The 72,089-nt window shown below is 41.3% G+C and overlaps 2 protein-coding genes across 2 annotated transcripts; both read right to left on the bottom strand.

Annotated features, from left to right (window-relative positions):
- Window positions 1–23,603: 23,603 nt before the first annotated feature.
- LOC107820323 (elongation factor TuB, chloroplastic) lies at window positions 23,604–25,914 on the bottom strand. The gene has a single exon (XM_016646585.2). It carries the CDS (start codon window positions 25,235–25,237, stop codon window positions 23,780–23,782), a length of 1,458 nt encoding a protein of 485 aa, XP_016502071.1. The 5' UTR covers window positions 25,238–25,914; the 3' UTR covers window positions 23,604–23,779.
- Window positions 25,915–26,104: 190 nt separating this feature from the next.
- Window positions 26,105–34,682, bottom strand: LOC107822243 (putative serine/threonine-protein kinase WNK3). The gene is made up of 8 exons (XM_016648765.2): window positions 34,206–34,682; window positions 33,595–33,632; window positions 32,734–32,961; window positions 32,417–32,640; window positions 32,150–32,307; window positions 27,683–27,866; window positions 27,477–27,614; window positions 26,105–27,387 (listed from the first exon to the last, which is right to left on the bottom strand). The coding sequence occupies exons 1-8, from the start codon at window positions 34,296–34,298 to the stop codon at window positions 26,579–26,581; spliced, it is 1,872 nt and encodes a 623-aa protein (XP_016504251.2). The 5' UTR covers window positions 34,299–34,682; the 3' UTR covers window positions 26,105–26,578.
- Between the last annotated feature and the right edge of the window lie 37,407 nt (window positions 34,683–72,089).

The raw sequence follows: 72,089 nt of genomic DNA, 5'->3' as shown, positions 1-72,089 counted from the left end.
AACTTTTAATGCCAATAACTGCTTCATTTCATAATATAAAAATAGTCGAATCCCAAAATGACGCTAATAATAAAATAAATCACTACTTGGAACTTACATTTTTAGGAAAAGCAAGTAAATCTACTCTATTTGGGCCCAGAAGGACCTTCCCCAGATTCGATCTTCCGGACTCCATCATACAGTTCTCCCAGCTCGTGCAGTCCCAGCAGCAAGTAGGCTTTGTCTAGATGTCCTCCCTCTACTCCTTCAGCGTTCTGGCAGTTTTCAATCCTCTTTATGACTTTGTCTTCCAGCTCCACTATTCCTCGCTCCAAATATTCCAGTTTCCTGTTGGAAGTGATTGCCATCTCTTTCCATTTCTCGATCAGCCTCACATTCCTCTCATATATTTCCCGATGCTCATTCTCAGAGTTGTGGACCCTTTTTGCGTAGCCTGTTGTACTTAACTTGAGCTTCAGCTTCCTCGTCTATGATTTTGTTCCCTCGACCAGTTTCTAGTGTCACCATTCCTTTCAGATTGTCCTCCAACCATGCCGGGTAGAGAGGATCGCACCCTGCATGATACCTGTCTGGCTCAACAGTGCTTTTCTCTACAATGATTTTGCAGTGCCACATGTGCTGAGCTTGACACTTATAAGGGACGTCGTCCTCTTGGAAGTCTGCCTGAAATGAATCATTTTGACAACCCTTGGTACAACCTGTTTTCTGCCTTTTTGCCTCATAACTCGCATAGGAACGTATAGATATATTCCCCTCAATCTGATCAGCACCAAGTGCGGAGCATCTCTAGACCTGATAATAAACTTGTCTATTGGGAACCATTTAACCAACCACTGCACATGTTCCTTAGTCAGATTGTCGAAGAACTCTACCCATTCTCTAGCACTTTCCGGCTGAGCAAATATATCCGAAATGTATGTCATCTTCTTAGGGTAATAGAAGGCAATGTGGTCATTCCAAGCCCTTCGCGGAAATTCTTGATGATAGCAACCCTTTTGGAGATGCTCCAACAACCATAACTGCAGCAATAAATTACAACCCTTGAAATGCTTGACCCCTCTTTGACAGCGCTCCAGGGCCCTGTAGATGTCGGCTATGATCATGAGGACTATGGTATATGTCTGTCCATTAATCCCTTCCATCAGAATCTTGGCGACCATGGCCAACCTAGTGTGGATTCTTCCCTTTTTCATTGGACTATTAGGCCTAGAAAGGACATAATGAATACAAACACTCTGCGATGGATATGACCCATAGAATTGAGAGAGAACTCATCATGGTAAGTGCAGAAAGACTTACTATGGCCATACCTCTCGTACAGATATTCGAAAGGTATGTAGGAATCTTTCAATCACACTAGGTCGACATTCTTCTTCAGCCCCATCATCTTCAAAAATCCCCTGCCCGTACGGTTTTCTGGTACCAAAAGCCCGGGACTATCCCAAGTCAATCTTAAAGTCCTCTTATTTCCTCTAGAAGTGGTGTCATCTCTATGTCACTGAAACAGAACACAGCTCTTTCACTATCCCAGACTAAAGTGGCAGCCTCGATCAATTTGTTGTTTGGTTCAATATCTAACAAGGAAGGTAAGTTACCCAAGTACTTTTTCACATGCTTCTTGTCACTCAAGGAAAGGTCCTCCCACCAATCTAGCAGCAATGGTGGGATGTTGCTAACTATACTGAATCTGGGGACCTCATCCTCATTTTCTGCACAACAAAAGGGTTAGACCTTACCCCCACCGGACTCGACTATTTATACATTTATGATCAACATATCGGCATTTATTTCTCCAAATCAAAGCACAAAACGTGGTTGCGTCCGTTGGGATTATGAAAAACCCGATGGACTTTGGATAAGGCTTATCTTGAAGGATCATTATGTGGACAACATAACTGATCCGACTAGATTTGACCAAGATGCATGCACAATTTTAACCAGAGTAAGGTTTCTATGGGATTTTAGACTGGTACACTCAAGCGGACAACTCGAGGGGGAAGACACGGAACCGTCGACTGCACCGCTGATCGACTGGTTTTATCGCAAATAAGCCTTTCCGAATTTAAGGTTAGTAAATAGGAAGAGCGCAACCACTCATTAAAGCGTTGCTATAGGATTTGATACGCACGAGTGGAATATGACGTGGAGCCTAATTCATGTAGCAATTAATAACATGTAGTCAAGTATTTTCACGTAGGAAAAAATAAATACAACATTTAAATAATTGAAATATAGTTACAGGAAAAAGGAAACGAAGAGACAAGTTAGTTTCAATACAATAAAGAAATTCTTAACAAATGGACAGTTAAATTCAAATAAGAGAGAAGGGTACGGGATAAAACATGCTTGGACTAATTTGTGAAAGACAAGTTTGTTATGGTAAGAGCCTAAAAGATATCCCCAGCAGAGTCACCAAGCTGTCAACCCCATTTTTTCCCTCCTTGTAGAGAGAGGTCCGGGTTTCGACATTCATGGAGTGTGATAACTCATTTGCTTTTGGGAATTGGATATTTGAAGAGTCGCCACCTAACATATTATGGTGCGTTAGGGCACCTAGAGCGATTAACTCTTGGATTGGTTTGCATTACCAGAGATTTAGGGTAAGGGCTCGAAATAACCTTGAGGGGAAGGTGTTAGGCACCCCTCTTGGTCCATAACTGTGGGTCCCGACCGAACTTATATTCACAAATTAGTCTATATAAATAAACAGTTGAATCAAATAGGTTGTAAGTAAAGCACGTTGGGGAAACTCAAGTAATAAAATAAAGAAAGTTGTAGGCAAAAGGTTAAACAGAAAAGGAATTTTGGTAAAGGATGAGTCCTAGGTTGGTTAGCCTATAGGATCACCCCACACATTGTCCGGTAAACACTTCTCGACGAGGGGCTACACGTGACATTAGCGCGTAGTCATCATATCCCATATCTACCTTTCCCGTCCCCCTAGTGGTCATGCAAAGTGAGTGTTTGGTCACGATCTCTATTGCGTGCTGTTACCCGTCCCTTCGTAATGGTCCTGGAGGGATTTAGGACCTCTACCTATAGGTGGTTCTAGACAGACCCCTAAGGCATTAAAGGTGAAAATTCTAAGGTGACAAGCAAAACAATTAGGACTTTTAGCTCTTAAGATAGAAGGGAGCAAATAAAGGCTCAAGTTTCCTCCTCAAACAGGGCATATAAACAGCACGACTCAAACACAATTAAGGGCTTTTATTAAACAACATCCTAATGCAGGATATCTAGGTGAATATGCAGAAGACAAACGATTTTTTTTATAAACTCAGGAGTAATGACCTTAACAGTTGCCTATTAGTTTCTTAAAGCCTGTTCGGATCAGGAAAACATTAAGTCATAGAAACAGTTTCAGAAATGTAGTTTTGAAAACGCCCTACATGCTTGCCTATACGCGGAATACTGATGACTGCATTTTGTATAAAAATAGGGCAGATTTTAAAACAGACTTTTAAATTCCTATGGGCATGCTGTCTAATAACAGATTAGGGCAGTTTTAATGGACTTGTTTCAGAAATATAAGCTACTTAATTAAACCAATTCAGAAGTGAACTAAGCATGGACTAAGTTGAATTATTCAGACTAGTTTAGATTGACAAGCAGAATTTCGAGTATGGTTCCCTATAGGCATGATATCTAAGTGCAATACTGATTTTAAAGACTTGCAGGCATGGAAACATACATAACACTTGCTATAATAGAATCTGGGTTAAATTACATCCTATAGGCATTGCATCTATTTGTTAAGCCGATTTTAAGACTTGCAGACATGATTTCTATTTGGTAAAGCAATCATATTTAATCGTAAAGTCCTATGAGCATGATTTCTACTTGGTAAAGCAATCAGATTTCAACGTAAAGTCCTATGAGCTTGATTTCTACTTGGTAAAGCAACCAGATTATCATGCAAAGTCCTATGAGCATGATTTCTACCCATATTACCCCCATAAACATGCATCTACCCATCTCTTTCACTAATTACCCCAATATTTGTTTACAAGTTATTACAGACCATATGAATGAATTACATAAGTAAATAGAAAATTAGAAGCTAGTCTACAGGGAGCCTTCAATTAGGCCTAGATTTCCAAAGCCTCCAATAGCCTCAAATGCCTTAGTTCCATAGATAAGAATCATAGTCTAGGTTCCCTAAGGATCTCAAGGATCCCGGGCAGTGCTTACACCTAGACTTGGTAACCAAAACTGAATAAGTGCAGTGTGGAAGGGTCAACCTCAGTATGCCAGAGTTCAGAGGGTTCTTAAGAGGATCCCAAGGCAGTACACATACTGGAGAGGGCAGAACTATTGTCTTAGGAGTAGAGTGAAAGTGCTTGACACAGTTGAAAGGTTTTCATAAAAAACTGTATTTAAAAAAGGAAGTCTGTTTGAATGTAATTTAGTAAAACACAGAGACTATTTGAAAAGAGATTGAAGAAATGAACTAAAGTCCAAACACAACACCTTAGGATAGGTTCATACACAGCCAGGAGTCACAGCACCAACACAGGTTCAGTAGTCACAAACAGGGGTCAAGGGGTTTGGGGACACATAGGACACATAATTAAGCAAAGATCTAAGAATTGGTATAGACATGCTCAGAAGTAGCTGACCAGACATAGTCACAAAACCAAACAAAAGAACAAACTCATATACAGGGGTAAAGGGATTTGGGGATTCATGGAACATATGATGGCAGGCACATAACAAGTAAGTGATAATTAGTATAGACATGCTCAGAAACACACAAAGGGGTAATATATTGATCTTAAGGGAGGGGATTACATAATAATGTAAACATCAACTACAAGTTTCCCAACAAAAACCATAAATAGAAGCAAACTAAAAACAAGATGAACTGAAACAATAAGAGAATCATATTGTTGTTGGAACTTTGAATTGAAACTAGAACATACCGGTAAAGAAGACAGTAAGCAAAGTGAAAGAACAGGAGAATACAATGGTTAGCCTTGGCTTGCAGTCGTCTAACTTAGAGCAGTAGCAAGTAGCACAAAAGAGAGCAGAAAGTTTTGAGTGTGAGAAATAACTTTTGAACCAAGAGTGTTCGTGTCTTGTGTCAATGAAAGACTAAGGTATTTATAGTTTGAAAGCAGGTAGCAAATAAGGTAAAAATCAAAGTCCATTAGTAATTAAGGAACCCAGAATCAGTCAGTCAGGAAATCAAGGTAAATACTCCTCTTAAGTTAAGGGAATTAACTCAAACGGTAAGAACAAGTAATAAATAAGGAAAGAAATCAGTATACAACTAATAAAGAAATATTCAAATTCGGTAAGTATAGGGTAGAAAATTAGGGCTAAGTTCAGAAAGCTCCTATTAAGGAAATAGTTCAGTAAGAATAAAGTACCATAGCAAATAAGGTAGGAGAATTAGTTAATTTAAACAGACGAGGTAAAAATTTTAGGGTTTAAAAGAAGATCTTTCAATCAAACTATAAAATAAGAAAATCATAATTAATCAAGAGGAAGTTATGATTCCATACTCAACATATAAATAGAGTAAGAATAACTAGACGTAGCAAACAGGCAAGGTCAACAATATCGACAGAAAGAGACAAGTCTTGAACAATCAAGATGAACATAATCACATAGAGGTTGTATAAGTTAGGCTAAGAACTCAGTAAAACATATTCGAAGCAAGGTAACTACAGAAACTTAACAAGAATCGAGTAGTCATGCTAATACACAGAACCAAACAAAGAAAATCTAGAAATATTAGGGATTTTAACATAGGAGAGTTGAAAAACAGTAAAAATATAGAATCAGTCGAGATATGCAAAGGATAGAAGTTTAAACATAAAAATCGGTTTAAACAAAGAGTAGAAGAAGTTCCGAAAAACCCTAACTTTAGAAGAAAGTGAAAACAACTTGAAATGATTTTTGCAAAAGAGGTTCAAGAACAGTGTAAAACATAAAAGGAACAAACTTGAATCGTTTAAAAATAGCACAGATCTTGGAGATGTAAACAAAAATTAGTGTTTCAGAAGAAACCCAAGTAGAGATGGAAGAACCTGTTTAAAAACTCAAAGATCGTAACAAATACAGTGTGATCTTGCTCGAAATCACACTGGAGTAACCAAGAACAACCTAAACAGCAAACCCTAGTTACATGTCGGCGTGGCCCAGGGCCCTTGAGGGCCTTAGAGAAGATGAGCATGGCAATGGAGGAGCCATTGGAGTCTTAGGGGTTGAAGGGTGGTCACCGGAGAAGGGAGGCGATTGAAAGGGGGCTAGGGTTAGGTTGAGAGAAGAGAGGTGACAGAGGCGGCGGACTTTTGGAAATGAGGCTAGGGTTAGGGGTCTTAGGAATTAAAAAAGGAAAGAAGTAATACGTGCCATTGATATGGGAGATCAACGGCCAGGATTTAGTTTGTATTGGATCGGGTATACGGGTTCAGGGTTTGCGTCGGGTATTTTAATAGGAAATTGGGTTGGGGTTGGGTTCGATCTAGGCTATAATCGAAATGCAAATCTGGCTATAATTTAAATAGCTAATTTTCCCTATATTAATTTATAATAAATAATAAACAAATTTTGGAAAATAATTTTATGTACAAAAATGATTTAAAATATATATTTATTATTTTAAAAATATAGGGACCAATTTTACGCATATAAAAATGTAATTATACATTAAATGTGTTAATATTGCAATTATATGCAATTTAGCTTAAAAATACCAAATGCAATTATAAAAATGTATAAAAAATATATTAACCATATTTTGGTATAAATATAGGAATTAAATGACTAAATTATCATAACAATAATTTGGGAAATAATTATTGGGGATTTTATGAATAAAAGGGAAGGAAATAAATCAATTTAAATTCCTAAAATTATGGAAAAAATTTTAAAACCCTTGTGCATGCTTATATATGCATCTATATGTTATTTTGAAAGTATTTATGCATTTGAAATATATAGGAAAAAATTGGGTATCAACAGTTACCACACAAGATCGATATATGCGGTCCACAACCACGACCTAACAAGTTTATGAGAACTCCCAGTCTCCAAATCCATACCGCACGCGAATCACCATATTCGATCCCAACTTCACCGTCCGAATATATATCACACCTCTAATACCCAATCACCCCACGATAGGTATTCCTATAATTCTTTTGTGCCACCAAGCAAACTCGAATATCATCAGTCGATCCAACAAGAGAGTGCCGCAATACTAATAAAGTATCATTAACTCAATCACATTTCCCTTTTTCTGAAACGTATACCCTTATCAAGCCACACCAATTAGTAATATCATTTCCCAAATCATCTGAAGCTGCCCATGCCGCCTAAGAATTTTATGACCTTCCTTTCAGAACTGAACCGTGACCTTACACATGCAAATCTCAATCTTACACAACATACCGCATATACCATACCGTCCTAGGATAGACATGAGAACTTCATATCCCTTCCGAGCCACAAGAAACTACATACTCAACTATCCAAGAACTTTCCATTGATCCCATCTAGAAGGAAATCACTATACATCCCATGCTTCTCACGCTTGTAGAAAATATACATCTCTAACCGTGGTAGAAACCATCATGAACTCTCCAAATTCCATTTGCACAAAACTAAACCGTCAGAACTGAGTCCTTCTAACTCAACAACGCATGCCACTAAAACCCAATCCGGCCTACCATGCCGAAACTCATTGCCTCGTAATCATCCAAAGAACTAATCATATCCTTACCATGCCGATCCGGCCTACTACCAAGATATCCTATTGATCCTAGTTCCTTCTAAATTACCTTCAGATTGATACTTATCCTTGCCATAATACCGCAATTCCTCAACCCAGACTCATCACACGAGACCCAAGCATAAAACCACACCGTCTAAGGCTCACAAACCGCTGAATACTCTCTCAAATATCTCCAAAAGCACCACATTCGAAATGTTTACCTTGAAGAGACTTCCTGCGAATCTAAAGTTGTTGCCTTCACCTTCCTGATACCGATATGTAGAATCCATGATGATATAGAAATGCCACAAGCCTTGTCACCCTACAATGTAAACCCCTGTTCCTAGCCAAATATACATCCGGAAGATTCCCAATTACTCATGTAGATCTTGAATCCTTCAAAACCATTCTCGGGAGTCATCCACTCTGCTCAAACCTCAATTAGACTAACCAAATGAACCGGTCAACCTGTGCCTCGTTAGTACAACAACACCTAAATAAGTAACCCCACTTTAATACAACCAAACAAATTCCTGCTCTATGCACCGTACATCCTTTACCAATAACAAGTCAAGTCATTCCATGATTCTCATACACCCATAAAGCATAACATAACCTTTATTGAAATTTCCTTTACTCGAGCCATACTCGATCTCAATATCCGTAAGCCATAATTGATTCACACGTACGCCTCAAACTGGAACCAACATAGCACATAATCGTGCAATCAACTAATCAATAGTAGACTCCCCCACTTGGCACAATGCCATAGATCAAAACACACAATAACTCATAATGCATATACTTTATTAATGCCATAATAAAATAGTGAGATTAAACTCAATCCTTTATAAGCTCGTGCAACACAGACCATCTAGTACTTCAAATCTGCAAATCTCGCGTTCACCCTTGTAACAGTCAAGCCCACTCTCTTAAGCAACCCAAATTTAAATTGCAACATATATATTTCACTTGTAAAAGAGATCTTCCAACAGACAACATAAGGATCGCACAAACTTCAGAACACCCGCAGGAGATAACCCACCTGCTTCGCCTCAAACTAAAATCTCTTTATACCCTTCCACCGTCATAAACATTACGCATTCACTTAATCTTCCTGAGTCTGAACTCATATCGCAAAATGAAATTTACTTCGCTCCCCAACTAGAAAACATGAAAAGATTCTTCACACTCCCATAACTCGGGGCTATACATCAAATCAAGATGGAAATCAAGCACCAAATAGTTCTTTCTGTCCTCAGGTAGACCTTTCTCATCTCATTCGATTCATATGAACACATCTCGCAGTCACTTCACACTCGTCAGGTAGCTATCTAGTCATCACTCCCACTAATAGGGATACTATCGGACATATAGATCCAAAAGCACATACTCACACGATCAACGCCTCGAGCTCAAGCTATAGGCAAAATCCAGCCTCAAGTCCTCCAGACTGGCCCAACATCAACACACCGAGATCACATCTCGCCCATTGATTAGGGAATCACAAGTTGTAAATGCACAGCTGATACCGAGCGCTCATGCGCGCATACGAACGCGTGGAAGGAATTCAAAGAGTTACATTTCAAGCTGAATTAAGGACGCACAATAAGAATTCAAGAATGTGAAATTTTCCTAAAGGTTCTGCAGCCTCCCAAGGATAAGTACAGATGTCTCCGTACCGATCCGCGAGACTCTACTAAACCTGCTCATGAGTCGTGAGACCTATGTAACCTAGGCTATAATACCAACTTGTCACGACCCTAAAAGTGACCCGGTTGTGATGGATCCTACGTGAAACTAGGCCAGCCGACACAACTCCTGAATTAACCGTTTAATCAATAACAATCATTTTTAAGCCTTTAAATAATCAGATATCTCATAGTGTAAGTCTAAATGAACAATGCGGTATAAATACACAAGCCCGACATCGGGGTGTCATAAGTCACGAGCATCTACTAAGGTCTGAATAAAACAAAGAGTCTAAATATGTACTAGATACAGTCTAAGGAAGACAAGAGGTAGAAAAGCAGCGCTGCGAATGTCGGGCAGCTACCTTGCCAACTCCGATGACTCTGCCACTTAGCAATCAACACACACTACCGGGTTCAGAAATGCCTAAATCTGCACACAAGGTGCAGAGAGTAATGTGAGTACACCAACTCAGTAAGTAATAAAAGTAAATGAAAGCTTAGCAGTAAGAAAACACGTAAAACACAGAATAACACTACAGCAAATGCAGTACCTTTCCAAAACAGTACATAAATCATTTTCTTCGTAAATCAAGCCCAGTTTCAGTAAATCCTTTTTTTTAAACAACTTTCAATAGTTTCAAACGACTGATAAAAACTGTGAGTAAAAATGATAGAAACATAAATATCCCCTCGGGCAAAATATGTACCATAAACTGCCCCTAGGGCATAATATCAACAGAACCAGCCCCTTGGGCTACCTTACAATCACTCGTAATCAGCCCCTCGGGCATAACATGAATCAAGAACTGCCCCTCGGGCAAACATGGATCAAGAACATCCCCTCGGGCAAATATGAAACAACAACAACCCCTCGGGCTACAACATATCACTCACACGCTCACTGGGGGTGTACAGACTCCGAGAGAGGCCCCTTACGGCCCAAGCGCAATAACAAGCCATCTCGTGGCAAAATCAAACAGGCTCTCGGTCTCATATCAAGCCACCTCGTGGCGTAACAAATCAGGCTCTCGGCCTCATAATCATAAATCAGTACCACACTACTATGGCGCGTAGCCCGATCCCATAATATCCTCACAACACAGGCCCTTGGCCTCACTTAGTCAGAAATCTCTCATGCCACTTGGGCAATAGTAAAACATGATGCTCAACCCAAAATATCATTTAAAATATCAAAACAGAGTAAATATGATTGAGTTATGAAAACAGTAGAATACAGCATGACTGAGTACAAATATGAAGTAAAAATAGTGAGGAATAATAGTAAAAATCCCCTAAGGGTCAAAAACAATTGGCACGAAGCCCAAATATGGCATTCAACCCAAAATATAGTAATAATTTCCAAACACAATGATATCAAATAATTTTTAATCAAATACGTGACTTAACAGTCATACGGGACGGACTAAGTCATAATCCCCAACGGTGCACGACCTCACGCTCGTCATCTAGCGTGTGTGTCACCTCATAGAAGTACAACGATGTGAAATTTGGGGTTTCATACCCTCAGGACAAATATTTACAATCATTACTTACCTCTACCCGGTCCAAACTATAGCCCGCGATGCCTTTGCCTTTCGAATCGGCCTCCAAATGCTCCAAATCTAACCAAAATCAGTATATTATTATCAATATACGCTAAAGGAACAAAGCCCAAGCGAAAAAAAAACAAATTACCTTAAAAATCCCGAAATTGTCTCAAACCCGTCCCCTGGGCCCACATCTCGGAATCTGATAAAAATTACAAAACTAGAAAAGTCATTTGCTCACGAGTCTACCCATATCAAATTCACCAAAATCCGACATCAAATGACCATCCAAATCTCTAAAATCAACTCTCCAAACTTCTTCTATTTTTCCCAATTTTCACCCCAAATTCTCAAATTAAATGATAAGAATCAAGACATAATCATGTAATTTAACCAAATTTGAGTGAAGAACAATTACCCCAATCAATCCTCTGAAAATCCCTTTAAAAATCGACTCAATCCGAGCTCCATAGCTTCAAAAATGCAAAAATAGCTGAAATCCTGGAAATAGACTACTTTATAATCTGCCCAGGCAGTTACCCTATGTTATTGCAGACAAACTAATGAGATATCAAAGCACAAAATTTTCCAGCCCTTCTTTTACCCTATGCGATCGCGGCCATTCCCCCGCGATCGCGTAGAACAAATTTTTCCAACAGCCTTCTCCAACTCTTCCGGACAGCCTCTAGTATAATGGTCATAACTTTTTGTACAAAACTCCAAATTACAACTGGTTTAACTTTCTGAAAACTATACATCAAGGGCTACAACTTTCATTTTTAGATCATCTTCAAATTTCTTATATATTGTGAGATATAAGCTTCCAAAGTCGGGTCAGTGCAACAGAGATTTTACTCTATGAGATCGCGAGAAGACTTACGCGATCGCATAGCACAACTCCATTTTTCCAAATTTTCTCTATGCTAACACGGTCAGATCTATGCTAACGCACTATACACCCCTGAAGCCAAAAATCAGCAACTAGAAATGGCCTAAAAATGGTCCGAAACTCACCCGAGGCCCTCGGGACCTCAACCAAAAATGCCAACACATCCCATAATATCATTCAAAATTGTTCCAACCTTCGGAACACTCAATACATCATCAAAACATCGAATCACCCTCGGATTCAAGCATAAGAATTCCAAAACTTCTAAATTCCGAATTCGATCAAAAAGTCTATCATCCCTTGTCTGAATGACTTGAAATTTTTCATATACGTCACAAATAACACAATGGACCTACTCCAATTTCCGGAATTTCATTCCGACCCCGATATCAAAATTTTCACTGCCGGCCGGAAAATGCCAAATTTTCAATTTCGCCAATTCAAGCTTAAATCTACCATGGACCTCCAAAATGCATTCCGGACGTGCTCCCAAGTACAAAATCACCTAACGGAGCTAATTAAATCATAAAAATTCAAATCCGAGATCGAATACTAAAAAGTCACAACTTGGTCAAACCTTTCAAATTTAAAGCTTCAAACTGAGAATTGTTCTTTCAAATCTATTATGATTATCCTGAAAACCAATATTGACGATTTACATAAGTTATAATACAGCACACGGGGCTAGTCATGCCCGAGAATTGGTGAGAAAAATGCAAAAACTCAAAATGACCGATCGGGTCGTTACACCTGGAGATGGATCCTCTCCACGAGCCGAATTGGCCTTCCTCGGTACTGAGTGACTGATGGTCAGTTGATGTATTTATTCCGGGATGGATCTTCCCTGGGCCGGATTGGTCATATACAGTACTGAGTAGTTGAGCATGATAAGTGAAAAGTGTGAGACCGAGAGATTGAGTACTCTGAGAGTGTGAGTATATAATTCATCTCAGATATATATGGCATTGGCATGCACACATGACATACATGCATAGAGATGCATTTTTTCTTGTGTTATACGGTATCACATCGTTCATGACTTTTTACACACATTGATATGTGGACATAAAGAGATATTTCACACTTGCTATCTGGAACGAAAACAAAATATCTTATTTATTGTGGAAAGGATTTTTGGAAAAATTTATAGTTTTCAAACTTATTCACATTTTCGACGATTACAGTAAAGGATTTGAGTTTTCACTGATATATTTGAAAAGCAGAACTATTTTTCGGGAGACTATGATAAAGCAGAGCATTTTATTTCTAAGTTACTTCTTTTATTACTTGCTTTGCGTTGCTATGAACTGTTGTTGGCTATTGGACTCGATTTTTGTTCCAGCTCGTCACTACTTTCAACCTAAGGTTAGGTTTGTTACTTATTGAGTACATGGGGTCTGTTGTGCTCATACTACACTTCCTGCACATTGCGTGTAGATTTCAGATGTCGATATTGCTGTGCATGGCGGGAGCTTGATTTGAAGGTGTACCTGTGTCTCTATTATAACTGCCTCTTGTTCATGGTAGCCTTAGATCTATAAAACTCTGTTTGTGTATATTTCAAACAGATGATGTATTTATTTCATACCAGCTTTGTAAACTCTATTCTTAGAAGCTCATGATTTGTACTACCAGTCCTTGGGAGGTGTATGAGATCATTTATTTTTTCTCAGTAAGTTATATTTGTATTGGACTTGGTGAGTTGGCTTACCTAGCGGGATGAGTTAGGTACCATCACGACTAGTTGGATTTTGGGTCGTGATAGTTTTAGTCGGTAAATAAAATAAAAAAATTAAATTGCAAATTACCGACCAATGTTGGTCGGTTAACGAATAATAAATTCCCAGAATTCAACACTACCAACCAACTTTGGTTGGTTTTCTGCCTGCACTGTTGAGTTTACCGACCATCGTTGGTCGGTAATTTTTAATTTTAATTATTTAAAAATATATTTTTCCATTACTGACCAAAGTTCATCGATTTTTTTAAATTTTAATAATTTATAAAAAAAAATATTTTCAAGTACCGACCAAAGTTTGGTCAGTATACCCTTCTAACCTTCAAAATACTGTTCACGTGTAAATGGTCGCATTTTGGTCGGTAATTGGCCATTACCAACCAACTTTGATCGTTTTTTTTTTGACGATTTTGCCCAGATTTTTAGTAGTGAATCTTATGCAACTCTAAGTGATGCAGCAACACCGAGAGCAAGTTCCAATCGGACAAGAGTACCAAGCATAAACAACAACAGCAAATGGAGGTTTATGCAACTCTAGTTTCTTCACATTCATTAGTATCAATGAATCAGGCAGCTCTAAAAGTATCAACTTGGTCCGTGTTTAAGAGCCCATATGTAACCAGCACCACAAATATACGCACATCGACATATCGTTAATCCTTCTCTCCCCCTCTTTCACTGACTCAAGGAGTATCATTTCATTGTAATTAGCAAAGTTGTAGATCCCTTCAAGCTCATCCGAGACAACGGACTTGCAGGTCTCCCTCTTTCTTAACAGGAGTATTTCAATAACATTGGAGAGCGGTAATTGCAAAGAACTGCTCTGAGATTTAGGGAGAGACAATCATGATTCCAATATCCCTCTGATGATAAGCTCAGGCTCACTGTAGAAGTAACATTTCCAGCAAGGAATAGACAGATATACGCTTGAAATAAAGAACAACTTACTAGTGACATATCAATTGTGCTGTAGGGAAAATAAAGGCCGTTGGACTTGAGAAAACTCATTGTTTTTCTTTGTTGATAACCGTGGAGTCTGTTTGACCCAAAATCTTGTTTTGAAGGAAACAATTGAATTTATATTGTAAGGCCTCTAGCAATTGTTTCGATCCAAAATTGAAACAAGGAAATCAATGGCAGTAACTAATTGTTGGGAATAAACCCCTTGCCAAAATAATATTCACGGTAATAAAAGCAGAATAACAATGTAGCACCGAGATACGGTAATTAACAAGAATAAAAGAGTAACAACGACACCAAGATTTTTACGTGGAAAACCCTTCTGAATAAGGGGAAAAAAACCACGACCCCGAGAGGAGCAATTGATATCACTATAGTAAGGAATTTTACACTTTTTAGGTCGGAGATAAATACTCCAAAGACCACTACAACACTCAAAAGAAATAACCCTCTTTTGATATTCCCACCTCACTACAATATCGCTCACTCTCTATTTTCCTCACAGACTATTTTCTTATACCTTGTCTGTGAAACCTCACTCTTTCTTTCTCTCTTTGTTGGTGTATGGAAATGAGAGTTGAAGCTCTCCTTTTATAGCCAAAGCTTCACTCTCTAAAGCCTACCATATTTGACAATTTACATACACTTTTCACAATTCAACAAAGTTGGCTACCAAACCAAAGAAATTCTACAAGGTTGGCTACCAACCAAACCAAGTCAACAAGGTTGGCTACCAAACCAAAGAAAACTTTTATTAGGCACATGCCTAATACTTCTTCAATGAGATGGACATCATCAATATCCCCCTCCAGTCTCATTCATCCAGAGGAGGTAGCACTGTCTTCTAGTTTGAGTGTATGCCGACAAGTTCTTTGCATAGCTCGAACTTGTTCCTTGGTACCACCTTGGTCAACATATCTGAGGGATTCTCATTTGTAGAAATCTTCAAGACTTTTAGAGATTCATCATCTACCATTTCTCGAATCCAATGATATCTCACATCAATGTGTTTGGTCCTTGCATGGTACATAGAGTTCTTGCTAAGGTCTATTGCACTTTGACTGTCACAATAGACGACATACTCCTTCTGATGCAATCCAAGCTCTTGAAGGAATCGTTTGAGCCATATCATCTCCTTGCCAGTTTCTGTAGCAGCAATGTACTCTGCTTCAGTTATTGAAAGTGCAACGCACTTCTGCAACTTAGACTGCCATGATATAGCTCCCCCTGAAAATGTAAACAAATATCCAGTAGTAGATTTTCTGTTGTCAATGTCACCTGCCATATCAGCATCTGTATAGCCCTTCAAGATTGGATCAGATCCTCCAAAGCACAAACAATCTCCCGTGGTACCTCTCAGGTACCTGAGTATCCACTTGACTGCTTCCCAATGTTCCTTTCCAGGATTTTCAAGAAACCTGCTGACAACACCAACTGCGTGAGCAATATCAGGTCTAGTACATACCATTGCATACATCAAGCTTCTGACTGCTGAAGAATAAGGGACTTTAACCATGTTCCCTTTCTCCTCCACTGTTGTAGGACACATCTTCTTACTCAACTTTAGATGACCAGCAAGAGGTGTGCTGACTGGCTTAGCATTCTTCATGTTGAAGCATTCTAGTACACGTTCAATGTACTTCTCCTGAGATAGCCACAACTTTCTACTTGTTCTCTCTCGAACTATCTTCATCCCTAGAATTTGTTGTGCTGGGCCCAAGTCCTTCATATCAAATGACTTGGACAGATCTCCTTTCAACTTTGCTATCAACCCCTTGTCTTTTCCTACAATTAACATATCATCCACATACAACAACAATATAATAAAGTTATTCTCAGAAAATCTTTTGAAGTATACACATGGATCAGAATAGGTCTTTAGGTATGTTTGACTTTTCATGAATGAGTCAAACTTCATGTACCACTGCCTTGGTGCCTGCTTCAATCCATAAAGACTCTTATTCAATTTGCACACCATGTGTTTCTTTCCAGCTACTTCAAATCCTTCTGGCTGCTCCATATAAATCTCCTCTTCCAAATCTCCATGAAGAAATGCAGTTTTCACATCCAACTGCTCAACTTCAAGATCTAGGCTAGCTGCTAAACTCAAAATTGTTCGAATAGAAGTCATTTTGACAACAGGTGAGAAAATTTCGTCAAAATCAATACCTTTCTTTTGTTCGAAGCCTTTAACCACCAATCGAGCTTTGTATCTGACCAGCTTGCCATTTCCATCTTTCTTGAGTTTAAAGACCCATTTGCATTTGAGTGGTCTTTTACCCTTTGGAAGTTCAACCAGCTTGTATGTGCCATTTTTCTGTAAAGATTCCATCTCTTCTTGCATAGCTTTCATCCACTGGTTCTTTTCTGGATGGGACAACACCTCCTTAAGACTTTCTGGCTCCCCCTCATCACTGATGAGGACATACTCTGTGGAAGGGTACCTGCATGACTCTACCCTTGGCCTCTCTGATCTCCTCAGAGGTTGAGGTTGTTCTTCTCCCTGAGTGGGGTGCTCCACTTCCTCGACACCTTCATCAAGTTGCTCCCCCTGCTCAATAACCTCACCAGGTTGCTCCACCTGCTCGGCAACCTCGTCGGTTGTACTTTCTGCACTTGTGGGATTGTTAGAAGTAGAAGGAATAGTAACAAAGTTAGGAATTATACCATTCTTCGCCTTTTCTAACATATCAGCAGCAGTTCCAACTTCACTTTCTCGGAAGACTACATCTCTGCTTCTGATGACCTTCTTCTTTACAGGATCCCACAGTCTGTACCCGAACTCTTCATCTCCATATCCGATAAATATGCAGGGAACAGATTTATCATCCAGCTTTGTTCTCTGCTCTTTTGGTACATGTGCAAAAGCTCTGCAACCGAACACCTTCAGATGCGAGTAGGACACCTCCTTGTTGGTCCAAACTCTCTCTGGGATTTCAAACGCCAACGGAACTGATGGACTCCTATTGATCAGGTAACAGGCTATCTGAACTGCTTCACCCCAGAATGACTTAGGCAGTTTAGCCATTCTGAGCATGCTTCTCACCTTCTCCACAATGGTGCGGTTCATCCTCTCGGCTACGCCATTGTGCTGTGGGGTTCCAGGAACTGTCTTTTCATGTCTGATCCCATGACTTGAACAATACTCTTCAAATTCCCTTGAAGTGTACTCACCTCCATTGTCACTTCGGAGGCGCTTTAGCTTTCGACCCGTCTCCCTTTCTACTAGAGCATGAAATTTCTGGAAAACTTGAAACACCTGATCTTTGGTTTTCAAAATATAAACCTATAATTTTCGTGAAGCATCATCAATAAAAGTAACAAAATATTTGTTACCGCCCATTGATTCAATTTCCATTGGGCCGCAAACATCAGAATATACTAAATCAAGTATATTCAATTTTCTTTCAGACGATGTCTGAAATGAGACTCTATGCTGCTTACCAAATAAACAGTAGTCACAAGGTTTTACAGTTGTACCTTTGGCATAAGAAATGAGTGATTTCTTGGCAAGAATCTGCAATCCCTTCTCGCTCATATGACCCATTCTTTTGTGCCATAAATCTACAGAAATCTCATCTTGTGCCGCGTTCAATTCACCTTGCCATATTTCTGCATTTGTCCTGTACAACGTGCCGCGAGCAACTCCCTTTGCAATCACCAATGATCCCTTAGTGAGTCTCCACTTTTGATTTGCAAAATAACTCTCATATCCATCTCGGTCTAAAGCAATTCCCGAGATCAAGTTCATCCGCAAATCAGGTACATGCCGCACATCCTTTAGAACCAATGTGCATCCGACATTTGCCTTGATACAAATGTCACCAATCCCCGCAATCTTTGAGTAACTTGTGTTACCCATTTTCACTGTGCCGAAATCACTGGCTACATATCTGCAAAAAAGATCTCTTACCGGTGTGGCATGGTGAGATGCCGTTGTGTCAACCACCCATTCCGACTCTGGACCTGACAGGTGCATGCATTCCTCTTCCTCATTTATAAAGAGGACAACATTATCATTATTTTGCACCATGGCGGCTGTGTTGTCGTCATTCTTCTGGCCACTGGTTTCACCTTTGCCCTTCCTTGGATTTGGGCAATCTCTTTTGAAGTGACCTGGTTGATTACAGTTGTAGCAATTTCTGACTCTTGATTTGGATCGGTTCTTTGACTTCCCACGAGCTCCGGATCTACCATAGTTGTTCGAACTCCTTTGATAACTCCTGCCTCTACCTTCTGTGATGACAGCCTGTCCTTGATTTTCAGGCTTCTTTCTCATCTTCTCATTGAGTAGAAGAGTCGATGTGACATCTTTCAACTCAATAGTAGTCTTACCGTGCATGATGGTTGTTGCCAAATTATCGTACGAAGATGGCAACGAGTTCAATAGCAAGATGGCTTTATCTTCTTCCTCGATTTTCACTCCGAGGTTGGCAAGCTGTGTGATTAGTCCGTTAAACACATTTAAGTGTGACAAAAAATTCGTACATTCACTCATGTGTAGGGAGTATAACTGCTTCTTCAGGTACAATTTATTTGTCAGCGTTTTGGACATGTATAGGCTTTCCAACCTTGTCCAAATTCCACGTGCAGTGTCTTCATCAATGATGTTATTTACCACGTCATCTGATAAGTGCAACCTAATTGCACTAGCAGCTCTTTCATCCAAGTCAGCTCAATCCTTAGCTTTCATGGTATCAGGCTTTTTGGAATCAACATCTAGAACCTTGTGTAATCCTTGTTGGATGAGCAGATCTCTCATCCTTCTTTGCCATGTTGAGAAACCGTTATCTCCGTTGAATTTTGCTACCTCGTACTTTACTCCTGACATTTTTATTTTTCACCAAGTATAGTACTACCGACAGTGAATAGTATTTCAGTGAACGAGCAGAACTTGTGCTCTGATACCAGTTGTTAGGAATAAACCCCTTGCCAAAATAATATTCACGGTAATAAAAGCGGAATGATAATGTAGCACCGAGATACGGTAATTAACAAGAATAAAAGAGTAACAACGACACCAAGATTTTTACGTGGAAAACCCTTCTGAATAAGGGGAAAAAAAACTACGACCCCGAGATGAGCAATTGATATCACTATAGTAAGGAATTTTACACTTTGTAGGTCAGAGATAAATACTCTAAAGACCACTACAACACTCAAAAGAAATAACCCTCTTTTGATATTCCCACCTCACTACAATATCGCTCACTCTCTATTTTCCTCACAGACTATTTTCTTATACCTTGTCTGTGAAACATCACTCTTTCTTTCTCTCTTTGTTGGTGTATGGAAATGAGAGTTGAAGCTCTCCTTTTATAGCCAAAGCTTCACTCTCTAAAGCCTACCATATTTGACAATTTACACACACTTTTCACAATTCAACAAAGTTGGCTACCAAACCAAAGAAATTCTACAAGGTTGGCTACCAACCAAACCAAGTCAACAAGGTTAGCTACCAAACCAAAGAAAACTTTTATTAGGCACATGCCTAATACTTCTTCAATGAGATGGACATCATCACTAATGAATAAAATAAATAAAAGCAGGAGTAATGAAAATCTTATCAGATGAGAGCCTCGTCGGGTTGAATAGGCAATAGCATTAACAATCGTCAAGATATTGAACAAAGTTTAACAGCGAAATAAAGTAAACAAGATCACTGAAAAATTTCTATAGTATGCATCTTTTTTTACGATGCCCCTCTCTCGATGGTATTTATAGTCGTGGGGGAGACACTGTAGCTCCGAGCTTCAAGCCAGCATGTCAGGGAGTTGGGCAGTGGAGAGCGAGATTCTTGATAATGGGAACAGCCCTATCATAACATCCGATGGCCAGGATCTCTGGGTGCGGTTGACTGAGTCTTCGGATATGTACGTTCATCTTTTCGGATACTCGACCCTTGTTCCTCTTTTCGGATTCTCGTCCTTTCGATAACCGCAGCTTCCGAGATAAAAGAATCGTTGAACCTAGGGTAGGGGTGTACATAAGTCGGGTTGGATCGGATTTTATAATTACCAAATCAAACCAATTGTATCGGGTTATTAAATCTAAAGATCAAACCGAGCCAACAAAATTCGGGGTTTTCACTCTCGGGTTTTCGGGTTATTCAGATTTTTTCCGGTAAAATCTTTGTAGAACAAAGCATATAAATTGTGCTCAAAATATTTCTTTAATCCTAGTAAGATACAACTATATAAAGTATTTTTCGAGAAAATAATACAAAATATGAGATGTGTCATGGCATTATCCTAAAATATTCAACAATAAAGAAAATAAAATTATGTATACAAAAATATTGCTAATTAAAAATTCATAATAAAAATAAATATAATCTAAAAGTACTAAGTCATGCTAAAATAAGTAGACTACTAAGAGAGTATCAATTACACGACTAAACGCTAAAGAAAAAGAAACAATATGTTATGCATTTTTATCTAATTTATTGCAAAACAAAAAATAAATATTCAATACATTCTCGTTCATAGTATTGAATTGAATGTCTTTTGTTAGCATTAGTATTAATTTGATTTTGGTTTGGGTTTTGGTTAGCATTATTTAATTTACTAATGTTAATGACTATAAAACTTATTGGAACATTCAAAAGTTCTAAGTCCAACCTTGAAATAATACCTTAAAAGATAAAATTATGAATTTTTTTAAGAAATATTTATAAATTACATCACAATAAGTATATTTATATATTAAATATATCTAAAATTTCTATATATGTAATGTCGGGTTGGTTTGGTTTCGGTTTGACTTTCTTTAGTTAAAACCAAATCAAACCAATTATGATCGGGTTTTTTTTTTCCAACACCAAACCAAATCAAACCAAACCATAATCGGATTTTTTTTTCTCGGTTTTACTCGAATTATCGGATTTGTACGATTTGTTAGTTTCTTTTGTACACCCCTAGTTGAGCCCGATAGCAAATTCCTTCGTATATCTGCATTTCTGATTCTTACTTGCCAAGTGGAATTTTCCTAGCAAGCCACGCGAAAAAGGTAAATTTTACCGATATAGAGTCGAGACCAACTTGCGCGGACCTCGATTAATTCTATGGGGTACCTACTATCTTCCACCAACAAAGAAATTGGGTAACTCTGTTCGCCAAGATTTAGATAGTTAAAAAAAAAATCACCTAATATTTTTGAGAAGCTCCTTGTCTAGGATAGTAAAATCGGATTTAACGACACTTACTAGTATTGATGCTCGTCAAACTAAGCGTTTTTAAGTAAACTTGCTCTATCGCTGTAGCAATGCATTTATCCTTTGCTTGATTCAGCACAAGGGGATTACTAAGGGGGCTTATGGCCGAATAAGTTATATTGGTATAAATTATGCTGTGATTAGTTATGTTGGAATTATTTTTTATTCATTGTTTGGTATGTTGTATTAAATATGACAATTGCATAATTTGTAAGAAGAATATATAAGTTATACCGGTGCTAATTACCCCTCCCTCTATAAGGTATAAGTTATCCCGATGTTAATTTTAATCCTGAGATAACTTATACCTGGTTTGCTAACCAAACGAAGTATTAAGATGATATTAAATTTTTATACAGCACTATACCTTCTTATACCTCTAAGGGGTCGTTTGGTATGAGGTATAAGAAGGTATAAAAATTTAATACCACCTTAATACTCTGTTTGGTTAGCAAACCAGTTATAAGTTATCCCGGGTGTTAATTTTAACACTGGTATAACTTATACCTTATAAAAAGTGGGGTAATTAGCACTGGTATAACTTATACCTTATAAAAAGTGGGGTAATTAGCACTGGTATAACTTATACCTTCTTCTTAGAAATTATACAATTGTCATTCTTAGTACAACATACCAAACAATGAATAAACAACAATCCCAACATAACTAATCCCAGCAGAACTTATCCCAATATAACTTATACTGGCATAACTTATACCGGTATAAATCGTATTCCAACCAAACGACCCGTAAGTATTCAATGTAAGGCGAACTGACTGCACATGACTTGCACTGATCAAATGAGTAACTTCTTTTCATTTTTCATGTGAAGTTACGAGCAATTAAAACCACATTGCATGATAAAACCAAGCACCAACAATTGGGAAGAAAGGTCATATCAGAGTATCAAATCCGGAATGATCAAACACATTCTAAATAATGTTAGCTCTGGAACACATGCTTCTTAACCATAGAAGTCAAAATTGACCAGTTGGCTAAATGTGCCATTCACCCAAGAAGAAATAAACCACTGGATTCAAAGAGTGCATCAGTAATGCATGATAAGAGGAACAAACCCGAAAGATAAGAAAATGGACCATTCCATTCTAAAGATACAAAAGCAAAGTGTATGTGACAATTGTAACGTAATATCTGAGATGGTCGTGTTAGTAATGAAGCAACATTTCTCATCATGCCAGCATCACACATGACATTATTCACTGCTTCTGTATTCTAAGGTCAGTGAGTCCTCCAATCTAAGATGAACTAACTCTGAATGTTCTGCTCAAATACTGTAAACCAAACAATACAACAAACAACAACAACCCAGTATAATCCCACTTAGTGGGGTCTGGGGAGAGTAGTGTGTATGCAGACCTTACCCTACCCTGAGGTAGAAAGGCTGTTTCCAATTAGACCCTCGGCATCCTTCCCTCCAAGAACTTCCCACCTTGCTCTTGGGGAAACTTGAACTCACAGCCTCTTAGTTGGAAGTGGGGGTTGCTTACCATCAGAGCAACCCCTCTTGTCGATTTTGGTTATCAGTTAAATACATATCTGCTTCGAGTACCATAGTTTTTAGTTACATGGACATAAAAAATTCAGTCATTGGCCAGCTGACAAATTATTATCCATAGTTTACAAACAAATTATTTATTCTTTTGTGCTTTTCTATCAGCATCATTTTGCTGAAACAAAAAGCCGAAGCAGTGAATCTCAAATTAGCAAATCTGCACTTAAATTTTCAAACAGAGTCGCACATTTGTTCTAAATTAAATAAAGTGCATGAAATCAAATGTTCTCATTCCTTTCAAGCAAAGGAAAAATGAAAGAGGAGACTGAGGAAAAATCCCAAAAGTTCAGTAGAATTTGGTGTTTAAAACAGGATACTTCTACTAAAGTAAGATTCTAAGACATAATAAAAGTAACCAAGAAGTTGCATATATGACAATGGATTAAGTAACTTCAATGGAAAGTGCCGATCATGTGAAAAGAGATGCTCAGCTGCAAGTTCATCATTCTAAGATTTTCTGAATAACACCAGCTCCAACAGTCTTTCCTCCTTCCCTGATAGCAAACCTCATCCCTTGCTCACATGCAACCGGCATGATAAGCTCAACCACCATGTTTACACGATCGCCAGGCATGACCATCTTAGATTCCTCTCCTTTGTCACTCATAATCACAGTAACCTTTCCAGTCACATCAGTTGTCCTCATGTAAAATTGAGGCCTATAACCCGCAAAGAACGGGGAATGCCTTCCTCCCTCTTCCTTCTTCAACACATACACCAAAGCTTCAAACTTTGTGTGCGGAGTAATTGTTCCGGGCTTCGCCAACACCATCCCTCTCTGAATATCAATCTTCTGAATACCTCTCAACAACAATCCCACATTATCTCCCGCCATCGCTTCATCCAAAATCTTCTGAAACATCTCAACCCCTGTCACTGTAGTATTCCTAGTATCCTTCAATCCAACTATATCAACAATTTCCCCAACCTTAACAGTCCCTCTCTCTACTCTCCCCGTCGCCACAGTACCTCTACCGGTAATCGAGAAAACATCCTCAATAGCCATCAAGAAAGGCAATTCAGTTTGTCTTTGTGGGATAGGGATATATTCATCAACATTATCCATCAATTGATAAATCTTATCAACCCATTGATTTTCACCCCTTTTAATACTAGGATTAGCCATCAAAGCCTCTAAAGCTAAAAGTGCAGAACCAGAAATAATAGGAATTTCATCACCAGGGAACTCATAACTTGACAATAATTCTCTTACCTCCAACTCAACAAGCTCAAGTAACTCCTCATCATCAACTTGGTCTTGTTTGTTCAAGAAAACAACCATATTAGGGACCCCAACTTGCTTAGCTAACAAAATATGCTCTTTAGTCTGTGGCATTGGGCCATCAGCACCTGACACAACAAGAATTGCCCCATCCATTTGGGCAGCACCAGTAATCATGTTCTTGACATAATCAGCATGCCCCGGGCAGTCCACGTGTGCATAATGTCTGTTTTCCGTTTCATATTCCACAGTGGCAGTGTTGATAGTAATACCACGCGCCCTTTCTTCAGGGGCAGCATCAATTTCGTCATATTTCTTGGGGGCGGAGTTGCCCATAGAGGCAAGCGCCATGGTCAAAGCAGCTGTGAGTGTGGTCTTTCCATGGTCAACGTGGCCAATTGTACCAATGTTGACGTGAGGTTTTTTACGCTCGAATTTGCCACGTGCAGCGCGGACAGTGAACCGACGGGGGTGGGTGGTGGAAGGAGTAGTTGTTGGTGAGTGGAGGAAAAGGGTTGAAGGGGTGGGTGTAAAAGAAGAGGAAAGGATAAGCTTTGAGGAATTTGAAGGGAATACAGCAGCAGTGTTGCTGCTGCTGCTTGAGGAAGAAGGGGAATAAGGGTATGCAAGCTTTGTAGAAGCTGTAGCTGTGGCAGAAGCTGCTGAAATTGAAGCCATGACAGCTTTTTGCCTGAAAATGGGATTGAAGTTGGAGAAGAGAGACGAAAGAGGGGAGTGAGAATTGTGGTTGAAAGAAGGAAGAAGAGGAGAGAAGGATAATGATGTTATCCTTGGTAGGAATAAAGAGGGCCTCACATATATGTGGGGTTTTATCTAATACTTACCTCCCTAGGATGACACACTGGGCTGCAACTTGCAACTGTGGGGATTAGGGGTATGGGATTTCTGTGAATTCTGTTCCCAAAATGTGACACGTAAGAAAATAGTCTAAATTTTTACCCTGCCTTTTCTTTTAACTTCACATAAATAAATAAAAATCTTTTTGTTCCAAAGCCTTCTTTTTCTCCCGGTAGTGTTTAATTTAATGATTATCACAGGCATAGCAAGGATTTCAAGCTTATGGGTTCGGAATTCTAGTCGTTCTGGATTTGGCCGAACCCGCTCGGAATATTCTAGCTCCGCCCCTCATGGTTGTACATGCCAAATCTGCAACAATGGCTGTATATTTGCTATAAAGATTGGTAAAAATTAACATGGAGTGGGATGTATACAATAGAGTGCCAAGAAAAATCTGGTAACGTGTGCTATAGAAAAATGTTCATGTCAAATACTAGTATGTAATACTAAAGTAAAAAGGATTGACTAGTGCCAGGACAATAGGGTATACACAAAAGTTTAAACCGTGAGTTTACACCAATGATCTGTATGGAGCTTATAAAGAGCTTTAGGATAGGTAAAAGTAGAGTTTTAAAAAAAACGGGGGCGTTTATAAGCACATATGAAAAAACATACTTTGTGAAGAAAAACCGGACAACAGCAAATAGTAGAATCATTCAGATATATTGTTTTCCTTTTTTACAGATCTAGTGAACACCAAGATAAAATTAAAGAAACTTAAGAAGTTATATATTGACTGGCATTATTTCAACCAATTGGTATTTCCAATAGTTAAATACTCATGTAAATATGTACAAGTATACATGCCATGACTCATTTTTAGCAGCAACATGACTTGCAGACGCACAATATGCGTGTAATGAGAAACCTGTATTACTGTAATTCCTGGCCCTGAAATGATGGTATCCTTGACAGAAGTGAATCTGTATCTAATGATAGGTCCATGCTTTTCCCTTCTAGCTTTTGATCTGCATGTGACCATTGTCGGCAAAATTAATCTTTCAGCATTCTCGAATATCTTGAAACCTTTCAAGGGTAGTCAGATAATTGGTGCAATCCAAGAACTATCTGCAGTTGAGTGGCAAAAGGCCGCACAGTAACTTACATCTTCACAGAGAAACTTCAGTCTTCAGGATCCATAGAATAGCAGCCTCATCCCCACTACAAATTATTGGAAGATATTTTTAAACCATAAATGCCACGGATCTCAGGAGGAAGCTTGCTTAGAATATCTGATATAGCCGAGTCATGTTTTTTCCTGAGATCATTTAGCTCCTTTTGCTGCTGACCAAGCAGCTCCTCGAGTTTCTTGACAATTTGTCTGACATCAGCTGGGTAGTTGTTGCTGATCATGTTATTTCTTTCCTCTGATGAATTAGGCCCACTTGCATAACTAAAATCCGCAGAATGATCATTATCATCAAGGTAAGAATCATGTAGAACACCGGCCTCATCATCCATGTAAGTCTCAGTTTCATAATCTTCAAGTAAGGCAGCATCCAAATGTGAACTGCCTCCCTCTCTCAGGACAACAGGTGATTGTTCATTTTCTTCGGTCCAGCTACCTTCACGAATTGGTGAATCGGTCTGTGACATGTTTGAAGGCCCCTGTCTGAGCGGAGAGCTTGCACTACTGGCTGTTTTCGGTGAATCAGACCAGTACTTCCGACCTGAAGGAAGTCTTTCCAACACAAGACTGCCCGAATGAGCAGAATCAATTGTTAAGGGGGGAACATCATCTCGGGCTCCAGAAGTACAGCTATCTGGAGCAACTTCATCAGTTATGTCATTGCTAGAGCATTCTCTTGGTGCCCAATCTGGGATATATGACCGAATTTCAGAATCAATCATTGCTGCTATTGCTGAAACATCCTGATCTGTCAGGTCCAGCTCTTCAACCATTTCACTAGCAACGGCATTTGCCGTATCAACTTGAATATCAAAGGGGAAGTGAATGTTCCTAATATGACCTGATACCACAGTTCAACCGTTATACAACCTAATTAAGGGAAGCATCTTAAGCTTGATAAAGAAACAATGAGCATGAGCAAATAGTAACCTGTTGAATCAGTTATTCGCAGTTTAAGAAATATTGTATTTAGGTCCTTCCTTTGCCCCTGCACCGTGAAATCTCTACCTCCCTCGGGCAAAGGGTCCTTAGTACTTTTTCCATTATCAGACTGATCATCCCTCATTTCTGTAACAATCTCACGGAAGTCAATAATATTAGCAGACATTTAAGGAAGTGTGCGATCAGATGATTACCTGCATGTCTGGAATTGGAGCTCAAAGATCGACCTACATTTCCAGAATCCTCATCTGAAAGGAGAAAGGGGTCCATCAATAGTTCCTTAGCAGGCAACCGATCAGAAGCTTTCGCGATACATTTATCTATAAAGGCTTTAACTCCTGGATCCTTCACTTTTGCCAATGAGGCAGGCTTAATTCCCTTCATAGATGCAATTGGTAAAATCAGAATCTTAGCGATGTAGTATTGTAGGATGAAATTAAAAGTACCAAGAAATGCAGAGTCACCTATCTCATTATAATGATCTGCTAAAATAAAAATAGAGTTGCAGAAAAATTAAGATTACCAACCAAATTAACAAGCTCCCACTTCCCTCTTTCCGCTCAAAAGAACCCCCACCACCACCCCATAAAAAAAAAAGTTCACGCCTGTTTTGTAATTTCTAGCAATCAAACACTGAAAATTGATCATATAAACTCATGGATTTGTTGAGTAATGATCTAATATAGTAAAATAAGGTGCTCCCTAGATCCAGTCTAAACAGTTTCATCTTGCCCTGGCACAAAGTTAAAACAGGAGTTTAAATTAAACAGTACTTCAAATAAAACTACGCCCCAGAAGTAGAAATATATGTTTGATAGTGATAAGCTTCAGATTTGACAAGGATCAAAGTGGATCTCATATTACTTTGATATAGTATAGTCTTCAATATGCAATAGGCACTCAGGTAGTGAAGGAAAGACATTTCCCTTTATTAAAGCAAGTGAGAAAATTTAGTCATGATGCAAAAAGAACACAATCCTTTGGGATGGAGGTAACAAGTGTGCTAAGTGCTAAGCACTTTTGAGGACCCATGTTTGCCCAGAGGAGAAGACAACTGTACGTTACAAAAACCTAGCCATTTGATATGCTTCTTTTCTTTTCTTGTAAATTATTCTCCATCACTAGTATCCTTTAAATCCGAGCACAGCCTTTTCTTCCCTCATTTCACCACCACCTTTATACTCTCTCACTAATCTGTCAACCAGACATTTACTAGTCATTACTACTTACATTACCGCCTTAGATGTTGGAAGTTATTTTAACACCTTCAACACTAAGAGCTCCTTTCCCTGTCACAATAAAATCCTTACTACTCCCTCATAATCTTATTTGAGCATCTATGTTGCTATTCGTTCAGCCAAACCACTACTTCCATTACCACTTAACATACTGTGTATTGTTGCAACTCATTTTAACACCTTCAACACCATGTCAGTTGCTGGATCTAGATCAAGCTCTCCATTATATTGTTGGAGAAATTGATTCAAAAATTATCTTTCAGTTTAAGTTGTATGTTCTGCTTCAACCTAAAGTGATGCTAGGCTGCTTCATAGAGGTTCGCTTGACCACATCATGAGCATATTTAAGTTAAGTGCACGTCAAGCAATTAAGCCCCAATCTCTTTAACAATGAGTCATTCATATCTATTCCTTGTCAACAACAACAACAACAACCCAGTATAATCCCACTAGTGGGGTCTGGGGAGGGTAGTGTGTACGCAGACTTTACCCCTACCCTAGGGTAGAGAGGCTATTTCCAAATAGACCCTCGGCATCCTTCCCTCCAAGAACTCCCCACCTTGCTCTTGGGGTGACTCGAACTCACAACCTCTTGGTTGGAAGTGGAGGTTGCTCACCATCAGAGCAATCCTTCCTTGTCAATGACACATAATTCTGATAAATGAAAAAAACAATAGGCACCTTGTACTTAATAACTAACAATGGAATTTTTCACTATTACTCAGTATTAATTGAACTCAATAATCTTATTCATCTTCACTAAAATAACCTAACAATACAATGCTTTATGTGATACATCAAGATACATACCACATTATTCAGAACAGAAGACCGGATTAGCTAATAGATACTGTTGAGTTAGCACTCATAGGAGAAAAAGAGAACTCACTTATTAAACATGGAGAGAAAGAGAGAGTATGACAATGATTTCAGTTGGAGTAAGGTCTAGATGAAGTGGTTGATATTGCTAGCTGGAGCAATGCTAAAGAATGAAATTGACACTCAGATAGAAATTCCAAGGTGAGGGTGGTATTTGGAGGTAAACTGATAACCAGGAAGTACTGAAAGTTCTTTTGAAAATTGTCCCGGTGAAAAGGATCTTTACTTAAGCCGGGGTCTATCGGAAACAACATCTCTATCTTCAACGTAAGGGTATGGTTTGCGTACACTACCCTCCCCAGACCCCACTTGTGGGATTATACTGGGTTTGGTGTTGTTGTTATCCCAGTTGAAAAGGAGGGGGCAGTGTTTCTTATTCAATGTTGACAAAACACTATTGACATATAAACCAAGTTGGGGATTGGCATTTACGTAATCTTCTGAGTTTATATTGCTGAAATGGAATGTATTCCATCTGGGATAGAATTGTCCGCTTATGCAAGCAAGCAGTGGCGAAGCCACATAGTGTTGTACTGTGTATATAGGTAAAATATTACGTTTTAGAGGTATATAACACATATCGAACACCCTTTGTCAGAAATTCTTTTCACTTCTTTTAAATTTGAACACCCTTGGGAAAATTCCTAGCTTCGCCACTGCATGCAGGTCATGACAATATTTTTTAGGTAGTTTGCCAGATCAAACGAATATCAAAAACAAACAAATGTAGGCAATTGAGCATCCAATAGGTCCCATAACTTCAAGATATTAGCCACTAATAACACAGGTAGTTATTCAAGGAACGAATAAGTGCACAGGAGCCCTTTTGGTTTTACGAGATAGAGTTTAATGAAATTATCTAAAATGAACTGCCAATCCAACATTTTCAGCAGGCTCATTTGAATAAGAAAATTTAGGACCAAAAGAATATTTTTCATCATCAAAAGCAGGTAGGAGTTGAACTAATGTGGATACAAGACTAAGAAAGTAAAACCTGAAGTTCTTTCAATCAGCAGTTGATTCTGATTATGCATAGCCAAACTGCTTTTAAGTGGTCAACAAAATCTCATTCCTATGGTAAAACCACCATGAGCTACTGAGCCCACCAAGTCAAGGACATTCATTCAACAGAAGTCCGTAAACAATGTTGATTTCTAAGGGCTACTATCTTTCCTAAAAAGATCATGTTTGTTCACTACCTTTGGAAATTGAACATCCTGCTTTACAAAGAATGATTATTGAAGTGAGATTGAATACCCTTCCTAACAAAAGAAAAGGTATCGGGACAAAACTTACTTTTACATTCAGAGAGAGAGAGAGAGAGAGAGAATAGAGTTTTAAGAACTCTGGTACGAGGTATACCCTATCAACTCTTATTGTATTCAAAGACTCAAGAAAAATGAATACTAGGAACTCCAAGCATAAAAACGTTTATCTTTGACAAACTAAAATAGAAACAAGCGGAATCATTATGGTACAAATGGAGTATTCCTTTTTCTTTTGCGAACAATAAATTCTTAGGTTGGTGAAATAAAGAGGAAAAAATGCTTCATGCAGTTTTCTTCTGAGAAACAGCTCCAATTGCAGCATAATTGGTCCCTAAGAAATGCCTGTCAATATGCAGAAAATAGTAATGAATTCTCATTCTTTCCAATTCCAATGGGCAATATTATATTTGAGTCTTTTTGCACAACTTGCGGATTTGCCCTCTATGTTTAAAGCAACAAGCATCCTTTTTGGAGATCTTCCAAGGAAGCCAATTCCAAGTAGATCCTCCCTTCCCCTCGCTCGACCTTGGAATAATTCCACTATCATCAGGTCAATGAACTTGATACTGCCGTAAAACCACGAGTCCACGACAAAGCACAGAAACCTGACTTCTTTGTATTTGTTCTGATAACCAGGTTAGTGTATTAAAATGTCTAAATGTAAACGCAGCATAAGTGTTTATTTAACTAATTTGCTATTAGAATAATGCGCCTCTAAAGAAACAGACCGAAGCCGGAGTTTCCATCCTCCCCACCCAAAGGGAAAAGGAGAAAGAGACAAAGGTCATCAAGCCCCAGGAACGAACATCTTTTTTTTTTCTTTGATGACCGAGAAATCGGCCTGCATTGAAACCCAGGGATTCTGGGCCGGCCCTCTATCCTGCTCACCTGAATACCATGCTTAGTTCGCATGGCGCAGGGCTCAAACCCGTGACCTCAGTCACAAGCCCCTCAACCTTTGCCACTTGAACTAAGCCCTGGGGCCCAGAAAAGAACATACTACTTTGAAGCAATTGTTTGACTACCAACAGATAATTACCCAGAGCTTAGTAACCGAACAATCATGTAAAACTATCAATGTCATAGTTCCTCAAGGGGGGCACTAATTATAACTCTCAATTAGAAAATTTTCCATCACTTTTGCTGCTTACAACCTTGTTCCCAAGAAAATGATATCTCTATCAACAATCATGAACACAAAATAACATGTACGAAGCTTGATGAACAAGAAAGAAAGGTAGAAAGAGAGCCTCGGAAGAAAGATGCAAATTCTTACTGCTGTCACTTTCTTATATATTTGAGCAGCATTGAAACACTCAACATAAGGATACTCAAAAGTCACGAGCTCCAGCAGGCACATACCAAAGGCATAGATATCTACTAGCTCATCGTATTCCTCCTCATAAAGTTCTGGCGCCATGAATTCTGGTGTACCTGAGATCAAATATAGAATTGCATTTTTCAGCAACCATCTAAACCACCAATGAACAGCCAATTGAAACCTAGAGGACAGTTCCAAAATCAGAAAAGCTGAGGACCTCACCAATGACACTATGAGCAGCGCGAGCCTTACAAAGAATTGCAGCAAGTCCCAAGTCACCAATCTTAACCTCCCCTTGGTTACCATTGATAAAAATGTTATCACACTTAAGATCACGGTGAATAATTGGAGGGTCATGACCATGTAGATATGAGAGACCCTCCAATATTTGCCTAGACCAATTCTTGAGTGCTCTAACATCAACCTTCTTATGTTTCTTACGGTACCTACACGAGCATACAGAAAGACCAGTCCACAATTCAATATTCAAAAATATGGGTAGTGGGTTGAGCAAAGGAAGAAAAACCACATAGCCATACTGTCTTAAAGTCCCGGAAGTGAAAATTTCAGTAATGATGTTGATATTCTCATTTTTCGAGTCAACCCACGAGTTATAGAATTTGATGATATTCTTGTGTTTGAGGGTTTTAAGCAAATGAACTTCAGAATATAGACGCTCCAAGTCCACAGAATTCCTCAAGAGATCAGCCACTTTAACTTGATTCCAAGCAACTTCAATCCCCTCTAATTCATCAAATGCTCGATAACTAGATTTCCAATAGTAAGTCAAGAATGGACAAAAAATCGCACTTGACAAAATTCATTAATGGGGAAAAAAGCAGTAAAACAATACTCCCTTCATCTCAATTTATATGACAAAATTTCCAGAATATCTGACAGTATTCCATTAACAATATTATTATACAATTTTCACAAATATTAAGAATTCAAAGCCACTTAACTATTCAAAGTTATTACCTTTTATGTAATGTTTTCTCTATCAATCTAACTTTTAAACTATTACTTTTATTTTTCTTCCGTTATTACTAGTATAATATACTCTCTGTTCCATTTTATGTGGCATTATTTCCTTATTAGTTTGTTTCAAAAAGAATGACATTTTCCTATATTTTCGAAACAATTTAACTTTAAGCTTCTTATTTCACCTTTAATGACATGCTTTTATGGCCACAAAACTCCATGGCACGTTTAAGACCACAAGTTCCAAAAGTATTTTTTTCCTTCTTAAACTCCGTGCTCAATCAAACCCTACCACATAAATTGAAAAGGAGGGAGTACTAGTCAAATTAACATCTTATATTCCTTATCCTGCCAAACACCATCAATCAAAACGAAACAGCGGCAGAGCATCACACACGTAAAGACATTATAAAGGATACACTTTCTTGAAAGCTCCTTTTCCCAAAACCTCTTTGTACTGCAAAGAACAAGACAATCAACTTCAAAGTCACAATGCAGAATCAAATATATGTATATAACTAATGAAATGGACACCAAACCCGAACTAAAAATTAGCCAGATATGTGGCAACAGTAATAGCAAAGCAGTCACAAAGAGTAGAACAGCGGGAAATACAAAAAGAAATACTCCCCGTCCCAATTTATTTGATTCTCTTTCCATTTGGGACGTTAAAAGAAAAGTTTCACACTATTCTATTATGTACAATTTTAACTAACTTCTAGCTTTCTAATTTATTAAATTTTATCTATAACATGATAAATTCTTTCCTTATCAAACTAACTTTTTTTATAACGGTGGTGTCTGGACCAGCTTGTCCGTATCTCGACTATTTCCTTACCAAACTAACTTTTCGATCATTACTTCAATATTGTTATATTTTTCACACTATCACTCAGTATATTATTTCAGTCAAATCATATAAGATGAGCAGAATATGGTCACTAAGCAGTTTGAAAAATGTACTCCAAACACAGCATAATGTACAACGAAGCCAAAAGTTAATTAATTAATGTAAAAATGAGAAACTGACCCGGCCGTAACGACCAGAAGGATCGAGCTCGACAAACTCCGGTTCAGATTCAGAATCGTCCGGTTCCTGTTCGGACGCAGAATCCTGCTGCATTCTCTTCGTTCAATGAATTGAATTATGAGAAGAAAAAATAATTTAAAAACCTAGCTCTTCACGAACAACAACAATTGGATTTAGATCAATTTGAAATTGCGAATTAACAATCTAATCGTACACTTTTGTCTCAGAATTGAGATATGAGCAGTTTCAGGGGATGTGTAAATTGACAGAAGACTCTGTTACACCAAACTAGTAGTTACATACAACACATATGTAAGCATAAGGATCAGCAGAAACGTATAAAAGAAATGAAGCGTGCCAAGGGAAAAAAGCAGAGTTCGAGTTGAAGGCGTCTGGGTGGGGTCATGGGCAGATGTGTGCATGCGAACGAACCAGACTCAAACCCGACTCCGAAATTTGGGACGCATCTTGGATCCCAGGACCCGGATACGAGTGATCACTTAATTTTAATTATAAATTATTTAACTTTTTTTTAAAAATAAAATTTGTATATTTAAGAGTTGTACAAAAAGCAATATATTATCTAATCGTTTAATATCTAACAAAAGTTTGAAAAATACAAAGTTGTCAACTAAAAAATTTTCTACATATATAATGTGGCATAAAATAGAGTTAGGAAGAGTATTGTTTCAAGAGATGAACGGTCCTTTGTGTAGGGATTTAAATATTTTTTAAAAAATTGGGATAACATTACATATTTGTTTACGATTACATAATATAGAAAATGTATAAACAATTGACATATTAAAGGGCTGCTTAGTGTAATTGATCCTTTAATTTAATGGGATTGAATAGTCAACTCTGGACAAAATGGAAAGTCAACTAGTTTGGCACATGGCGACACCTAGTTAGCTGGGAATCCTTTTTATTGTTTCCTTTTGTTTTTTAGTTCCGCTCAACTATACCTCTTTTTTCTTTTTTATTAACAGTTTGCTTCTAACCTACGTGGCAATCCTAGATATAACTATAATACAAGGCTAACTAGTTAAAAAATTTCTTATTATCTTTTCTTTTTTGCCTTTTCCTTTGAGTGAAGAAGATGATGAGAATAGAAACAAGCATGCCCCAGAAACACCTTTTGGAAACAAAGTAAATTCAAAGGTAGAGTTAGAATTCTTTTTTTCTATTTCTTTCTCTATTCACTTAAAACATGCACCAATGATGGTGTGTCTGTTTGTTTACCCTTAAAAGTGGATAACAATTAACCTTATAATGTGATTTTAAGGATATATGATCTTACCTAATACCAATTGATAAACGTAAAGATAAGTGGTACGAATTGACAATAATATAAAGTAAATCAGCGTTTGGACAGAGCCCTTGAGCTCGGACACTCTCGAACTAGTTATGCAAGAATAGTTAAAGGCACAATAAGTTGGTGAACAAGAATGTAAGCTAAGAAATATTATATTGCTCTGATATTCGTGAATGTAAGGTGCTTACAAATGATGGGGACTCCCCTTTATATACTAGAGAAATTCTAATTATGGTACAATTCTAATTACAGAAGTAAATCCCATGATTGATACAAATAACCGCCCTTGATTTGATTTGTTCCGGAATTTTCGCCGTGATCTTCGACTGGCTACGAATATCTCGCCTTTCCGTTATTGCACTTCACTCGAAGTCGGCCATACTTAGTCTCGATTGCTGCTGGCCTCGATCTCGACGAGCACCTCGATTCTTGAACTCGACACCTCATCTTCGTGATCTGGCCTGATCCATTACGAGGCTGACCCTCGACATGATCCCATGTTCTCGATTAAATAGCAAAATCGGGCAAGCCCGATTTTAACCATATACATGATGCTTAGCTTAAAGCATATATATTTCTATGTATATCGCCTCATATTTTACTTTTGTTTCGTGAATTTGGGATGTTAAATGCTATGATTTATATTAATTTGAAGTGTTTTTATGTGTAGGAATGATTTGGGAGCAATTGGGGGCGAAACGCGCAAAATTAGAGCCAAAATGAACAAAACCGGACGAATTAGGCATTTGGGCGCCACAGGCAGTGCCTGGCGCCACCTGTGGCGCTGGAAATAGTAGTTGAATTTTGGGCAGCGCCCTGGTTGGTGCCTAGCGTTGTCCAGGGTGCCGTTGACGTGATTTTGTCCTATTTTGCCCGGGACACAATTTATTCGGCCATATACCTACCCAACATGTATAAAAGAAAGACTAAGCCTATTTTTGAGGGGGAGACGCCATTTTGGAGGAAAAATACACACAAGAAACATCCGGGAGCAAGAACATCTCAGATTTCTTCATCTTTTCTAGTATTTTCAATTATTCAAAACTTATGCAATTGTTTGCTAGTATCATGAGTGGCTAAAAACCCATTATTCTGGGGTTGTGATTTAGCCATGAATATTGTTGTTTAACGTTGACTTAACCTCGATTATAATTCACTAATATATGGTTGTTTCTTAAATTCTGTGATTAATTGCTTAATTGTCTGGCCAACAGTTAGGTTCTATTTACTATCTATGCTATGCTTGGGAAAGCCGTGTTTAGATTAGAGAAGAATTGAAGAGAGCATGATCTTAACCCTTAGGAGGGCGGATTTGTGATTAGGATAGGGATATACCTAGTCACCGTGCTTAATTAAATATTGTAATCTTAATACGTTCTTAATAGATTGATCCATAAGAATATAGGCGTTAATCTATTTTGAATAGGCGAGTAGTACTTCGGGAGAAGGCTTTGAGAGCAATTATCGATTAATTAGCAACCATGAGTGAATTGTATGAGAGGGAGAGTTAACTAGAACACAATAGGATTGGTGAATTGATCACAACCCTGAAATATTTGTCTCTATTGAATACATAACAATTATTCTACTGCTTGATAATTTAGTCATTACTTAGAATTGTAGTTTAGTATAATTAAACTCTTGAACGCGAATTTAGCTTGACTGATTAACAATATTGGTGAGTTAGTGAGTAGTTGATATAAGTCTCTGTGGATTCGACACTCGACTTATCATTTTATTACTTGTATGACCACATATACTTGCATGTGCGTTTGGGAGCAACAAGTTTTTGGCGCCGTTGCCGGGGACTTAAAAATTAGCTACTTTGCTGACTTAAGCTTTTATTAGTTATTTGTTCAAGTTTTAATTTTCAGTTTACCTTATTTGTGTTAATACAGGCTCTTCTCTTGAATGCGGAGGAGTAGAAGCGCAAACAATCTCCTTCCTCTTGATCCTGAAATTGAACGGACACTTCACAGAGGGAGGAGGGAGGTCGAAGCTAGAACTAGAATAGAAAGAGTGTTGGACATCTTAGTTCAACCACAGCGAATAGAGATGGCGGGTAATGCAAAATGTGCAGTGATAGAAGACACAAGGCCCAATATTGCTAATATGACTCAGGCTATTGTGAAGCCTGAGATCACAGGGCATTTTGAACTCAAACAGTACATGGTACAACTGATTCAATCCACAGGGCAATATGTGGGTCTATCTCATGAAGATTTGCAGAGGCACTGTCACGACCCAGACCCCGATCCGGTCGTGATGGCGCCTCTCGTGAAGACAAGGCCAGCCAACCAACCCATTTCGCCTTTTCAGAATAGTTAATATTAATAAACAGTTCTAGCATAATTAAATAACCACAGTTTAAACAAAAGTTTTCTTTATTAAGTGCAGAATACAACCCAAACACAACCCAAACCGGGGTATCACAAGTCACGAGCATCTATTAAAGTATAAATACAACTGCAAGGCCTGAAACATATAAAATAGGACTGGTAAACAAAAGGAAGAAATGCGGTGCTGCGAACGCTGGCAGTCACCTCACTAAACTCCGATAACTTAGCCTTCGACCAGCTCAAAACCCGCTACCGGGTGAACAAATACATGCATCTGCACACGAGGTGCAGGGAGTAAAGTGAGTACTCCAACTCAGTGAGTAATAAAGGTAAATAATAACTGAGCAGTAAGAAATCACAAAAAGTGCATCAACATGCTGTATAGAGTAGTCTAAAACCCTTTGAATAAAAGCAGTGAAACTGTGAAATCTTTGAAAAAACATCTTAGCTCAGTTTAAACCTCTTTTAAAAATGACTTTTTCAACGGTTACGCAAATGAGTGCAAAACAATAGTGCAGATAAACACGGAAATCCGCCCCTCTGGCACAAAACTCAATTAATAGATAATGCCAGACGATCAGATAGATATCACATGAAGTAGCACAAACAACAGATAATGGCAGACAAATGAAATAAAGTAAACACATAAAACAGTGCCAGCACCGCTGCGGCGTGCAACCCGGTCCATATATCGCTGCGGCGTGCAGCCCGATCCATATATTTCGTCGACAGCGCTCACAAGAGGTGTGCAGACTCTGGGAAGGGCCCCTTACGGCTCAAGCGCAATATCAAACCATCTCGTGGCATCAAATCTAGGCCCTTGGCCTCATATCAATATCAGTATAACATTGCTGCGGCGCGCATCCCGATCCCATAGTATCCTCACATCTGGATCTTAGCCGTACTCAGTCTAGAAATCATATAAGCCCCTCGGGCATTAGTAAAACAGTAGTTCTCAGCCCAAAACATCATTTAATATATCATTTTAGTTTCAAAACCGAGTAAAAGTGACTGAGTTGTAAAACAATGGAAAACAGTACGACTGAGTTCAAGTAGTAGGTCAAAATAGTAAAGAAATAGTGATAAAAATCCCTGGAGGGTTCAAATAGTTGGCTCGAAGCCCAAAGATGGCAATCAGTCCAAATAATGATGATAACAAATAAGTTTCAATCAAATACGCGGTAAAAGCGTCAATCGGGACGGACCAAGTCACAATCCCCAATAGTAAACGACCCCACGCTCATCATCAAGCGTGTGTCTCATCTCAATATAGCACTACGATGTGCGAATCCGGGGTTTCAAACCCATAGGATATCATTTACAATCATTACTCACCTCGAACCGGCGAAATCTCTAGCTCGCGACGCCTTTGCCCCTCAAATCGGCCTCCACGCGTGTCGAATCTATCCAAAATCAGAACGAATGCATCACAATATGCTAAGGGAACAAAGCCCAAGCGAAAACAATCAATAACGGGCACAAATTCCGAAATTACCAAAACCCGAGCCCCGGACCCTTTTCTCGAAACTCAGAAATTTTCACATCATTAGATTTCTTATCACCCCACAAGTTCATACCTATCAAAAGTTCTCAAATCCGACCTCATATGGTCACTCAAATTCTAAAAATTTACTCTCCAATTTCAAGCCCTAATTTCCCAACTCTTCCTCTAATTTCCACAAATTTTCATGATTAAGCAATGATATAATCACCATAAACACAAGGTATAAGGCCCAAGTAGCTTACCTCTGCGGATACACTTGATCCCCTCTTGAAATCACAGCTTGGAGCTCCAAAATCGCACAAAATGATGAGCAAATGACTGAAAATCGCGAAAGGGCATTTTTATACCTTCTGCCCAGCTCTTTCGCATCTGCAATCCAAAAAGCGCATCTGTGCTTCCGCTTCTACAGAAAAACATCCGCTTCTGTGGATTTCACTTATGACCCAGGACCCTCATCTGTGGTCCAAACACGCACCTGCGGTACCGCATATGCAGTTCTTCCTCCGCTTCTGCGGAAATCACTTGCCATCTAAAACTCGCATCTGCGATCCTTTCCCCACATCTGCGTCTTCGCAGATGCGGTCTGCATAGCCGCTTCTGCGGTCTCAGCCCATTTGACCCTTTTCCGCTTCTGCGATGAAACACCCGCATCTGCAACGCCGCATCTGCGGTCCACAAACCGCAGATGCGGAAATTCCAAAAGCAGTAAATCTAAAGCTGCAACACAAATTCCAATTTCTCCGAAAACCACCCGAAATCACCTCGAGGCCCCCGGGACCTCAACCAAAAGCACGAACATGACCCAATACCTTATTCAAACTCGTTCCAATCATCAAAACACTTCAAACAACATCAAATCCATCAATTCACATTAAATTCAAGCCTAAGTTTTCTAAAAACTTTCGAAATACGCTTTCGATCAAAAACCTAACCAAACCACGTCCGAATGACCTAAAATTTTGCACACACACCCCAAATGACATAACGAAGCTACAACAACTCTCGGAACTCCATTTTGACCCTCGGATCAAAATCTCACCTATCGACCGGAAATCACCAAAATACTAATTTCGCCAATTCAAGCCTAATTCTACATCGGACCTCCAAAACCAATTTCGACCACGCTCCTAAGTCATAAATCACCCAACAAAGCTAACCAAAATCATAAAAATTCTGATCCGAGCTCATATACAAATAAGTCAACTCTTGGTCAAACCTTTCAAATTCAAAGTTTTCAACTGAGACTGTTCTTTCAAATTCATACCGATTTCCGTAAAACCCAAAACCAATGATTTACATCAGTCATAATACATCACACGGGGCAAGTCATGCCCGAGAACTAGCGATCAAAGTGCAAAAGTTCAAAACGACGGGTCGGGTTGTTACAGGCACATTCAAAATTTCTTGGAAATTACGGATACCTACAATTATCTGAACGTTTCCAAAGACTATGTCAGGATGACACTTTTTCCCTTTTCACTACTGGGGGAAGCTAAGGAATCGTTACAGAAAGAGCCCGCGAACTCAATCCACACTTGGGATGATCTAGCAAGGAAATTCTTAATCAAGTTTTTCTTAACCAAGAAGACAAGTCATTAAGGAGTCAGATTCTTGGGTTCGAACAACGGGATGGCGAGACACTTCGTCAAGATTGGGAAAGATACAAGAAGCAACTCAGAGATTGCCCGCACCATTGTCAGACTGATGAGGTATTGGGTTGCCCGCACCATTGTCAGACTGATGAGGTATTGGGACACACTTTTGTTGACGGGCTAGATGGGACCTTAAAGATGAATCTTGATTCAGCTTGTGGGGTAGTTGCATGGCGAAACCATATAGTGAAATCCAACTCTTGTTGAATAACTTCACTGCTAATGATCATAACTGGCAAGGAGGTGGGGATTCACGCAAGGCAATTAAACAGAAAGCAACCGGGTTGATTGAGCTTGATGACTTCTCGGCTATGAGAGCTGATATAGCAAAATTGGCAAACCAGGTGAATAGAATGACAATGCAACAGACACAATAGATGCAACATGTACAACAAATGGCTATTTGCTGCGAATTATGTGGTGACAATCATATGAGTGACATGTGCCCCACGAATCCTGAATCTATATACTACGTGGGACAGCAAAGCAGGGGTCTAATGAATCAGAATGCACAATATGAGAACACTTACAACCCAAATTGGAAGAATCATCCCAATTTCTCATGGGGTGGAAATCAGCCGAATCAGACTCATTATAGACCCCAATGAAATTTCAATCAACCGTAGAAGCCACCTCAACAGGTAGAAGAGAATACGAATGATTTCTTGAAGAAGTTATTGCTTGACAATCAACAGCTCAGGACCGATTTCAGAAATTTGGAGCGCCAAATGGGACAGCTTGCCAGTGCTCAAAACACTAGACCAGTTGGAGCTCTTCCAAGTGACACTGAAGCTAATCCTAAGGCATCCCTTAATGCCGTGTCATTGAGGAATGGGAGACAATTAGAAGAGGTTCAGTTGAAAAAGAGCAAACAGGTGACTTTTAATGAGAGGCCAGCCACTATATAATCAACATCAAAAAAATCTAAGGAGTCTGAGAAGCCAGCTGGAGAGGCGGTGGCTGAGCAACCCCCACCAGTGGTTGCAAGGCCACCACCTCCGTTCCCTCAAAGATTGCAGAAAGTAAAAGATAACGCTGCATATAAAAAGTTTCTTGATATTTTAAAGCAGGTGCAAATTAATATTTCATTGGTTGACATCTTACAAGAAGTGCCCAAATATGCAAAGTACATGATCGGTGCCAACCATACACCACTACAAAGTGGCGAGAGTGGTCGAAGCAGCTTTTACCCGAGATGGTCGGGATCGAATCCACAGGGAGCTAGAAGTGGGAATTGGATTCCTATCTAAACTAGAAATGCGTAGTGCTCTTAATTACTCTTCCAATCATCTTTTGGTTGGTTATTACTTCTAATATTTATGCTAATGATAAGCTAAATTAAACTAAGAATGATTGCTTGTAAGGTTTTCTAAATAGTTAAAGAGGCACTAGGGAAGTGACTTTCTCCTAGGTGAATACTTGACGGGATCTAAAGCCTAAGACAAAGACGTTATGTTGGGGATTGCTATATAGCCAATGCACGGAATTACTCACTCTATACCTCTCGGTAGCTTGAGTGACTTTACCCTAATTGACTTTCTCAAGATTAATTGGGTGTCAAAATTGTTCAAGAAATACATGCTCAAGTCGGGTATTACTATCTCTAGGTTTAACCCTTTAATTGGGGCTATCAATCTCTTGATTACACCCTAATTCCTTGTTGGACTGATTTTCCTAGACTCAAGCTCTCTTTCTCAAGAAGAGCCCAAGTCAAATAGGCACAAATTAGTATTTGCAACCACTAATTCAACATAAAAAACACAAATCAGTCTAAATATCAACTACCTAGAAACACCTAAGCCTTAAATCAAAAGACCCATCAAATACACACACTAGGGTTGAGCCACAACCCTAGCTAATGGGTATAGCTACTCATAATAACGAAAGAAAATAGAGAAATAGATGAAGAATAACCCATATGATTTAATTACAAACTAATAATTGAAGTTTCAGTGCTAAACTAGCTACAAATTACTCAAAATAGCTAAACACAGCTGTTCATGTGCTCTGGTCTTTTGCAGATTACAAAAGATTCCCTAAAATGTGAAAAGAAAGTATTTATACTAGGCCGAATTTTCTGGACAAAAATACCCCTGACGAGGTACTGCGGTCCGCACAAAATGTACCACGGACCGTAATGAGGCTTCTCGGCTTAATTCATTCTCTGGATCTGGCCACCGCGGGCCGCATAAAATGCACCGCGGCCGTGGTGGCTTCAACTGCGGTCCGCACAAAAAGAACCACGGACCGCATTGGCCTTAATCTCCAAACTCCCAACTCTCTGAACTCCCATTTTTGCGGACCACACAAAATGGGTTGCGGCCGCAAAGAGGCCACAGTGACCGCACGAACTCCTCCGCGGTCCGCATTGCCTTAGGCTCCAAAAGTGAACCTCTCTGAATCTCCTCACTACGAATCGCACTAAATGGCTTATGGCCGCAGTGGGCCTGTTGCAGTTGTGCTTTGACTTGTTCTTGGTACTTGTGCATGTTTCACTCCTTTTTGAGCTGGTTTTGACTAATTGTCACCTTTTTTACCAAACCCTGCAAACAAGTACAACATGTAAGCCTTTGAGACTATTTTGTATACATTTTTAATCAAAACTCAAGTAAAAAGAGTATAAAATGAACTAGAATCCCTAGTTATCAACTCCCCCAAACTTAAGCTTTTGCTTGTCCTCAAGCAAACAAAATAAGACCCACCTCCTTAAGAGTAAATCAAAGAAAATTCAGTTGACCTAAAGTGACCTCATCTAGCATCAATTGGGACTAACAATTGCCCTCAATTCAAATGAATCATTAACAACATTCGACCTTCTAAGCACCATGGATTTAGTGCGACACAAGAGCACCAAGAGTTGACTCAACCTATCAAAGAAACTCTTTCTTCTACTTTGGTCATTGTAGAACCCAAACTCATACTCCTCAACTCTCCTTAAGCAAACCTCACTTTTAGATTGTAGCACTCAGAACGAGGATTGTGGAAAACAAACTCATCTCTCTCAAAGAAAGGTCACAAGTCCGGCTCCAAGTACCACAAGCTTGCCCCTGAGTCACCACTAATGTAAGCTTCATTCAACTCAAGATCATATAGTGCTTTTGTGGAGATATAGTGAAAACTTTTGGTTCAGGGTAGGAAATATTTGGTCTAGGTAGGTTCCATCTTCCCTTAAGCACTTCATTTGCTTCAATTTGGCACACATTCTCTTGACTCTTTGAGTCATTAACTTCTTTATTAGGGGTTAGAGAGACACACTATCACTCTTTCTTGTTCATTTCAAACCTTTTTCTCCTTTCTTAACTTACCACACCTTTCATTTTCTTTACTTTTATTAAATTCCTTCATTTTTTTCTACATTGATCATTCTTTTTGACTTTTTGATTTTCTTTCTTTTTCATTGACTTTCCTTTTCTTCATTTTATACCTTTTACCACTTTGTCGCACTCCTCGTCTCTCCCCCCAAACTTATGCTTTTGTTGTGCTAAGGAAAGATCGGGTGCCACGAGAGGGTATTTTTAGAACGGGTAAAGGCTTGTATCGTGGTTTTTGAAAGAAAAAGGTCTATAGCTCAAAAGGGTTGACTAGAGATATTATCATTGGTAGCCTATAGAAGTTTTTAAGACATCATTCGAATCAAGGAGAGCCTATAATCACATCTCAAGTCAAACTACACTTAAAATTTTGCCTAGACAAACATTCAGGGCAAGTTCTAGACTAATGGCTCGGGACTTAGACTTGCAATTCAAATTCTTACCACACAATCTATAGGATTGCTAAAGAGACAGAGTCAGGGTCCCACAACAACCTTAGCTAAGATTTGAGCAACACGAATGGTCCCGAAAAACCACTTGATGATTATTGGCCAATACAAGAGTCTCAAGGTCACAACTTTCACCATCTTATACACAACAATTTGTTTTTGACAATAGGATCAAAGGCAAATGTGTTAGGCCCAAGTGAAGCTTTGCTTGAGGCACCCTTACTCACTAGCTACTATTTACACAAAAAAGCAAAAGAAAATAGACTCAAATCCTTAAGAAGGTTGTCATTCCATCCATCATAGGGAAGAGCCACCCAGTTCACACAAATTTCACCTTTGGAAAGAACCGTGGCATTAAGAAAACCAAAAGCTTATTGAACGCAAAACTCAAAATAAGAAGCTATCAAAATGAAATAAGAAGCTATGAAAGAGAAAATGCGGAAAGTAGAATGAATATGTACTAAAGGGGTTTTAGATGAATATACATAAGGGGGAATGAATATATACATCACAAAGTAACTATATATATAGGCCAAAGTTGCAAAGTACGAAAAGTGAACTAAAATGGTCAAATTATGTACATGCCAAAAATAAAAAGAAAGCATAATAAAAAGAAAGTAATGTCATATATACAGCCCAAATCATCCAAAATAGTGCATACCCCCTCAAATGAGAGATAGCATTGTCCTCAATACTAACTAACCAAAATAAGATCAATAAAAGATAGAGAGTAAACAGAACTTCCTATTGGCCCTCTGTCTGCATGGGATCATGAGCCTGGGTCCCTGGGTCCTCGGACTGCTCGGGAACCTGTGACTGGATACCTATAACCTGTGTCTCCACTGGGACCTGGGCCTGCATTGGGGCCTGAGGCTGGCTAGAGGAACCTCCCTGCGGCTCCTCCAACTCTATCCCATCATCATCAGCACGGGGAATCACCCTCTTCCTCTTTGCTGGCCTCTCTATCTCCTGCTCCGGTTGAGGCTGGGCTGCTGGAGCCGGGTCATGTAATAAAAGGTCCAAAGGCAAGTGATCAGCCTTCAATTTCTCTACCTTCACCCTCAATTCCTTCACTGACTCCTTCGATGCCCGAGTCTTTCTCAATTTCTTTGTTTCTTTGGTCAACTCCTTTAATGCTTTTCCATGAGAACCTATAGCGTCCAATATTAATTGCGGTTTCTCCAGGAGCTTCTTCCGATTTTCCAAAAGCTCCTTGAGAGTGTCCTCTACTGACTGTGGGACCTGCGACTAAGGGGGTACTGATTGGGATGCCACCGAGGTAGAAAGTACAGATAGCTTAGAAGTGGCTGCCTGCATCTAGTTGTTGATACTGGCAAAGGTCTGGTTTAAATGGTGGGCAGTCAATGTGTAGGCTAAAGAGGAGGGAATATCTGGGGTAGAGGTAGTAGAGGGACCTGGGGCCATATCTGGGGTAGCCAAAAGAGGCTGAGTAGGATCTATCACCTTCGTTCACCACCCGTGTAATCACCCTGAACATAACATTCCCGATGTTGATCGGGTACCCCGCCATGATAGATGCCACCAGAATAGCTCGGGAGATAGGAAGAGAGTTCTCGTGAGTATGTCTCCTACCCTTTCGCCTCGAAGTTCAGGGTTCTTCTCAAAATTTTGACCTCCGCTGTCAACCATGCTGGGGTGGTACCTAGGATTGCCAACTACTCTACTAACCACGAACAGGCATCCTCCCCAATGCTACCTTTTCTAAGTATAAAGTCTCATTCTCTTCCGGGAAGCCCAAGTAGTCATTGATTATTTTTCCATCAAACTTAACTTTCAAATCTCTCACCTTGGTCACTGTAGTGCCCTTTTTGATGTGGGCAACATTAGTGTAAAACTCCTTCACCAAGTGCTCATTTGCATCCTCAACATTGCCAATGAAATAATCCCAGCCCGACCTCTCTCTGAATTGCCTCTGCACATTTGGGTTGTGAGGCAGGAGATCCTTGTCAATGAATCTCTGTTCAGGTATTAACTTCCTCTCGGGCCACCATTCTCTGAACTCATGGTATGCTACTTCACTAACAAACCTATCTTGCTAAGCCTCCGGTTTCCTGGTTCTCTCCACCCCTCCTACTTGGGGCTCACCCCCTCCTTCTTCTACGGGATCCTCACCGGGTGTTGAAGCTGTAGGTGAGGTAGAAGAAACATCATCACCGCTCTCAGCTGAGCCCTCAGACGACTCAGAAGAAATTGCCACTGAAGCTTGAGCAGTAGGAGTGCTCGGAGGTATATCTCCCAATCTTCGCCTTTCCGACCAATCAGGAACATACTCTAACATGGAATGATGCCTCCCTGGAGGGCACATACTCACTTCCCGAATAGGAAGTAGCTCTATCCGCAGCTCTTATTAACTTTCTGGTATCTTTGATTGCCTGCCGGACTTGTGGGGTCAATCTGATCATGCTTTGTACCCTACCCCGGGAGGACTCTCCTTTTCCCCTTTGGTTTCCATCACCGCCTCATAATTTAACCATTTTCTACAAGTGGAATTCATTTTAAGCCTGTTAGAATCAGAAAAATCAGTGAATGATATAATTGCAGGAAACAGAAGAAAATAGTTGCAGATAGCAGACTGCGGACCGCATAAAATGTAGTGCGGCCGCAAAAGGACCACCGTTGACCGGACAAAATAGCATCGCGATCCGCATTGAGGTGGGGGTTAGAGTACCCACTCTCTGATAAATGCCACCGCGGACCGCACAAAATAGCACCGCGGACCGCACAAAATCTACCACGACCGCGGTTCTCAATTTTTTACTTTCTGAAGTTTCACCATTGCGGTCCGCACAAAATGGCATTGCGAACCGCGGAGAAGCACCACAGACCGCAATAAAACCACTGCGGACCGCTGTCAGCCACAAGTAGTAATACCAACCTAGGGTTTTAGATTTTGCTAATTTTGAGCCTAAATGCACATATTATGAACCCACTAGGTAGTTAATCATTGTATTTAACTAATTAATCCTAATCTAAGAACATTATGCAACCCTAAGCTAAAAAATTTAAAGAAAAAGGGAAGAAGAAGACGTATAACTAATCAATTAAAAGAAAATAAACACAATTAAAGACTAAGGGAAGATTAAAAATACCAGTAACATGATGCAATACAGATGAATGAGAGTGAGTGATTGAATTCGTGCAGTTAGGGCGTGGATGAACAGTATTTTTTTCTATTTAGTGTGCAGAAGAGCGAAAAGTTTCAAATGAAGGCCTCAGGTTCTATTTATAGAAAAAGGACCTGGGGCCCACTACCTATCCATCGCGGACCGCACAAAATGGCATCGCGGTCTACTCACAAGTCTGAAACACTGGGGAGATGTCCACTGCGGATGTCACGACCTGGATTTCCCACCCTGGGGAGTCGTGATGACGCCTACTAATGAGAGCTAGGCAAGTCAATCCTTAACTGCTTACTTCGTTAACAATTACTTCTTTTAACAATTATCGACGATAGCATGAAAGCAACGGAATTAAATAAATATGGGGAAGACTTAAATTTAAAGAAAACTGAACAATAATGCGAGAATCAACATATGCCTCTACCCAAGAACTGGTGTCACATTACTCACGAACTTCTAAGAGTGCTAAATACAACCGTTTGAAAGAAAATATAAACTGTTTGTCTCGAATATATGAGATAACAGACGGAAATAAAAGATAGAGGAGACGCCGGGCCTGCGAACGCCTGCAAGGCTACCTCAGTGTCTCACTGGACTGAAGGCTGGCTCCCGCGCTACTGCTGCTGTCCAAAACCTGGATCTGTGCAAAAGAGCACAGAGCGTAGTATCAGCACAACCGGCCCCATGTGCTGGGTAAGTGTCTGGCCTAACCCCGCGAGGTAGTGACGAGTCTAGGACCAGACTCCAGATAAATCTATACAGTTATATAATATATGGCGGAAAAGTAAACAAGTAATAAGCAGTTAAAGCTGGGGAAGGGGAACATGCTTCGGGGATAGCAGTTAAAAGAAATAACAGGGAATAATAAGGAAGCTAGCACTATAACTCCTATCACAAATGAAGAAAATAAAGGCAACTTTCACTTTCAGTTTCCTCTTGTTGCAGGCGTGCAACCCGATCCCATTTCTCATATCTCGTGGTAGGCGTACCACCCGCTCCCATTTTATTCTATCTCGTGATAGGCGTACCACCCGCTCCCATTTTATTATATCTTATGGTAGGCGTACCACCCGCCCCCATTTCATAATATCTTGTGGTAGGCGTACCACCCGCTCCCATTTCATAATATCTTCTGGTAGGCGCACCACCCGCTCCCATTTCATAATGTCTTGTAGTAGGCGTACCACCCGCTCCCATTTCAGTTTATCACACAATCACAAGAAATCCCGGCAAGGGAACATAAGTAACAAATAACTTCCCGGCAAGGGAACAAGGATATCGAAATAGTCATCCTGGCAAGGGAGAATCAGCTATAACCAATCTCACTTTGCTAGTACTCAGTTCAATTAATGGAAATACTTAATTATAGAGGATCATTAATTAAAGTATACAAGGTGTCATTCAAAAACACAACAACTTTCAGGTTAAGACCCACGGTCATGCTTGACACCAACGTATAGATACTCGTCACCATGCCTATACGTCGTACTCAACAAGAAGCAAGTAGCAAATATGACTCAACTCCTAATCCCTCAAGCTAGGGTTAAACCAAACACTTACCTCGATGCCTTGAACACCACTCAAGTTTCAATTATAGCTTTACCTCTTGATTCCACCACCAATCCGCTCGAATCTAGTCATAAGTTACTTAATCACATTAATAAATGCTAAATGAATCAACCCCAATGCATGAAAATGAGTTTTCCAAAGTTTTACCCAAAAGTCAAAATTCACCCCCGGGCCCACATGATCGCAACCCGAGGTTCAGACCAAAACCCGATTACCCATTCCCCCACAAATTCAAATATATGGTTTGTTTTGAACTCGGACCTCAAATTGAGGTCCAAATACCTAATTTTAGAAAAACCTAGGTTCTACCCACATCACCCAATTTCCCCATGAAAATCTTTGATTTGAAGTTGAAATCATGTTAAAAGATGTTAAGAAGTGAAGAAAATAAGTTAGAAATCACTTACCAATCGTTTCGGAGAAGAAAAGTTGTTTGGAAAATCGCCTCTTATGTTTTGGGGTTTCGAAAAGTGTAAAATAACTGAAATTCACGTGTATTTATACCCCTCTGAAGTTCCTACCGTGAACCGCGCAAGAAGGACCGCGACCCTCCCTGAAGACCTGCGGATCATTGCCCCGTGCGGACCACACCAAGACGACCGCGGCTGCACAGCACCCACCGCGGACCGATCAAGGCGACCGCAGCTGCGCTGTCCCCTCCGCGGCCGCACGTGATTGCTCGCGGACCGCACAAGAGGGTTCAGAGACCTGTCAAAATTCCTGAACCTGCAACATCTGATCTTCTAAAGCCTAAGGCATCCCGGAACCTACTAGAAACTCACCCGAGCCCTCGAAACTCTAAACCAAGCATGCACACTACTTCAAAAACATCCTACGAATATATTCGTGCGATCACATCACCAATATAACATCATGAACATTGAATTGAGCCTCAAGATCAATGAAATTTCTCAGATTTCCTTTTAAACATCAATTCTCCCAATTTGGGTCCGGATCACGTCAAACAACGTCCGTTTTTTACCAAACTTTACAGGAGTGATTCAAAACATATATAAGACTCGTACCGAGCGCCGGAACCAAAATATGGGCCCGATACCATTGCTTTCTAATTAGATTTCATTTCCATTTTCTTTAAACATTTTCAGAGAACAATTTCACTTAAAAATTCATAACTCGGGTTGGGGACCTCGGAATTCGATTCTGGGCATACGCCCGAGTCCCATATTTTTCCTACGGACCCTCCGAGATCGTCAAATTACGGCTCCGGGTATGTTTACCTAAAATGTTGACCGAAGTCAAATTTATTCATTTCGAGGTCAAAACTTAGTAATTTTCACAAGATTTCACATTTAAGCATTCCGGCTACGCGCCCGGACTGCGCACACAAATCGAGGTGACTCTAAATGAGGTTTTCAGGGCCTCAGAGACATAGATTTCAATTAGAAACAGGTGATGACCCTTTTGGGTCGTCACATTCTCCACCTCTAAAACAATCGTTCGTCCTCGAACTGACAGAAGAAGGAAGTACCTGAGTCGGGGAAAAGATGAGGATACCGGTCCTGCATATCGGACTTGGACTCCCAGGTCGATGCCCAGGGGGGTGACCTATCCACTGAATACGAACCGAAGGAAAACTCTTCGACCTCGGCTGGCGAACCTGTTGGTCTAGAATAGCCACCGGCTCCTCCTCATATGACAAATCCTTGTCCAACTGGACAGTGCTGAAATCTAACACGTGGGATGGATTGCCGTGATATTTCCGAAGCATTGACACATGAAACACTGGATGCACGACTGATAAGCTAGGCGGCAATGCAAGTCTATAAGCCATCTCTCCCACTCGATCAAGGATCTCAAATGGACGAATGAACCTAGGGCTAAGCTTGCCCTTCTTACCAAATCTCATCACGCCCTTCATAGGCGACACTTGGAGCAACACCCGCTCACCAACCATAAAAGCCACGTCTCGAACCTTACGATCTGCATAGCTCTTTTGCCTGGAATGAGCTGTACGAAGCCTATCCTGAATGATCCTGACCTTGTCCAAGGCCTCCTGAACCAAATCTGTACCCAACAACTGAGCATCTCTCGGCTCAAACCATCCAACCGGAGATCAACACCGCCTCCCATATAAAGCCTCATAAGGAGCCATCTAGATACTCGACTGGTAGTTGTTGCTGTAGGCAAACTCTGCTAAAGGCAAGAACTGATCCCACGAACCTCCAAAGTCAATAACACAAGCTCAGAGCATATCCTCCAATAGCTGAATAGTCTGCTCGGACTGTCCATCCATCAGAGGATGAAATGTTGTACTCAACTCAACCTGGGTGCCTAACCCTCGCTAAACTGCTCTCCAAAACGCGAGGTGAACTGCGTACCTCAGTCCGAAATGATAGATACCGACACACCATGAAGACGAACAATCTCCCGGATATAGATCTCAGCTAATCTCTCGGACGAAAGGAGACTGCCATAGGAATGAAATGCGCTGACTTGGTCAGCCTATCAACAATGACCCAAACTGCATCAAACTTCTTCCGGGTCAACAGAAGTCCAGTAACGAAGTCCATAGTGATTCTCTCGCACTTCCACTCAGGAAGCTCAATCCTCTGAAATAAACCACAGGCCTCTGATGCTCATACTTAACCTGCTGACAATTCAAACATCGAGCCACATAAGCAACGATATCCTTCTTCATTCTATGCCACCAATAATGCTGCCGCAAATCCTGATACATCTTCGCGGCACCCGGATGGATAGAGTACCAGGAACTATGGGCCTCCTCTAAAATTAACTCTCGAAGCCCATCGACATTAGGCACACAAACCCGACCCTGCAATCTCAGAAATCCATCATCACCTAAGGTAACCTGCTTGGCACCCCCCCACTGCACCGTGTCTCTAAGGACACACAAATGGGGATCATCAGACTGCCGATCACGGATACGCTCCAATAACGAAGAACGAGCGACCGTGCAAGCTAATACTCGACTAGGCTCAGAAATATCCAACCTCACAAATCGATTGGCCAAAGCTTGAACATCCAAAACAAGCGGCCTCTCACCGACTGGAATATAAGCAAGACTGCCCATACTGGCTGACTTTCTACTCAAAGCATCGGCCACCACGTTGGCCTTTCCCGCGTGATATAGGATAGTGATGTCATAATCTTTCAACAACTCCACCCACCTCCTCTGCCTCAAATTCAACTCCTTTTGCTTGAACAAATATTGAAGACTCTTATGATCCGTGAACACCTCACATGCCATGCCATACAGGTAATGCCTCCAAATCTTCAATGCGTGAACAATGGCTGCCAACTCCAAATCATGCACTGGATAGTTCTTCTCATGAACCTTCAACTGCCTCAAAGCATAGGCAATGACCTTGCCATCCTGCATCAACACTGCACCAAGTCCAATGCGAGATGCATCACAATAAACGGTGTAAGGCCCTGAACCTGTGGGTAAAACTAACATCGGCACCGTAGTCAGGGCTGTCTTGAGCCTCTGAAAGCTCGACTCACACTCGTCCGACCATCGGAACTAGGCACCCTTCTGGGTCAACCTGGTCATCGAGGCTGCAACAGATGAGAACCCCTCCATGAACCGACGATAGTAGCCTGCCAATCCTAAGAAACTCCAAATCTCTGTACCTGATGCTGGTCTAGGCCAGTTCTTGACTGCCTCAATCTTCTTTGGATCAACCTGAATACCCTCTACTAATACAACATGACCCAGGAATGCCACCGAACTCAACCAGAACTCGCACTTCGAGAACTTAACATATAACTGACTATCCTTCAGAGTCTAAAGAACCACTCTGAGGTGTTGCTCGTGCTCCTCCTGGCTACGGGAATATATCAGGATATCATCAATAAAGACTATCACGAACAAGTCCAAATAAGGCCTGAACACTCGGTTCATCAACTCCATAAACGCTGCTGGGGCATTGGTCAACCCGAATGACATAACCAAGAACTCATAATGCCCGTACCGAGTGCGGAAAGCTATTTTAGGGACATCGGATGCCCTAATTCTCAACTGGTGGTAGCCAGATCTCAAGTCAATATTTGAAAATACCTTGGAACCCTGAAGCTAATCGAACAAATCATCAATCCTCGGCAGTGGATACTTATTCTTAATTGTAACCTTGTTCAATTGCCGGTAATCAATGCACATTCTCATCGAACCATCCTTTTTCTTTACAAATAAAACCGGCGCACCCCAAGGCGAAACACTGGGTCTAATGAAACCGTTCTCAATCAAATCCTGCAACTGTTCCTTTAACTCTTTCAACTCTAGCGGGGCCATACGATATGGAGGAATAGAAATGGGCTGAGTGCCCGGAGCCAGATCAATGCAGAAATCAATGTCCCGGTCGGGTGGCATCCCCGGCAGGTCTGAAGGGAAAACCTCAGGAAACTCACGAACCACGGGCACATAATCAATATAGGGAACCTCAGCACTGGAGTCACGAACATAAGCCAAATATGCCAAACACCCCTTCTCGACCATACACCGAGCCTTCACATACGAAATAACACTTCGGGAAGAATGACCAGGAGTCCCTCTCCACTTTAAACGGGGCAAACCCGATAAGGCTAAGGTCACGGTCTTGGCATAGCAATCCAAGATAGCATGGTACGGGGATAACCAATCCATTCCCAATATAACATCGAAGTCGACCATGTCTAAAAGCAACAAATCAACACGTGTCTCAAGACCCCCAAACACTACAATACAAGAACGATGAACTCGGTCGACCACAATAGAATCACCCACCGGTGTAGACACATAAACAAAAATACTTAATGAATCACTAGGCATGACTAGGTACGGGCTAAAATAAGATGACACGTACGAATATGTAGACCCCAGATCAAATAACACTGAAGCATCTCTATCACAAACTAGTATAGTACCTGTAATGACTGCATCTGAAGACTCAGCCTCGGGCCTGGCTGGAAGTGCATAACATCTGGGCTGGGCTCCACCACCCTGAACTGCCTCTCTGAGACGGCCTGCTGCTGGTTGGCCTCCACCTCTGGCGGTTTGAGCTCCACCTCTAGGACCTCTATCTCCACCTCTAACACCTCTTCCTCTGCCTCTAGCTGGCTGGGCAGGCTGTGGGACATTTGATGCCTGTACCATAGCACGAGAACCCTGATGCGGAGAACTGCTCGAAGCTCGAGGGCAATACTTAGCAATGTGCCTCGTGTCGCCACAAGTAAAATAAGCCCTCGGTTGCTGGGGTTGACGACCCTGGAAACTCTAAAGCAGCGGTGCACTGATAGGTGCTGATGGTGCACTGTAAGGCTGTTGATCAGAATAGTGCGTCTGAGAACCACGACCACCTGAAGTGCCATAGGAGACCTGAAGAGCTAACTGAAAGGGCCTAGGAGGATGGCCTCTACCATATGAATCTCTATCTCCAAACGAGGTACCCCTAAATCTACCTGAATGACGGGGCCACTTATCCGACCCATTACCACCTTCTTGTGACAGAACCATCTCAACTCTGCGGGCCACATTGGCTGCCTCCTGTAATGTAATCTCACTCCCGGCCTCCTTGGCCATCTGAAGATGAATCGGCTGAATAAGACCATCAATAAACCTCCCCACCCTCTCTCTCGGTGGGAAGTATGACAAGAGCATGGCGAGCTAGATCAATGAACCTGGTCTCATACTGAGTGACCGTCATGGAACCCTACTGAAGGCGCTCAAACTGCCTCCGATAGGCTTCTCTCTGCGTCACGGGGAGAAACTTCTCCAGAAACAACACTAAAAACTGCTCCCATGTCAAAGATGGTGATCCGGCTTGTCTCGCTAAGCAATAATCCCTCTACCAAGTCTTGGCGGATCCAGATAAGCAAAATGCAGCAAAATCGACCCCATTGGTCTCAACAATGCCCATGTTCCTGAGAACCTCGTGGTAGCTGTATAGGAAATCCTGGGGATCCTCAGAAGGAGCTCCACTAAAAGTAGTAGTGAAGAGCTTCGTGAATCTGTTCAGTCTCCACAAAGCATCGGCGGACATAGACGCTCCATCGCCGGTCTGAGCCACTACACCGCGCTGAACTGCCACCGTTGGCTGAATCGCTGGAACCTGAATCTAGGGAGCTACCTGCTCCGGAGTGCGTGTAGCAGGAGTCTGAGCCCCTCCTCCAGCCTGAGAAGTGGCTGGTGCTACAGGAAGCAAACCTGCTCGGGTGACACTCTCCATAAGGCCCACCAATCGAACCAGAGCGTCCTGAAGAACTGGGGTAGCGATAAACCCCTATAAGACCTGAGATGGGTCTACCAGAACTGTTGGGGCTAGAACCTCTTCCTCAAAATCAACCTTAGGCTCCGCCACTGGTGCCACTGCTCGGGGTTGAGCTTTGCCCCTACCTCGGCCTCTAACACGGCCTCGGCCTCACCCTCTGCCCCTAGTGGGAGCTGCTATAGGGGGCTCGGTCTGCTGAGCAGTAGATGAGGAAGTGCGTGTTCTCTCCATCTGCGAAGAATAGAGTAGAAGTTCAATTAGCATTTAAGGAACAAATCCGCACGATAAGAAAGAACAAAAGTGAAGTTTTCCTAGCTCGGTAGCCTCTGGGGGATAAATACAGACATCTCCTTACCGATCCCTCAGACTCTACTGAGCTTGTCAGTGAGTTATGAGACCTATGTAACCTAGAGCTTTGATACCAACTTGTCACGACCCGGATTTCCCACCCTCGGGAGTCATGATGGCGCCTACTAATGAGAGCTAGGCAAGCCAATCCTTAACTGCTTACTTCGTTAACAATTACTTCTTTTAACAATTATCGGCGATAGCATGAAAGCAACAAAATTAAATAAATATGCGGAAGACTTAAATTTAAAGAAACTGAACAATAATGCGAGAATCAACATATGCCTCTACCCAAGAACCGGTGTCACATTACTCACGAACTTCTAAAAGTGCTAAATACAACCGTTTAAAAGAAAATATAAACTGTTTGTCTCGAATATATGAGATAACAGACAGAAATAAAAGATAGAGGAGACACCGGGCCTACGAACACCTACAAGGCTACCTCAGTGTCTCACTAGACTGAAGGCTGGCTCCCGCGCTACTGCTACTGTCCAAAACCTGGATCTGTGCAAAAGAGCACAAAGCGTAGTATCAGCACAACCGGCCCCATGTGCTAGTAAGTGTCTGGCCTAACCCCAACGAGGTAGTGATGAGGCTAGGACCAAACTCCAGATAAACCTATACAGTTATATAATATATGGCGGAAAAGTAAACAAGTAATAAGCACTTAAAGCTGGGGAAGGGGAACATGCTTCGGGGATAGCAGTTAAAAGAAATAACAAGGAATAATAAGGAAGCTAGCACTATAACTCCTATCACAAATGAAGAAAATAATGGCAACTTTCACTTTCAGTTTCCTCTTGTTGCAGGCGTGCAACCCGATCCCATTTCTCATATCTCGTGGTAGGCGTACCACCCACTCCCATTTCATTCTATCTCGTGGTAGGCGTACCACCCGCTCCCATTTCATTATATCTTGTGGTAGGCATACCACCCACTCCCATTTCATAATATCTTGTGGTAGGCGTGCCACCCGCTCTCATTTCATAATATCTTGTGGTAGGCGTACCACCCGCTCCCATTTCATAATGTCTTGTGGTAGGCGTACCACCCGCTCCCATTTCATAATATCTTGTGGTAGACGTACCACCCGCTCCCATTTCAGTTCATCACACAATCACAAGAAATCCCGGCAAGGGAACATAAGTAATATAATAACTTCCCGGCAAGGGAATAAGGATATCGAAATAGTCATCCCGGCAAGGGAGAATCAGCTATAACCAATCTCACTTTGCTAGTACTCAGTTCAATTAATGGAAATACTTAATCATAGAGGATCATTAATTAAAGTATACAAGGTGTCATTCAAAAACACAATAACTTTCAAGTTAAGACCCACGGTCATGCTTGACACCAACGTATAGATACTCGTCACCATGCCTATACGTCATACTCAACAAGAAGCAAGTAGCAAATATGACTCAACTCCAAATCCCTCAAGCTAGGGTTAAACCAAACAATTACCTCGATGCCTTGAACACCACTCAAGTTTCAATTATAGCTTTACCTCTTGATTCCACCACCAATCCGCTCGAATCTAGTCATAAGTTACTTAATCACATTAATAAATGCAAAATGAATCAACCCCAATGCATGAAAATGAGTTTTCCAAAGTTTTACCCAAAAGTCAAAATTCACCCTCGGGCCCACGTGGTCGCAACCCGAGGTTCGGACCAAAACCCGATTACCCATTCCCCCACAAATTCAAATATATGGTTTGTTTTGAAATCGGACCTCAAATTGAGGTCCAAATTCCTAATTTTAGAAAAACCTAGGTTCTACCCACATCACCCAATTTCCCCATGAAAATCTTTGATTTGAAGTTGAAACCATGTTAAAAGATGTTAAGAAGTGAAGAAAATAAGTTAGAAATCACTTACCAATCGTTTCGGAGAAGAAAAGATTTTGGAAAATCGCCTCTTATGTTTTGGGGTTTTGAAAAGTGTAAAATAACTGAAATTCATGTGTATTTATACCCCTCTAAAGTTTCCATCGCGGACCGCGCAAGAAGGACCGCGGCCGCGCAGGCTCCTTAAAGACCTGCGGATCATTGCCCCGTGCAGACCGCACCAAGCCGACCGCGGCCGCACAGCACTCACCGCGGACCGCTCAAGGCGACCGCGGCCGCGCTGGCCCCTCCGCGGCCGCACGTGATTGCTCGCGGACCGCGCAAGAGGGTTCAGAGACCTGTCAAAATTCCTGAACCTGCAACATCTGATCTTCTAAAACCTAAGGCATCCCGGAACCTACTAGAAACTCACCCAAACCCTCGAAACTCTAAACCAAGCATGCAAACTACTTCAAAAACACCCTACGAACATATTCGTGTGATCACGTCACCAATATAACATCATGAACATCGAATTGAGCCTCAAGATCAATGAAATTTCTCAGATTTCCTTTTAATCATCAATTCTCCCAATTTGGGTCCGGATCACGTCAAACGGCGTCCGTTTTTGACCAAACTTTACAGGAGTGATTCAAAACATATATAATTCTCGTACCGGGTGTCACACCTCCCTTTTCCGCGCCCGAAGGGCGCATGGGAGTTTTTTTCCAATTAAAGGACAATCGAAATGGGATTGGTTTATTAATTTCAGAGTCGCCACTTGGGAGATTTAGGGTGTCCCAAGTCACCAATTTTAATCCCGAATCGAGGAAAAGAATGACTCCATATTACAGTCTGCGCACCAGAAATCCGGATAAGGAATTCTATTAACTCGGGAGAAGGTGTTAGGCATTCCCGAGTTCCGTGGTTCTAGCACGGTCGCTCAACTGTCATATTCGGCTTATTTATCTAATTTTAAATACAATATGAACCTATGTGCGAATTTATCTTTTAACCGCTTTACTATTATTTTTTTTTTAGGAATGTGAACATCGCTTAAAATATATCTTTGGAATGTGTCACATGAAATGCACCCACAACCCGAAACATATTTTTATTTGATGTTTTAGGATTTGGATTTGGGTCGCATGAAATGCACACCCAAGTTTAAGAAAGTAAATTATTAAACACGCGCCTAAAGAGGCTATCGCGTTATTATTTTGTGGAGGCCGTGAAGTTCGCTAAACGACCCTCCTGAATTCTAAGTAATTTTAAACAAGTATTTACTGAGGGCCCCGCAATCTGTATTTTTATTCGGCGAGGCTCATCTCATTCTTATTTTTTTTTTAAGAATTTGCAACGTCATGGAAATGCATCTCGGGCCGCGCCACAATCAATGCGCCCGTGACTAGAGACATATTTCGACTCCGTTGAGATTTGGATTTGGGTCACATAAATGTGCACCCGAGTTTAGGGAGATAACATTATTAAAGGCGCGCCTAAAGCAACTAGCGCATTATTATTTTTGGGGCAGGGCCGTGAAATTTACTAAACGGCCCGTCCCGGAATCTAAGTATTTAATACATATATTTTGCGAGGGCTCCGCAATTCGTACATTTTTATTTAGCGAAGCTCGCCTCTTTTTTATTATTATTATTTTTTATTATTTTTATTTTTTATTTTTTTTTATATTTTTAAAGGGATGCCATTTTTACGCCTTTAACCATACTAAATCTTACAACCTCTTTACAAATACAATCTCATAACTTGTCAAGATTTAACAAAGGAAGTTAAGCGAATGAGTGTTTCGGGCGTAGCAACAACATGTACTAATACTAATTTTGTTCCAAATAAACTAAGACAATAATAACATAACACATTGAACGAAAATGCATACGGTGAAACATAAGCAGAAAATTATCATATCAATTGATATATTGCAACTTCAAACATTGAACGTAAAATTTCTTTAATCCAATACATCGAGGTTTACTAACCTTTGAACCTCAACAAACTCCGAACGACAAACACGATTCCGACGGAACTCGAGCCGGACCTCTCTAAACGAAGAACAACGATGGAACCTCGGACAGCAACTCGGCGCACCGGACCTCGACGAGCCAAAGTCGACCACGACGGGAAAACAGAAAACTCGGTCAAGAAGGATTGAAGCAACCTTCTGTTGCTCGGAAACGCAGCTACGACTGCTTGGAGGTTGACGACGTTGGACTGAAAATGGCGGACTGGTTCTGGAGGTTGACGACGGTGGTTATGGCGTCGCTTGGTGGTGGCGATGCAGTAGAGTCGACGGGTTTGGGTAGTGGTCGACGGAGGGCTGGAGGTTGACGATGGTGGTTATGGCGTCGTTTGGTGGTGGCAATGCAATAGAGTCGACTGGTTTGGGTAGTGGTCGACGGAGGGCTGGAGGTTGACGATGGTGGTTATGGCGTCGTTTGGTGGTGGCGATGCAGTGATGGAGCTGGAGGTTGACGATGGTGGTTATGGCGTCGTTTGGTGGTGGCGATGCAATAGAGTCGACTGGTTTGGGTAGTGGTCGACGGAGGGCTGGAGGTTGACGATGGTGGTTATGGCGTCGTTTGGTGGTGGCGATGCAATAGAGTCGACTGGTTTGGGTAGTGGTCGACGGAGGGCTGGAGGTTGACGATGGTGGTTATGGCGTCGTTTGGTGGTGGCGATGCAATAGAGTCGACTGGTTTGGGTAGTGGTCGACGGAGGGCTGGAGGTTGACGATGGTGGTTATGGCGTCGTTTGGTGGTGGCGATGCAGTGATGGAGCTGGAGCTCGCGGGCTGGGGGAAGGTGACGATGGTGGCGCTGGGAGGAGGAGGGTCCGTGTGGTGGTGGTGTTTGGAGCGTTTGGACGTGGGGAAGGTGAAAGGGGGGGGGGGGGTCCGGTAGGGTTTTCTCTTCTTCTTCTTTGTGAAGAAGAAGATGAACAGTGCAAAGAAATTTTTCCGTTTTTTTTTCTTTTTCTAACCAAAAATCCAAAAAAAGTCCCTCATTCCTTATTTGTCCGTGTATTTGTATAGTCTCTGCCCAGAAAATTGAGCCCCACGCGTGGTGGGGTTCGAGGCATATGTCCCCCACGCGTGGTGGGGTTCCCCACGTGTCCTGGACACGGTTTATTATGGGCTAGGTCCGAAAATTAGGCCTAAAACCGGGTAGTTTAAACCCGAATATTATTCTTTTGCCCGGACCCGAGAAATAGGAACACGTTGCTTAACTAGTCCTTTGTAAGCAAAATAACTACCAAAAATAAGACTAGTATTTAAACAAAACTATATATATTTTTTTTTAAAACATTTTTTAAAGATTTAAAATAGCTACAAAATATTAATGAAACTATTTTTTTTTGTAATTTTCGTTTTTCTTAAATATTAAGATAAAATATGAAGTAATATTTTTTTTGTATTTTTCAAAGTTAAAATGACTATAGAATATTAATAAAAAAAACTATTTTTTTGTAATTTTCGTTTTTTAATAAAGACAAAATATAAAGTAATATTTTTTGTATTTTTCCAAAATTAAAATGACTACAAATCATTAATAGAATTATATTTTTTTGTAATTTTCGAATTTTATATAAAGTACCAAAATAAAGTACAATTTTTGTATTTTTCAAGTTTATGAGAAATACATAAACTAACATTTATATATATATTTTGTGATTTTTTCTTTTTTGCAACAAAATAAGGTAAAATAGTTAAAATAGCTATACTAGACCCAATTTCACATATTCACGCTAAAAATGTGAAAATTCTCGAGGAGGGTTAAAAATCACGTGCTTACAGCTGCCCCTCTTTGACTGGAAACACGAAGAGTTTTCCGACAAAGAACGACTAGACGTGTTTTTGACCCGACCATTGCTTGGACGGACTACACTTAAGGAAAGGGAGGGATTGTGACCGAGCCCTGGTATCTGAGCTGCCTACATATCCTTGGTTATACAGGAATCAGGCCACGTGTAGTTCGGAAATGAGAGAGATAGTGAAGTGTACCGAGGTGAAGAGCCGATCGAGGTGCCGTTCCGTCGAGGTTCCGGTCCGCGATCCTGTCATTACAACAAAAATGAAAACTGAAAAAGACTAACTAAGCCTATCAGCTACTAGTTACAAGGATTCCTATCTCTTAAGTCTTCTGAAGCTTGGTCTTGAGTCTTGAACGGTGCTTCACGCAGACTTTGGATCTGAACCTTGATACTTGCTAGTTGTAGGTGCTAGTTCTTGAGCAGACCACATTTGCTCTCCGCTTTCGTGTTTTTCTCCCTTTTTGTTTTTCTCTTTTCTGACCAGCCTTTTGTGAATGCTGGGGATTTTTATTGCTTCTTGCTGGGGATTCCTGTTGTATTCCTCTGCTTTATTGATTATGAGTGTGCTCCTTTCTCATATGAGCGGGCTTTTGACTTCAATACTTCAATTGTATTCCCTTATTCTCCAGGTGGGTGCCTGATTTCTATTTCTTTTGTCCTTGTTCTCCAGGTGGATGCCTGATTTCTTCTTTCTTTTGTCCTTGTTCTCCAGGTGGACGCCTGACTTCTATTTTTCTTTGTCCTTGTTCTCCAGGTGGACGCCTGATTTCTTCTTTTCTTTGACACGCAACAACCTCCGTTCTACAGGCGGGTCCCTGACAATCAAAACAAACAAAACAAACAAAATTTCCTAACCCAGTTTGTACTAGGAAGATTCGTGAGTCGTTAGCAAAATTGTAACTCATTTATACTACTGATGCAATGATGAGTAAACTAAAGACTAGGCTAGGATGTGCATCTCCTACGGGTAAAACAAAACTTTTGTTAGCAAATGCGTCTGCTAAAATAAAACCTCAATGACTCAATCAAAAGTATTCCCGCATTATACTGGTGGGCGACCTAGAACTTAAATGTATTCCCGCATTATACTGGTGGGCGACCTAGAACTTAAAATGTATTCCCGCATTATACTGGTGGGCGACCTAGAACTTAAAAGTATTCCCGCATTATACTGGTGGGCGACCTAGAACTTAAAAGTATTCCCGCATTATACTGGTGGGCGACCTAGAACTTAAAATGTATTCCCGCATTATACTGGTGGGCGACCTAGAACTTAAAAGTATTCCCGCATTATACTGGTGGGCGACCTAGAACTTAAAAGTATTCCCGCATTATACTGGTGGGCGACCTAGAACTTAAAAGTATTCCCGCATTACACTGGTGGGCGACCTAGAACTTAAAAGTATTCCCGCATTATACTGGTGGGCGACCTAGAACTTAAAAGTATTCCCGCATTATACTGGTGGGCGACCTAGAACTTAAATGTATTCCCGCATTATACTGGTGGGCGACCTAGAACTTAAACGTATTCCCGCATTATACTGGTGGGCGACCTAGAACTTAAAAGTATTCCCGCATTATACTGGTGGGCGACCTAGAACTTAAAAGTATTCCCGCATTATACTGGTGGGCGACCTAGAACTTAAATGTATTCCCGCATTATACTGGTGGGCGACCTAGAACTTAAAATGTATTCCCGCATTATACTGGTGGGCGACCTAGAACTTAAACGTATTCCCGCATTATACTGGTGGGCGACCTAGAACTTAAATCTATTGAAATTGTTTCCCCGTTCTTCCGAGAAAATTTTCGACAATCGGCAGAAAATTTTCTGCCCCGGTTTTTGGTAACTTCCATGGCATTGCATCTTGTTGCCGTCATCAATTCTTTGCTCTCCTGCAAAAGACAAAAGGATTTAGTCAGTTTTAATCGTGGTGGTAGAGGGTGCCTTTCTGGCGAGCAATTTTCCTCTCTTCCCCTTTTCTTGCTCTTTGTCCCCATGATTGGTTGGCAGGCAAAGTTGCCTGTTGGGGGTCTCTAGCCTGCTGGGGATTGGTTTTCAATTTATCCCCTTTTCTGCTTTCTCTTTAAACACATGATGTGGGAGTCTGCTTCTAACTCCCGAAACCACTCCCTTTTGGAGCTTACTTCTTCCATAATTTCCGGGCACAATCCCTGCATTGCCTGGGACCGGCCTTTAAGACTGTTTGTATCATCCTGCATTGGATGAATTTTCCTTTGGTTTCTGGTAGTAAGCTTTGAAAAATCCTTTCGAGACACATTTTAGGAAAAGAAATAAAGACATGGAAAAAAAGAAAAACTTTCTGAACCAATATTTTGTGGGAAGAGACAATCCAAAGAACTTATCTGGAGGACACAACTGGTCCCCGTGATCATGACGTGCACCATAGATTCCCGACCCAGTCTATTTGTATCAATCGATTTGTCCGACGGTCTGACTTGCTGGGGATGATAAATGGATGTTCATCTTGTTGCGAATGTGGTAGCTTTGCTGATCTGTTTCGTCGCCTCATAGTGCCCTTCGAGGGGTTTTCACTAATGAGACTCTCTCTTTTCTCTCATCTCCCGGCGCCTTATGGTGCCTGTGAAGGTTTTCACCAATAAGACTCTCTCATTTTATGTCCCTCATCTTACATCGCCTCTCGGTGCCTGCGAAGGTTTTCACCGATGAGACTCTCTCATTTTATTTCTTTCGAGGAATCGGGGTGTTGTAGATACGACCCTCTTTTCTGGAGATTCCTTTGACTATCAATTCGTTCCCAATCTACGATCCTCTTCTTTGCTGGGGCTTGGTGTATTATTCTCGGTCTTATTCGCCTGACTCGACATCTCTTGAACATTGATCGGGAGGTCTTTTGGACGTTGATGTTGGTTTTGGTGTGGGGTTAAAGAAAGGCTATGAGAGAAATGAAAATAATTTGATGGGTGATGTGCTACAACTTTTGGAATCGAACCTTTGTTGGAATTTTAAAACATAACTTCTGCCCCAGTTTTCTTGCTTGGGGAATTTATTATTTATACTTATGTTGCGCTATGTGCGTTACGCACGCTGTGCCTATTACGCACACTATGTACATTATGCATCCTATATTCGCTATGATGCATACTATGACCGAGCCGTGAGGCGCCTACGTATCCTCTTTGAGGAATCAGGTCAAACGTAGTTCCCACGGTTTTGTATTTCTTATGATTTTATCTTCTTTTTCTTCTTTTTTTTTTTTTCATGTCCTTTCCATTAGTGATTCCAAAAGAGGGGTATGAAAGAATTACTTAAGGCTCAAAGGGGGAAGCAAGGGTTAAACAGTGTTTGGATAGAAGAAAGAATTGCCTCCGTCATCTCATTATCCATCAAATGCCAAATACAAACAAATAAACCAAAAATTGCCATAATTAAAGAAATTACGTATAATATCTCTTGACTGCATCTGAATTGATAGCCATGTCGACACATCTACCCTCGATATCTGTCAAACACAGAGCGCCGTTGGACAATACTCTGGTCACGATATAAGGCCCTTGCCAATTTGGGGCGAATTTGCCTTTTGCTTCGACCTGATGTGGGAGGATCTTCTTTAACACCTGCTGCCCTACCTCAAACTTCCTGGGGCGCACCTTCTTGTTATATGCTCTTGCCATTCTCTTCTGATACAGTTGACCATGGCACACTGCTGCCAATCTTTTCTCATCTATCAGGCTCAACTGTTCCAATCGAGCTTTTACCCATTCATCATCATCAATCCCGGCTTCAGTGACAATTCGGAGAGACGGAATTTCGACCTCCGCTGGTATCACGGCCTCAGTTCCGTATACCAACAAGTAAGGAGTTGTGCCTATGGAGGTCCGGACGGTAGTGCGGTACCCCAATAAAGCAAAGGGTAATTTCTCGTGCCACTGTCTGGACCCTTCCACCATTTTTCGCAGTATTTTCTTGATATTCTTATTGGCTGCTTCGACTGCTCCATTTGCCTTAGGACGATATGGGGTGGAATTGCGGTGTGTAATCTTGAATTGTTGGCATACCTCTCTCATCAAGCTGCTATTAAGATTCGCACCGTTATCCGTGATGATCACTTTTGGGATCCCAAATCTGCAGATGATATGGGAGTGAACAAAGTCCACCACTGCTTTCTTAGTTACTGATTTGAAGGTTTTAGCCTCAACCCATTTGGTGAAGTAATCAATGGTCACTAGAATGAACCTATGGCCGTTGGACGCTGCTGGCTCGATGGGCCCAATGACATCCATGCCCCATGCTACAAACGGCCAGGGTGCTGACATCGTATGTAACTCTGTTGGCGGAGAATGAATCAAATCTCCATGTATCTGGCACTGATGGCATTTCCTTACGAAAGTGATACAGTCGTGTTCCATGGTTAGCCAATAACACCCTGTTCGAAGGATCTTTCTTGCCAATATATATCCGCTCATGTGTGGCCCACAAACTCCGGCATGTACTTCCGCTATAACCGTCGTTGCCTGCCCGGCATCTATGCATCTCAACAATCCCAAATCCGGGGTTCTTTTGTACAATACTCCTCCACTGAGGAAGAAACCATTCGACAAACGCCGAAGGGCTCTTTTTTGGTCCCCAAAAGCATGTTCTGGATATATCCCCATCCTAAGGTATTCTTTGATATCATGAAACCAGGGTTCGCCATCCGCTTCTTCTTCTATGGCATTGCAGTAGGCGTGCTGATCACGGACCTGGATGTGTAGAGGATCAACATACATTTTGTCAGGGTGGTGCAGCATTGATGCCAAGGTGGCTAAGGCATCCGCAACCTCATTGTGAACTCTCGGGATATGTTTGAACTTTACCGATCGAAATTTCTTGCTCAGATCATGCAAGCATTGTCGGTATGGTATGAGCTTTAGATCTCGTGTTTCCCATTCACCCTGAATTTGATGTACCAAGAGGTCCGAGTCTCCCAAGACCAAGACGTCTTGGACACCCATGTCAGCCGCCAAGCGCAGACCCAGAATGCAAGCTTCATATTCGGCCATATTGTTGGTGCAATAGAAGCGTAGTTGAGCCGTAACAGGATAATGCCATCCTGTTTCAGAAATGAGTACTGCTCCTATTCCAACCCCTTTTGCGTTTGCCGCTCCATCGAAGAAAAGCTTCCAACCCGGTTCCTCGGGTATTTCCAACTCATTCGTATGCATCACCTCTTCGTCAGGAAAATACGTTCTTAAGGGCTCGTATTTTTCGTCAACGGGATTCTCTGCCAAATGGTCTGCCAGTGCCTGGGCTTTCATGGCCGTCCTCGTTACGTAGATGATATCAAACTCTGTGAGCAGAATTTGCCACTTTGCCAACCTTCCCGTGGGCATAGGTTTCTGAAAGATATACTTCAATGGGTCCAAGCGGGATATGAGATAAGTAGTATATGAAGACAGGTAGTGCTTCAACTTCTGAGCTACCCAAGTTAGGGCGCAGCATGTTTTCTCGAGTTGAGTGTACTTGACCTCATGCACTGTGAATTTCTTGCTAAGATAGTAGATGGCCTGCTCCTTCCTTCCTGTGTCATCATGTTGCCCCAGTACACAACCAAATGAGTTTTCCAAGACTGTCAGGTAAAGGATTAGGGGTTTCCCGGGCTTAGGCGGGACCAACACGGGTGGATTAGACAGATACCCTTTGATTTGGTCGAAAGCCTCTTGACACTCTGTCGTCCAACCTTCTGCAGCATCCTTTCTTAGTAGCCGAAATATGGGCTCACAAGTTGCTGTGAGTTGAGCGATGAACCTGCTGATGTAATTGAGTCTACCCAGCAAACTCATTACCTCTGTTTTGTTCCTTGGCGGTGGCAAGTCTCGGATGGATTCAATTTTGGACGGGTCTAACTCAATCCCCCGTCGACTGACGATGAATCCTAGCAACTTTCCTGATGGAACCCCGAATGCGCATTTGGCCGGGTTAAGCTTGATATCATACCTCCGGAGTCTTTGGAAAAATCTCCTTAGGTCTACCACATGGTCCTCCTGACGCCAAGATTTGATGATCACATCATCGACGTACACCTCTATTTCTTTGTGTATCATGTCATGGAACACAGCAGTCATTGCTCGCATGTACGTTGCTCCTGCGTTCTTTAATCCGAACGGCATTACCCGATAGCAGTAGGTTCCCCATGGCGTAATAAACGCTGTCTTCTCGGCATCCTCTTCGTCCATTAGGATCTGATGATAACCCGCATAGCAATCCACAAAGGATCCGATCTCGCGCCCAGCGCAATTATCGATCAGGATATGAATGTTGGGTAACGGGAAATTGTCCTTGGGACTTGCTTTGTTGAGGTTGCGGTAGTCGACGCACACCCTGATTTTTCCATCCTTCTTTGGGACTGGTACCACATTGGCCAGCCACTCGGGATATCGAGTGACCCGAATGACCTTCGATTGCAACTGCTTGATCACTTCTTCTTTGATTTTTACACTCATTTCTGTTTTAAATTTCCTTAGTTTCTGCTTGACCGGAGGGTATGCCGGGTCAGTGGGTAGTTTGTGAACCACTAAATTGGTGCTCAATCCAGGCATGTCATCATATGACCATGCAAAAACATCTTTGAATTCCCTGAGAGTTTCGATCAATTCTGCTTTGACATTCGGCTCAATGTGGATGCTAATTTTGGTCTCTTGGATGTTATCAGCGTCTCCTAGGTTTACAGCCTCAGTGTCATTTAGGTTAGGCTTGGGTTTCTCTTCAAATTGGCACAGTTCTCGATTTACTTCTTCGAAGGCTTCCCCTTCGTCATATTTGGATTCATCATCACAAACGACCTCTTGCATCATTGAGTCAGATTCAGATTGATTTATTAGACTAGGTCGAAGATCCGCTGCGCATGCCATGTCATTAGGACCAGTAAAAAGAGAACTGTTCAGAAAGAAAAGCACAAAACAAGAAATTAAAATGGGACAAAAGAGAAGAACTTCATTAAATTTGCAGGATAAAAAGGGTTCACACTTTTACAAAACGAAAGTAAAATTGGGATTACACCCTTGAATAATCCGATCAAACAAACAAACAAACAAAACATTAATCAAAGCCTACTACCAAGACTCCCCTCGGACAGGAAGAGGAGTAATCGTCCAATTGCTGGTCTTGGCCTCAGGCCCCACAAATTGTATCTCTGCTCTGCTGGAACCCTCTCCAGCTTCCACCATGCTGACATCCGCGAATAGTCTTTCAAAACTCTGATTTAGGTCTTCACTTATGCCGATCAAAGGTCCTCGAATCTTTGGGATCGCTGACCCCTTGGCACTAGCTTTAACAAAAGACCTCGAGAGGCGTGGCACTGGTTTAGGCAGAAACCAGACCCTCTTCTTCATCTTTCGCGCCTGCTTCCTGTCTGCTGCGGTTGGTTTGAACCCCAACCCGAAGGTTTCCAGATTCTTAGGAAGGGAAACAGGTTGGACTATCCCTTGAAGTTCAACTCCCAGGCCTTTTCCCGGCACAAATCCGTTACCCAGCATTTCTGATACCATCATTACTGTTGCGGCAGTCACCCTAGGGTGCGGGATGATTTCTCCTTCAGAAATTTTGTTGGCCGACCCTGTATCGAGAATCTGGTAGACCCAGGGACCCTTGTCAGCAGTGGTCTCTATGAAAGGCACAATGGTTCCACCCATGGTGCATGTCGTATCCTCGCCGTGCAACACGACCTCTTGTCTTTCCCACTCGAACTTCACTGTCTGATGTAAGGTGGAAGGCACCGCTTTAGCTGCATGAATCCAAGGTCGTCCTAACAGCAAGTTGTAAGATACCGTGGCGTCCAACACCTGGAATTCCATGGTAAATAGGACCGGACCAATGGTTAATTCAAGTACAACATCCCCCACAGTGGCTGTTCCGTTTCCGTCAAACCCTCGGACACAGATGCTATTCTCCCGGATTCTTCCACGGTCAATCTTTAACTGGTCCAGGGTGGATAATGGACAAATATTGGCGCTTGAGCCGTTATCCACCAATACTCGGGTTACCACCGAGTCTTCACATTTGACAGCTAGGTATAGAGCTTTATTGTGCTCCGTTCCTTCCACCGGCAGGTCATCATCTGAGAATGTTACCCTGTTCACCTCGAAAATCTTGCTGGCAATGGTTTCCAGGTGGTTTACGGAAATCTCACTGGGTACATGGGCCTCGTTCAGTATCTTTAACAGGGCCCTGCGATGTTCCTCGGAATGGAGGAGTAATGACAATAGTGAGATCTGGGCAGGCGTTTTTCTCAGCTGCTCAACCACAGAATAGTCTTGTACTTTCATCTTCCTCAGGAAGTCTTCAGCCTCTTCTTCTGACACTGGCTTCTTGGTTGCCACTGGGTTTGTTTTTCTTAACTCCACCGGAGCAAAGCATCGACCTGATCGAGTCAGCCCTTGCGCTTCACAACTGACTTCTTCCACCTGTTTTCCTTGGTATGTCACCACTGCTTTTTCATATTTCCAGGGCACAGCCCTGCTGTCAAGCATTGGCAGTTGGACCACCGGCTTTATGGTCACCCGTTCTCTACATACCCCTTTCAACATGACTGCCGGTGTGGGCAGGATCCCTGGTATTACCAACTTGCTTGGCTCGGGTTTGCTTGCTATGGCGGACGGGTTCTTCCCCCATATTACTACCGGCTTGACGCCTTCTCCCTGCGACTGTACATTTGTTCCTCCACTGGTTAAGACTTCTTTTGGGGCAGCTTGGATCATCATCACTGTTTGTGAGGGTTTTCTTAATTCACCTCCCTCACACACCAACTCAATCATGTGAGCTTCGTGGTGCGCTGGCAGCGGGTTTTGGTTGATGTTAGGAGCCTCTGGTGTCTGGACCTCGATCTTATTGGTGTCAATAAGATCCTGTATGGCATGCCTTAACTTCCAGCACTTCTCGGTGTCGTGCCCGAGCATCCCTGAACAGTATTCACAACTGATTGAACGATCCAAATTTTGAGGCGGGGGATTTGGTTCCCGAGTATGGACAGGACTAACCAAACCTAATTGCCGCAGCTTGTGGAACACAGCGGTGTAGGTTTCTCCCAGTTCGGTAAAGGTTCTTTGCTTCCGCAACCTGTCATTTCTGGCGTCTGGATTTCCCCGAAAACCTGCCCCCGAAGGATTTCTATATGCCCTTGGTGGAGGGTAAGTGTTTTGTGGTGGTGCACATATGTTCTGGGGAGCCGGTGCGCGCCATTGTGGGCGAACCGGAGGCTGAGTGTATACCTGGGCTTGGTGTACGGAACAATGTGGTTCTCGAGGTGGATAGAAATTTTGAGGTGGGTTGTATGGGTAGTTTGACCTGTGAGGCCTGGGTTGGTTGTAGTGCGGCCTGCCAGCCCTGGACCAACTGCCTGCCTCGATCGTGGCAACCTCTTCTTTCTTTCTTCTTAGCGCACCTCCCGTGCCGCTTTGAATAGCCTGGGTTGTGGCCTTAAGTGCCGAATAGTTTAAGATCTTGTCCGACCTCAAACCTTCTTCTATCATGACCCCTATTTTGACCACCTCGTTGAAAGATTTTCCAACCGTTGTCACCAAGTGACCAAAGTAGGTTGGATCCAATGTCTGCAAAAAGTAGTCTACCATTTCTCCCTCTCTCATGGGAGGATCGACTCTAGCTGCTTGTTCTCTCCAGCGGAATCCGAACTCGCGAAAACTTTCCCCGGGTTTCTTCCCAGTTCTCAATAATGTGAGACGGTCGGGGACTATCTCTAGATTGTACTGGAAATGACCTGCAAAAGCCTGTGCCAGATCATCCCACGTGTACCACCTGCTGAAATCCTGCCTGGTATACCATTCCAGTGCAGATCCGCTCAGACTTTGGCCGAAGTAAGCTATCAAAAGCTCATCCTTGCCTCCTGCCCCTCTCATTTTGCTACAGAATCCCCGCAAATGTGCCATGGGATCACCGTGCCCTTCATATAAATCAAACTTGGGCATCTTGAACCCAGCCGGGAGTTGGACATCTGGGAAAGGGCACAGATCTTTGTATGCCACGCTGACTTGATTGCCCAGCCCGTGCAAGTTTCTGAAGGATTGCTCCAGGCTTTTGAACTTTCTCAACACTTCATCCTGTTCAGGGGCCTTAACCGGCTTCTCATCTTCTGCCGGTACTTCCAGATGGGGATTGTAAGCCTGTGGTTCCGGTGCGTGGAATGTAGGCTCAGGGGGATAGTATTGTGTATCGTGAGCCTGAAACAATGGCTCACTGGTCGTTCGCTGCAAAGGGGCTGATGCAGGTCCCACAAAAATGGGAATATTGGATGTTGGGAGAGGTTGATGGGGTGGTGGAGCTTGGGAATCATGAGGGCTTCTTTCTTGATGATAGAGGGGGTTTGGGCGGCTTGTGGAAGGGCCAGAGTGAGGGTA

This window comes from Nicotiana tabacum, chromosome 8 (assembly GCF_000715075.1).
Source record: "Nicotiana tabacum cultivar K326 chromosome 8, ASM71507v2, whole genome shotgun sequence".
NCBI classification, from domain to species: Eukaryota; Viridiplantae; Streptophyta; class Magnoliopsida; order Solanales; family Solanaceae; genus Nicotiana; species Nicotiana tabacum.
The sequence above is the reverse complement of the archived record's forward strand: the minus strand, read 5'-3'. Positions and strand labels throughout refer to the sequence as shown.

What these genes read in the sequence shown, in the direction of transcription:
- LOC107822243 (XM_016648765.2), bottom strand. Translation starts at nt 34,298, where the DNA reads ATGCAGCAGGATTCTGCGTCCGAACAGGAACCGGACGATTCTGAATCT. An exon ending in CGCTGCTCATAGTGTCATTG is followed by an intron (nt 32,308 to 32,416) that starts GTGAGGTCCTCA and finishes ATTTGATCTCAG; the next exon opens with GTACACCAGAATTCATGGCG. An exon ending in GCGAATAACTGATTCAACAG is followed by an intron (nt 27,388 to 27,476) that starts GTTACTATTTGC and finishes CTGTGGTATCAG; the next exon opens with GTCATATTAGGAACATTCAC.
- LOC107820323 (XM_016646585.2), bottom strand. Translation starts at nt 25,237, where the DNA reads ATGGCTTCAATTTCAGCAGCTTCTGCCACAGCTACAGCTTCTACAAAG.